Source organism: Ictidomys tridecemlineatus, chromosome 11 (assembly GCF_052094955.1).
Source record: "Ictidomys tridecemlineatus isolate mIctTri1 chromosome 11, mIctTri1.hap1, whole genome shotgun sequence".
Lineage (NCBI taxonomy): Eukaryota > Metazoa > Chordata > Mammalia > Rodentia > Sciuridae > Ictidomys > Ictidomys tridecemlineatus.
In genome coordinates, this window is record NC_135487.1 from 28441998 (window position 1) to 28514086 (window position 72089).

General features: G+C 39.5%; 2 protein-coding genes and 2 pseudogenes across 21 annotated transcripts in view; 2 read left to right on the top strand and 2 right to left on the bottom strand.

Annotated features, from left to right (window-relative positions):
* Positions 1-5311: 5311 nt before the first annotated feature.
* Trit1 (tRNA isopentenyltransferase 1) lies at positions 5312-56098 on the bottom strand. Of its 7 annotated transcripts, none has more exons than XM_078025998.1 (11): positions 55893-56098; positions 25707-25849; positions 19953-20049; positions 19108-19253; positions 16075-16217; positions 13673-13784; positions 13170-13282; positions 12852-12929; positions 9856-9965; positions 9211-9328; positions 5312-6710 (listed from the first exon to the last, which is right to left on the bottom strand). In XM_078025998.1, the coding sequence occupies exons 1-11, from the start codon at positions 56064-56066 to the stop codon at positions 6541-6543; spliced, it is 1404 nt and encodes a 467-aa protein (XP_077882124.1). In that variant the 5' UTR covers positions 56067-56098; the 3' UTR covers positions 5312-6540. The 7 variants fall into 7 exon arrangements, with proteins under 7 accessions (XP_077882124.1, XP_077882123.1, XP_077882128.1 ...); XM_078025997.1 differs by having other exon boundaries at positions 9181-9328; XM_078026002.1 differs by lacking the exon at positions 55893-56098 and adding an exon at positions 48524-48679 and having other exon boundaries at positions 9181-9328.
* LOC144368154 (plasma protease C1 inhibitor pseudogene) lies at positions 31695-49020 on the top strand (annotated as a pseudogene).
* Positions 56099-63630: 7532 nt separating the features above from the next.
* LOC101965493 (programmed cell death protein 10 pseudogene) lies at positions 63631-64359 on the top strand (annotated as a pseudogene).
* A 3151-nt stretch (positions 64360-67510) lies between these two features.
* Positions 67511-72089, bottom strand: part of LOC120890731 (protein L-Myc) — a 39179-nt gene continuing 34600 nt past the window's right edge. For all 14 annotated transcript variants that reach the window (XM_078026017.1, XM_078026007.1, XM_078026014.1 and 11 more), the window contains one exon: positions 67511-70058. In XM_078026017.1, the coding sequence (XP_077882143.1) occupies positions 69460-69957 (498 nt within the window). In that variant the 5' untranslated portion in view covers positions 69958-70058 and the 3' untranslated portion in view covers positions 67511-69459. The remainder of the gene's footprint in view (positions 70059-72089) is intronic.

The window sequence follows — 72089 nt, forward strand, 5'->3', positions numbered from 1 at the left end:
ATCATAAGGTCTGCATTTGCTTAACATACAATGGTGAACACAAGCAAGCACTCCAGTGAAGAGCAGCCACGTTTAGCAGGAGTGTATTGCAGGATGCAGCCTCAAGTAGCTACCTCGTGTCCACTGTGTTTCACACTAGTCTTAAAGCAGAATTCACACCCTGGCAGAATTTACTATCAATGGGAGCAAGAGACAGTTAAAGGTGATATGTGGGCAAAACAGGGAGGTGGAACACAAACTTTGGAGCCACCTAGTTTCCCACCCCAGCTTGCCCTTATCTACTCCACTCAATTTCCTCAGCTGTAAAGTAGAGCTATTAATAACAATGACAACACTATCAGAGGGCTGCTGAGAAGACTAAACAAGGCAGTATATGTAAAAATACTTATGACAGTGCTTGACATGAAGTGATATATAAGCACTTGCTAATATTAATATTGCTACAGATCACATAGAAAGGAAAAACTAAGCCTCCTGGGAGGAGCCAAGGAAGCTTTCTCTAAACAGAGGACATAAGACCCAGGCCTTGAAGGATGTGGAGTTTACTACTCTTCAAGTAGGGAAAGGGGCATTTCAGGTAAAGAAAACAATTCAAGCTAGTAGGCTGACCCATGGAAGAAATCCTACGTATTCAAAAGAAGAAACAAACATAACCATACAGTTGAAGACTAGCTGGGTGGCAGACACACACCAAGGCTCCAGTTTTAGTTATTACTAGTCAGTATAAGTCAGAGTTTGCAGATTTTTTTTTCCCCCTGAGGTGCTAGGGATTGAACCCAGGGCCTTGTGCATGCAAGGCAAGCACTCTATCCAACTGAGCAATATCCCCAGCCCTGATATTATGATTTTTAAGAATTGACAACAAACCATAAACCAACACTTCCACAGTATTGACAAATTTTCCCCAATGAAGCAAATAAATCCAATTTATACCAACTGACTACTGGGCACCACAGTGCCAATCCAATATACTATTTACAAAAGGAACTCAGCTGGGCATGGTGGCACACACCCTATAATCTCAGTAAGGTAGGAGGATTACAAATTGGAGGCCAGCCTCAGCAATTTAGCAAGACTGTCACAAAATAAAAATTAAAAGGGAGTGGGGATGTAGTTCAGTAGTACAGCACCCCTGGATTTGAAAGAAAAAGGAAGGAAGGAAGGGAGGGAGAGAGGGAGGGAGGGAGGGGAACTTAATGATATGATATCCCCTGGAATGCAGATAACTCCATTTTACACATGAGAAAACTGAGGCTGCTTATATAATTTCCCAAAGGTTACACAGATAGTATGTTGAATAGGAAAGTATTCAGCTGCAATTACAAATTGTGGGGTTTTCCCCCTATAAGAAGTCTGGATGGGAGGCTGAAGGAGGAGGGTGGCAAATTCTGAAACAGCTTCAGCAACTTATCGAAACCCTGTATCAAAATGAAGGAGAAAAAAAAAAGGCTGGGGATGTAGCTGAGTGGTAGTCTTCCTGGGCTCAATCCCCAGTACCAAAGGAGGAACAAAAATGTCTGGAAGTGGGCAGGTAGTCATTAGTTCAATTATTTCACAAGGTTACCAAAACACTTTCCATCATTCCTCCCCACCATCTTTTCTTTTTTAATTTTTTGGGGAATGGGCGTCTCACCATATTGCTCAAGCTGCACTTGAACTTTGATTCTCCTGTCTCAGCCTCCCCAGTAGCTGTGATTAGAGGCATGAGTCACTGCACACTTCGCCCAGCTCCTCCCCACCATCTTTAACATATTCGCCACTGACTCTATATAGTCTCACATTCCTGGTAATGCTTCCCCCACCCCCAATTCTTGCCTTAAAGTACCACCAGCTAGGATTTTGTCAAGCTTTACTTTCTGAAATATTTCAGAGGTCAGAGCATACGACTCATGAATTTCACAGATGGCAAAATAGAGATTTGCCCCTAGCAAATTAACAGAGCTAATTAGTAAAATGAGGTTGGAATTCAGTGTTCTTTCCACAATACCAATTTAGTTGTCCACCAAAATCTGTTCTCCCATTCTTTCTTGGCACATGGCTGGAGTCCATTTCTCAGCCTCCCTGGCAGATAGGCGTGGCCATATGACTAAGCTCTTGCCAACAGAAAGTGAGCAGACCTGGGAGTGTTACTGCAGGGTCTGAACCTTCAGGTGAGGGTTGTGCCTCCAGCTCTTGCCTCCTCCCTGCTCCCTTTCCCCTTCCCACTTTCTGGGACAAATGATGCCAGCTTCCAGCACATAGATGAGGACAATGCTCCAGAGGATGGAGAAGCAACATGATACTGTGTCCCTGAATGACCATCTGGAGCAGAGCTGCCCCACTGACCTGGAGTGCTCTCTTCAGAAAGGCTAACTCCCCAGAGCTGTTATATGAGAAAGAATCAAATGCATTGTTCTTTAAGCTACCATATTGTTTGTTACAGCAGCTTAGTCTCTTACCTAACCAATACAACCTTGTACTTTTCTTTGTACACATGGAGAATAGCTTTACAAATGACCAGTTAGCCAATATTTTAAAAAATTGTTCTAACTGCCAATGTAGGTGATAATCAAATAATGAAATTTCTGCATGTGGCTACTACACTAAGACTTCTTCCTGGGTAAATGGTATTTAATGACTGAATCAGAGCACTTAGAGACCCACTTAGCTTTTGTGCTTTCAGGAAATTAATTCAACAAATATTTTAATTATTCTCGGCACTAAGGACAGTCACTGGACTCATAAGCTTGTTTTCATGTGTCTGTGTTATTGCTGTTGGTTTTTAATGTTGTGTGGTTTGTTTTTGAGTTTTTATTTTGTTTTTGCAGTGCTAGGGATCAAACCCAAGGCATTACATATGCTAGGCAAGCACTCTACCACCGATCGATATCCCCACTGCTTTGGTGATTGTGTATGTGTGTGCATGCGTGCATGCACACGCACATGTTTTAAATAGAAAAGTGATTTTTGTTGAATGTGAAACTGAGGTTAAGAGTATAAATAATTTTTTTAAAAGAGTACAGATAATTGCTGAAAGCTACAAAGGATCAAACTATGTACTAGGCTATCAGCAAACTCTTTTCTTCCTCAAGCCTAAAAATTAAGCAAAGTGTTTTAACTAAGACTCCAATTGATTGTAGCTCAGTGGTGGAGCACTTGCCTAGCATGTGTGAGGTACTAGGTTTGATCCTCAGCACCACATAAAAATAAATAAAGGTACTGTGTCCATCAACAACTAAAAAGAATATTAAAAAAAAAAATACAACTGGCCAAGTAAGTGACAAATGCCTGTAATCCCAGCTACTTGGGAGGCTGAGGCAGGAGGATCATAAGTTTGAGGCTAGCTTCAGCAATTTAGCTTTAGCAAGACCCTGTTTCAAAATTGAGAATAAATAAATAAAAAGGGCTGGGGATGTAGCTCAGTGGCAAAGCACCCCTGTGTTTAATCCCCAGTATAAAAAAAAAAAAAAAAAAAAAAGAACCCAACTCTTTCAAAGTACTTCTTAACTGCTTACAACAACACTGTCTAAACTGTAAGTACACAAAGCCTAAATCAAGATTTTTTTTTTTTTTTTTTACTGGTAGAAGCAGATGAACCTAAAAGCTCACTAAGTGTTGGAATTAATTACCAAAGCCATTTAGATAGCACTCCTGGTGGACTGAAGACTAGGTACCTAAACTTAAGGAATCTGTTCATCTGGGGATTAGCTGAGGCAGATGGCACAAACGGGTGTTCCTCATCCTCACTCCAGCTGAGCAAAGAGCCCAATGTGAGATTTAATACTCCTTCCCAGATATCCAATGAGATTTGGTAAGAGATTTTGTAGTTGAGTGAAAAGGTGAGTCAAGGTCTGTCCTGGGTTTTACCACAACTTGCTTTGTGACTGTGGCACATCCATGTTTAGGGCCTCAATTTCCCCCTCTGTACAAGAAGAGGCTAAGGATTCTTTAACCTCTACATTGGCGATAATCACAAGACAGAAAAATGACTTTCCTTCCTACACTCATCAGCAAAGCTATTTAGAGGGCAGCGGGCAGAGGGGAAACCTGTTTAAGGTAATGCCACACACCTGGGTATTCAGCAGATTTCTTAGTGTTCTGCCTACCCCAGGTTCTTTGCTACTGTTGAAGGAATTCCTTTTTGCCAAACTTAACAGTTTCTAAGAATATACACAGTAGGCTTAACCGCGATGCCTTGAACTTAGCAGACCAGAGAATAAACTTGTTCTTTGGGGTTTTTTGTTTGTTTGTTTGTTTTTTACCAGAGATTGAACTCAGGGGCACTCAACCACTGAGCCACATCCCTAGCCCTATTTTGAATTTTATTTAGAGACAGGGTCTCACTGAATTGTTTAGCAGATGCTTCATAAATATTAAGCATTTTGGTTTTTTGTCTTCTTCTTTGGGGGGTGGAGATAAAACATTCCTGAATTCCAACTGTCAAAGAGATAGTGATGAAGTTATTGCTCCGATGGAAGGATTAAAGGCTTTTGGGGGCAAGATTATTAAAACTAGTTTTTCCTGCTTGTCCATCGAGTCTTTTTTTAAGCTTGAAACATATTTAGCAACTTGAGAAGAGTATTTCAGAAACTAAGCTTCCTCCCTAGAAACAGCTAGCTTAACACAAGACTTAATAGCTAGTGTCTTCAGTCTCACCTCAAATCCAGCTCTACCGCTTGCTGGCTGCGCTCCTTTGCTGTCCTCGGTCTCCAACTGGTTCACAGCAATGGACAGCCTCTCTCACCCAGGGCTCTGGTGGGAAGATAATGTACCTCAAGTGCTTGGCTCACAGGAAGCACTCATCTTAGCACCCAGTGAGATGTGGCTTCCTATCCTGCTAGCACCTTAACAAATGAGAACAGGATGGGTTGGGGTATAAGGACAGTTTCTTCTCTGACCAGAGAATAAACTTGTTCTTTGGGGTTTTTTGTTTGATTTTTTTACCAGAGATTGAACTCAGGGGCACTCAACCACTGAGCCACATCCCTAGCCCTATTTTGAATTTTATTTAGAGACAGGGCCTCACTGAGTTGTTTAGCACCTCCAATTGCTGAGACTGGCTTTGAACTCACAATCCTCCTGCCCCAGTCTGCTGTGCCGCTGGGATTATAGATTTGCACCACAGCACCCGGAAAATGAATTTATTCTTGAGAATCAAATCAGTGAAAGGTAGTGAGGCTCTGAAATTCAGCACTTAACTGATAAAAGGTCCAAAAGGTCCATCAAGTTATATGGTTCTTTCACTCTACCTTCTCTTCTATGCACAGATAACACATTTACCAAAAATTTCTTAAGATCCAGCAGAAATGGTCCTCCTTCTACAACTTCTTCATTTTCCCTCTAAACCAAAATTCTAGTTTTTACAGCTTTTGATTACTCTTTCCTAGACTAGTGGCTTATGTGTATGTACAATATTTACAAGATTTCTGAAAGCAAGAACCACATCTCATCTCTATATTCCCTCAAGGCTAGTCCAGGGCCTCTTACATAACAGATTCTGAACAAGTTATGAAGGGAAGAGTTATTGCTTATTGAATGCAGAGTTCCTGTCTGAAATGAAAAGGTTTTGGAATAGCAGTGGTGATTGCCAAAATAATGTGATGTATAATGCTGCTGACTTGTACGTCTAAAAATGCTTAATTTTCTGTTACAAATAAGTAAATATTTATATAATACTGTTGGCAGCTCAATAACTCCAGAAAGAGCACTTCAACTTGAAATAACAAATCTTCAATAAAAGACCTTCTCTGGATATCTTCCATGAGTAAGTGCTTAACAGATATCTGCTACGTAAGTCTATGAATAATGTCAAATTTGAGAAAAAGTTTATCAAATTGATAACAGCATATTGTGTATGAAATGGATGCAGGCTTACATTTTTTTAATATCAAAGAGGCTTTCGTAAACTTTATTTGGCTTTCAATTAAAACAGAGATTTCTAACTCAACAAGAACACAACAATTATAGCAATTATCACACAGTAGTAGCTCAAAGAATTTCAAAGTCTTTAGTCTTCAAGTTCCAGGTAACAACAATTCAGTTTGATTCCCTCCTTCACTGTGGAATTCTAAGAACTTGTCTGGTTCACTTAATCATCTTACTGGGGATGGTCCTTTCCTGCCATCCACTCAAATCCAGAATTCCTGAATTGTGGCACACAATATCTCAGTCACCTACAGAAGCATCTGGAAATTAGAAATTTTATCCAGAATCAGGGATAAAAAAAAAAAAATCTTCTTTTAAAAGATGTAATGAATCCTGGTGTTCACCACTAAAAAGATCCTCAAGTACAAAAATGTGCAATCTGTGCTTCTTTTTAAAATAAAATCTTTTAAGGTTCAAAGAAAAAAATTCCTACCCTGACACAACAGCCACATAAGGAGCTGAAAGACCTGCTGTTTCCATTACAGACAACATGAGACTTTTAAACCACACCACTGAATGAAAGAAAATGGTGAGGCTTTCTAAACAGTACTCCTCAGCCCAGATGTGGAGACAGGCACAGCCCTCCATCCTCAACTGTATTCCCACCACCTTTGCAAAAGCCACTGAACATGTCTCTTAAATGCTGGATTTCAGCTCTTCATCATGCTGCTGTGAGAATCCCTTCTCTTTAAATTCTTTGTCACAGTCTGGGGAAATACTCTGGCCTTCTGTGGTATTGACAGCATCTAAGTCCAATCTTCTTCTTTTCTTCAGTTGGTGCAAATGGGATTTGGATTTTATATGTGCTGATAAGACAAAACCAAACAAACAAAAGCCTCATTAGGACATTTTAGAATTAATCCTAAAAGCAATCTAACTACATAATTTTTATTTTTAATAATAAATAACAGGATTGACAAATAAACTAGTATATCTGCTTAGCATTTTTTAAAGGAAAAATAATTTATATGGCCAGCTAGCTTACAAGTCAGAAAGAACTTCCATGTATCAAGTGCTAGGTGCATCATATCACTAACCCTCACGACAATATTGCTTTTTAAAATTTTATTTTATTATTTTTGGGGATACTAGAGATTGAACCCTGGAGCACTTTACCACTGAGCTATAACCCTGGTCCTTTTTATTTTGTCTCAATAAGTTGCCAAGACTGACCTTGAACTTGGGAACCTCCTGCCTTAGCCTCCCAAGTCACCAGGATTACAGCAACCTTGCCCAGCTCTTGTGCTCATTTTACATAGAGGGAAACTGAAGTTCAGAGAGGTCTCACACTTTGTCCAAAGTCACACAACAGGTAAACTCTTTTGCTAGATCTCATTTTCCAGAATCAGATCTCTATGGTATGGGGCTTCCTGTTACAAATACATTTCAAGGGGCTGGGGATGTGGCTCAAGCGGTATAGCACTCGCCTGGCATGCGTGCGGCCCGGGTTCAATCCCCAGCACCACATACCAACAAAGATGTTGTGTCCGCCGAAAACTAAAAAATAAATATTAAAAAAAAAAAATTCTCTCTCTCTCTCTCTTTCTAAAAAAAAAAAAATACATTTCAACTCACAAGGCTAGAAATCCAAATCTTTGTCTATGCCTCACGCTGTAGCACCAAACATATCAGATGCCTTTCTCCCACTCCTGCCCAGCTCTCACACATTGTCCCTCTTGGTCTGATATCTCTAGTCCTGGATCAAATAAGCCATTTGAAGGACTAACCCACAAGGCTTCCATTCTGTGAGCATACAATGCTCCAGAGAGATAGTAAGGGGTGCTGTCTCTGACCACCTCTTCTTTGAGTCCAGCAGTGAAGCTGAGCACACACTGTGGTATGATTCTATTGCTGACCTCTCACCCCTAAGACAGTTCTCACCTTCTGACTATCTCATATAATATGTCTCATTTTTCCTATCCTGTTTTTCTTCAAGGAAATGTCTCCTGGAAATGCCTAAAGTGAGGGACAAGTTGATAAATTTACTTTATGCATAGTAAAAAACATTACCCTTAAGGGCTTAGAAGCATGCAAAGTAAGAAAGAGGTTAGAAGTCAAAGAACAGTTTTTTTGGGGAGAAAAGTCAGCTTTGTTCTCCAGCTAGAGCCTAAGGCTAAATCTGGGCTCTGGACTGGCTCTCCATGGCAGCAGGAGATGGGAGCAAGGACTTGACAGATGGCACTATAGAAGGGCTTACACAGCTAAGCTCACAAAGGCTCACAAATGTTGCTTCTCTGAGGCTCCCCCTGAATGACATTCGACAAATCGAACCTCTAAGTTTCCTTTATGAAACAATCAGACACTCTCTTTCCCTTCCCCTTTCATCATTATAAACCAACGACAATCAAGGCTTCTTCTGCTGGCTAGGCAATCACAGCCATCCCCAGTCTCTGACAATGGAGTTCATTTTGCCAGTTACCAGTTAATAGACCTAATCATTCTATTGGTTGATATGAGGAGAAAAATCTACTTCTCTAAGAATCTAAGCAAAGCAGTATTCTGAACAGAAGGATTCCAGCCACTGGGTAAACTATAAGCCCCACTGTGCCTAAAAGAAGCTAGCCTTACATGTTTCTAGATTCAAAGCTTGGGGATGAATCCCCTAAGCTTTGACTAGATGACTACAGAAATTCACAGGAGAGTGATATAGAGGTGGAAGGTGATTATGGTGGGGCAAATCTAAGTTCTAAAGCAGAGATGCAGAGCCTTAGGGCAGGTAGCCTGGGGGTGGTAGTGTGCACTACCTTCTTCCTTCTTTATACACACTGTTAGTTTCTGTTCCGCCTTTCATTACAGTTGAGCCATTCTCACTAGCTCAACAAATTACCTTGAAAAGTACTGAAGAGATAACTATTTCTGAGGAATGTGCTCCAGAGAAGTAACTGTACTTCTGCTCCCTCCCAGCTATGCTTCTGCTTCTTCAGGTTCCTGGATGAGGTGACTTGATTCCCTTACAATCATGTAACCCCCACTGAGTTCTAAACATGAAAGGCCAAGAAATTTCTCTCAGGCAGGATTCTGAAGTCAAAGGAGCTCTAGAAAGTTAACTGCAGACCTCTGAGTAGAAATTACCTATTCCAGCTAGAGCTGGAGGGTGTAAAATATTCCTTTTATTTCAGAATGCAGAGACAACTCCCCAGATTGGGAAAGCTTCCAAGGAATTTTAAGCACAGGCTCTTAGAGGAATCTCGCTTTCCCTTTACAAATAAGCAGACTCCAGCATTCAACCTACCAAAGACTTTAAATTTTAAGGAAGGCAAGGTAATCCATCCTTACATATTTCTCCATGCCTTTCCCACACTCTACCTGCCCATTCACGGTCTCCAATGATGATTCGATCACAGAGATCACACATATGATAACTTCTCTTATTCTCAGTTTCATTGAATGGCATCTTCATTGGAGCAACTGCAGGCTTGTGACCCTAAAAACAAGGAGGCAGAGAAGGGGAGAACAATCAATTCAGAGATTTGGGTATAGAGTTCTCTGATATTAAGGGAATGGGATTTTCCCAAGTTTCCTTTTTTTTACATCCAGTGGAGCAGGTAGGCTGTGAACAAATTTTATCAACAGCCTTTCTATTTTTTGATACAGGGGATTGAACCCAGGGGTGCTTAATCACTGAGTCACATCCCCAGCCCTTTTTATTTTTAATTTTGAGACAGGGTCTTGCTAAATTTCTTAGGGCCTCACTAAGTTGCTGAGGGTGGCTTTAAACTTGCAATCTTCCTGCCTCAGCCTCCTGAGCTGCTGGGATTATGGGCGTGCGCCACTGTGTCCACCTAGCAATAACCTTTCTAAATGTGAAAGTAGAAACACAATGACCAGGGATCTAAAAGCAGCCAGCCCTATCTGCTTTATTCCCTGAAAAAAGAGGTGTGTTCCCCAACATAGTAACAAAAATATCAGTGAAGGAAAATTACAATAAACTGTTCCATGATTAATAATCACCTGAATAAAACTTTGCACTATATCAAGAGCAGGTTCAAGAACAGATTCCTTCCACTTTGAGATATCAGACACCTCTAGGCCATATACTGGAGGGACACTGGGACCAGGTCCTAAAGATGACAAAGAAAAGTTGTGAGAGATCATCCTCCAAGACCCAATCCATTCTGTCCTAGGACTCTACAACCCTCAAGAGTAACACACAGGGCCAAAGAAATAAACATTCTGTCCATACTACTCATCCTTAAAAATATTAACCACAATCCAAGAAAGACCTATAAGGTTGGTGTTTTTATTTTGTTTTATTGTTTTGTGTACTGGAGATTGAACACAGGAGTGCTTTACCACTAAGCTACATCCCAACACTTTTTATTTTATTTTTTTAAATTTTGAGACAGGGTCTCATTAAGTTTTTGAAACTGGTCTCAAACTTGTAATCCCCTGCCTCAGCCTCCCAAGTCACTAGGATTACAGGTGTGCCACACCTGGCAAGATCTTGAAAGTTAACTAGTCTGCAGCTAGTAAGTCTGGTTACATATCCAGAGACTCAGGTGCAGAATCTAGCTAATCAGTAAAGAAATAAAAATGGAGTAACAGCTCTAGTGAACACTGTATGGGCTACAACATAAAGACAGCACACAATAGAAGGAAATAAAGAGCTTTACATGTCTGAGTTCCATGTCATCTTACAATTATGGCACTCTGTGGCAAGAGAGTTCTCAGCTTTCTTTGGGAGCAGACATTAGTCTCAGGGAAGACATATCCCTCTAGTAGCCTAGCATTCATGAAAATCCTTGATAGCATGCTGATGACCATGGGCTGGGAACAATAGTATGAGCCAGGAAGCTGCAGAATCTGGGAACTACAAACATGTCCTGGAATTAATCTAGATGACTCCCTTCTTTTAAGAGCCTATTCTAGAGGAGTATTCAAGAAATTCCCACTGGTAAATACTTCTGAATGGAGATGTGGCTGAAGATAGCAAGGAGCATAGCTGCAGGCATTTCACCCAAGAGCCATCCATGTAGCAGGACTTTAGTCTCTGTTTGCTGGTAGCTTCCTCAGTCTACAGACAAACTAAATTGCTTTCTGCAGGTAGGTGAAGTCAGTTGACTAAAGGCAAAGAGCATCACCCCAAGGACAAAAAAACATCAAAGGCATCAGAATGCCAACGTCTGGCAGGTGCTGGCCTTTTGATTGTGCCAACCACAAATAAGATTCTTTACAAACTAGACTGGGCTGCACCTGCCACCACACGGAAAGGTGAGACTGGGAGGGTGCAGGCGGCACCCACAGTACACCTGGCCTTGGCTAAGCTTTGCACCTGTTTCCAGGCCACTCTACATTTTCCTTTCTCCTCTAAGTCCTTTGTTGGGCTTCTGTGCCCTGTCTAAGCACCTTTCAACAAGTTCTCGGCTCCCAGCTGCTATTTCTGGCTTGGGTCCAAGGCCAAGCTGGGGTGGGGAAGTCCCTCTGGCTCCTTGCCAGAACCATATCCCAGCAGACCAACCCTGACCAATCACACGTGGGTCCTGACTTACAGAGCAGCTGTGCCTTTCACTCTAGCACCAGGACTGTGCTGGCACATACACGAATGAGGAACAGGCATATGACACACTGTGCTATCAACCCCTCCCCTCAGGGATAGGGGAGTGACTCTGGCTTTACCACAGGAGGAAGTTCCAAATTATTACAAACAAGCCTTTTGTTACTCTTATTGTCAGACTTGGGAAGAGAAACTGCACTTGAAATTTGCAGTACTAAACTTAAACTTTAAATGACACAAAGACTTCCCCTCTATCATGACATGCAGGTAAAGAAGGATATGTAGAAGATAGCAATCCAGTGGTCTACAACATGGATCAAGGTGTTTTATGTATTCACAGAATACACACTAAGGAGCAGGGGTAAAGGTTTCAATGGGCCTTCCCTGTAACTGAAAGCAAAAGTCTACTGGCAAATAGTAAATAAAGGATGAATCAATAGTATATTTAAAAAGTATCCACAGATAAAAATGGAGTTTCATTTAAATTAATCTCCTTTTAGCTCAAAAGTACACAATTTCTTACCAAGGCCCAATACTAATGTTGTCTAGCTAACAGTATAACTAAAAGAAACAAGAGTGTAGATTCTAAAGTCAGTCCTGCATTCAATATCTACTACTAGAGGATTTGAGGCAAGTTATTTAACTTCTTCAGGACTTCATTTTCTCATCTGTAAAAACCCCCATCTTTGAAAGTTCAATAATACATGTACATCACCAAGTTCAGTGCCAAAGACACAGCACAGAGTCAATGAATGACAATTTTCTTCCTCTTCATTTAAGAGTTCTGCTCTACTAAAGTTTCAATTGAAACAACTTAAGCACCATGTCTACTATAAAGAAGAGGCTGGAATAAGTGGTGAAGGTTTTGTCCCCATCCCATACTAGAGATTGAATCCAGGAACACTTCACCATTGAACTATATCCTCAGCCCTTTTAAAAACAGTTTTTTTTTAAATTTTGAGACAGGTCTTGCTAAGCTGCCAAGGCTGGCTTCAAACTTGCAATCCTCTTGCATCAGTCTCCTGAGTAGCTGGATCACCGGTGAGCATCACCACACCCAGCAAGGATTACTCATAATCATCTGGCCCAAGAACCATTTTAATTAGGAAAGCTCTTAACAGAATTCTGATTGCTCTTCAGGTGCAAAACTAAAGCTAAAATCAGCACCAAACACCAACTCTGCCAAAGAAGCTGCTGTCTTATACCTATTTGCAGCCAGTACCATCTGGTGAAGAGATAAAGAATACTCCTCAATGGAAACATATTATTTTTTTCCTGAGGTATCACAAAAAAATATCCCTGAACAATCATTTATGTAATACATACTCTCCTAGGTCAGGTCCCAAATCTTAAAACAGGTCTGACACTAAATTTCACTTTCTGGGTGCTCAGAGTATACCTATATTCTATTGAAAATGTGGGCCCAGAGAATAAAGTTAAACATGAGACTTACTGCTCAAAAAACGGTTTTTAACCCATCGGTTTTGCTTCCGGGCATATCTCTTAGTTACTTGTTTCAGAGCCTCAATACCTGAAAGATATGGTAGGTACAGAAACATTTAGGTAAGTATATCTTTCCCCACCAAAAGGCAGGCCCTCCCAGCCCAGCAGCAGAGAAAATCAGCACAGTTAGCTTTGAAGGATGATAATCTTAATTCTGAGCTGAAGGTAATTTGGGACTCTTCTAGCCTCAGCTCTTGCTCAGACCATACCAGCAGGGTAGTCTGTCACCCAAGGATGTCCAAGACTAGTTAGATGGAGGAATTCACACCTTTCTTTAGAAGCTGGTTACTAGTCTCTGGTGTGCATTTTCCCTCAGTGATCAGGTACTCGTGAAATTCCTTGAAGCCAATTGATTGGAAGATACCATGTTGATAGTCCTGGCTGGGAACAGGAGAGCATCAGCAGATGAGCCATTGCCTCTGAAAGCTAGCAGGGGCCTTGGATGATCTAGTTGAGCCATTTCATTTCAGAGAGCCATTTCATTTCATTTCATAGGAAATTGAGATCCTGAATAGTTCCTAACACTGAAATTCTCCCTTCCCCTTCCCACTATCTCCCAAATTACTTCCTTGTATAGTAACTCCTTTGAATGTCTGAAAGATGAGAAAATTGCAACTGTAACAAGTACACCAAACCCCCTTTCAAAAAAACTTGCCAATGCCAAGGACAAAGGCTAAGAAACAAGTAGATCCAAAACCAGTATTACATCTATGGTCTTTCAACCATAGACAAGGGATGGAGAGTAAATCAGAGTAATAGCTAAATCCTCACCAATTTTCTGAAATGTTCTTCTGATTATAGCGTCTGTGAAAATCTCTTAGTTCCTCCAAGAGCCCAGCAGTAAGCATATCATCCACTCTCTTATCCAAGCGCTCATCTAGAACTTGAATCAAATTAGCCCATGAACCAGCAATACATTGCAGGTACCTACTGTACGCTTACATGATGAATGAACAGGCTGTTATGAAGAAGAAAATGTGTTCAAATGGAAGAAAGAATTCAGACCTCAAAGATTTTATAATAATTCATGTAATATTTACTCACACTTCAACAACTCCAAATAAAAGTAAAATAGCCAGAATGAATCACATATCTTCTCATTATATAAACCCAAAGCATAAAATCATAGATATTATGAAGGGTAAATATTATTGTATGAAATTTATATTCATTTTTTAGAGGCAGGCAGCTGAGGGTCCCCTGGTTTATCTTTATTAATTTTGGTCATTGTATTTGCTCATCTAACTTCATATTACTTTCCATTAAGAACCTCCCACTGGGTGCACCTCCTTCCCTTCACACTTCCCCCGCACCCTGCCGGGAGGTGAGGCTCTGACCACCTGCTGGCTTGTGTCCTAACCACGTTGTGCCTCATGAAGAAAGTCCCATAATAAAGGTTTTTCCCATTAAAAAAAAAAAAAAAAAAAAAAGAACCTCCCAGATGACTAGAGAATATCATCCTAAGTAAATAAACCAATCCCAAAAAACCAAAGGCTGAATGTTTTCTCTGACATGCAAATGCTAATTTCACAATAAGTGGGGTGGGGGGAGAATAAAAGTACTTTGGATTAGTAAAGGGAGATGAAGGAAGGAAGGCAGAATGGAAATAGAAAAGACAATAGACTGAATCAGACATTACTATCCTATGTGCAAAAATGATTACATGACGAATGTAATCCTACAACATGTATAAGCAGAAGAATGAGAAGTCAAAATACAAAATATATTCCACTATCATGTAACTAATTACAACAAATTTTTAAAATATTTTTTTTAATTACAAAAAAAAAAAAAAAAAGGAATCCCCCAGATGACACCCTGGATAAGAATGCAGAACTTTAACACAAAATCATTCTAGGTATATCTTGAACTGAGACAGATAAAGGAGCAAGGAGTGAGAGGTCATAATCATTCAGATATGGTAGCCAATAACAGGTTTATCATGAATCAAATACTATTATTTTATGATAAATTATAGCACAGGCTTTTATTTACAAAAATGTCATTATTAAAAATTATCTTTTTCTATAAACTCAAAACTGAGAATAATTTAACAACAAATTTTCACCATTTCAGTTATGCTCTTCTAAATCTCTATCATTGCTAGTTCTTGGCTTGTAATAATAATAACCTTTCTTCTTCCTAAAAAGTTTTCATTTATTGAGGACTTAACCATGTGTACCAAGGCACATTCTGGGAACTTTGTATGTACTTTACTTATATGCTCACTTATTTTGCAATGTTGGGGACCAAACAAGCACCCTACCACTGAGCCATGCCCTCCCACAACTTTATATGTATTAATTCATATAATCCTCAATGGAGCTATAAGATATAAATATCTCCATTTTATAAGAGAACTGGGGCTCAGAAAGGTAAACCAACTTGTCTTAAAAACTCACATAGGTAGAAGGTGACAGAGCAAGAATGAGAAATGAGACAGTGTGCCTCACAGCCTGTGCTATTAATTACTATGTAACACTACCTATCCACATAATAATCTCATCTTCCGAGTCCTAGCTCATCAGCTACCTTTACAAATTGATCCCTGACTTCCCCTAGAAGAATGGTCATCATCCATCCTCTGTGGTTCCACAGCACTCTCTCTTATTCATCTCTGAAACCCAAGTACTATACAGAATATTTGGGTACACGACACTTCACTGATGCTTACTGAATGTTTGCTGGATGAATAAGTTACTACAATCACAGGGCATTATTATACTTTAGCAAGAAAAACACATCAGGCAAGCTAATTATCATATTATCCATTTTTTTAGGCCTACTACTTCTAGAATAATTAGAATTCCAGTCTCCAGTCAACCCTGAGGTCAGACCTTCTTCCAGAGGAAGCCTTCCTTCTTCTCTTTCTCCTTTGGACCTTCCCTGGTTGGCAGTTTATTTCCTCCTTCACCCATCCCCTCCTTTCTCACACTGGCATCTATCCTAGTACCAATGCTGCCCTTTCCTGCCTTTGTAAACAGACAGTTAGAAGAAGGGCATTCCATCTAAGTCAATGAGTTCAATCCCAGCACACATTAATAATGATAATAAACTTAATGGCTAATGCTAGTTTAGGGCTTATTATGAGCCATTTTGTAGTTCCAAGCATTTTATATACTATACAGTAACTTAGTTCTACCTCAGATAGTCTCTAGGACAAAGGGTTTTACCTGTTTGGTCAGCATAAAGCCAAAGGATGCAAGGGTTAGGAAACTTCAGAGGACCTCCAAGAGGACCACCACCTTCCTCTGCATGTTGTTGATGTAGAAATTCACTATGAGAGATTCCTGTTTCTTCAAACACTTGCAAGCTCCTAAAGTTGTTTCAAAGGAGATGAGGGAACCCATCAATTAGGAAATATTCATTCTCAAGTGAAACAAGGAGAAAACCTGTATATAATAAAAAGCCTCACTTTCATTTGCACTGCATAAGTCCCCCAAAACAAGGTCCAGAGTTACTCTATTCCTATAGCTATGTGGAAAGAATTCTAAAGAAAATTCTAGGTAAATGAGAAATAATACTATTCTTCTACACATGCATTCTAAAATCAGTAAATAGGTTCAGAAACTACAGGTTTCTTCTACATAAACAGAATGGGACTCACTCACTTTCATGTGAGCAGTAAAAGAGCTTATTTGGGACAGTTTGAACAAGCTAACAAGTCTGGTCTCGCTGGAGTGCCTTTCCCACAGTATAAAAGTATGCTGTGTATCCAGCTCATCAACTTTCTTCTTAAATATGTCTAAAATTAATGAGGAATGCTCCTGCTAATCCAGTACTCTATTAGCACAAAGATCATTGAAGAAATCCACTTCAGTCTGGATCTACTATATTATGCAGCACAGGTAACTGAACTCCCAAATCTAGACTCCACCACTCTGGGTGATTGCAATTTATCAGCTTGAAAGTGATCCTTCCTTTCCTGACCCAATTCCACTTCCTGAAACCCAAACACAAGAGTAAAGACCCCTTGTCTTTCAGTATTAATGGTCAAAGAGGATCTATAAGAGGAAAAAAAATGTAACAGAGGGCTGGAGAGAAGCTCAGTGGTAGAGCCCTTGTCTGGCATGCACAAGGCCCTGAGTTTAATCCCAGAACACATAAAAAAAGCAAAATGTAAAGAACACCACAATTATCTAGAGTTTAGACTATAAACTCAACCCTAAAGAAAAATAAAAAGTCCTTCAGACAAGTGTCATGGAGCATGCCTATATCCCAGCTACTCGGAGACTAAGGCAGAAATACTGCAGATTCAAGTCCAGCCTGGGCAACTTAAATCATCTCAAAAAATTTTTAAAAAGGGTTAGGTGTGAAGCTAGCCCAGTGATAAAGCACTTTCTAGCATGTATGAGGGCTTGGTTCAATCCTTATTACTGCCAAAAAAAACAACCAAACAAAAAATCTGTCCTCCAATCCTCTCTAGAGGGTAGACACTTATCTGGCACAGTGGCACATACCTATAACTCTGGCAATCAGGAAGCTGAAGCAGGAAAATAGCAAGTCTGAGGCCAGCAGCAAAGCCCTATCTCAAAATAAAAAAAATAAAAGGGCTCAGGGTATAATTCAGTGGCCAAGCATCCCTGGGGTTAATCCCTGGTACCACAAAAAAATAAAAACAAAAATAAACAAAAGAGAGATTCTAGAACTCTTCTTGGAAATTAGTAACCCCTAATATGGCACAACTCTCATTTCATTAATTAGGGGTTACTAATTTACCTCAGCAAATATACAGAGGTGATAAGAAAGAAAAAACTGATTAGCCAAGGAGAGAATAATAAAAATCAAACTCATGTCATAAAAGAATAAAAAAAGAATATAAAAATGAATGTTTACTTTTGTGTTACTGAGTTTTATAAAAATTGAAAGATTTCTACTAAAATGCTTAAAATACAATGTTTGGATACTGCAAAATATAAACTTTATTAATCTAGAACATGGCATTCTTATCAGGGTGATACTGCTTTCAAAGGGGTAAATAAAGCCAAGAGCAGTGGCCCACACCTGTAATCCCAGCAGTTTAGGAGGCTGAGACAGGAGGATCTCGAATTCAAAGCCAGCCCCAGCAAAGCGAGGTTCTAAGCAACTCAGTGAGACCCTATCTCTAAATAAAATACAAAATAGGGCTGGGAATGTGGATCAATGGTTGAATGCCCCTGAGTTGAATCCCTGGTACCAATTTTAAAAGGGAGAGGTAAATAAAACTTACAATGGTATGTGCCCCTCCAAAGGACAACCCTACCTGAAAAGACCTTATTATTTGCGTGTATGGTGTGGGGGTACTCGCAATTGAACCCAGGGATACTCTACCACCAAAGTATATCCCTAGTCCTTTTTAAAGTTGCCCTGGGATTGTAGGCATGCACCATCACACCCAGCTTCAAGACCTTATTCTTAGTGTAAAATTTCTTTCAGGTGGGAGGGGAGGAGTTTACAATTAGGAAAAAAGTTCTAAAAAGGTTTCTGGGGGGCAGAATAATGAAAAAGGATTAAAAAACACTGATCTAGAAAAATCATTTGAGTGGAAAACTTTATAACCGCCATCAACACCAATACAATATCAATATAATATTTAATCTGTATAACTACCCATATAGTATAGTAAGTCCTTCACTAGATGTTTCACTCTGTCAGATGTGGTAATCACTACCAACACTGCAGAAAAACAAAGCTAACAGATGAGGCTGCAATTCCAAATAACCGAAGAAAACATGACCTTATGAGTTCATTCACTACCTCTGTTCCCTACAAAAGAAAGTCTCCATGTACAAAGGTGAGCTGAGCTATGAGACAGTTTATAAAATCCACCTCCCACTGGGAAAGCTGCTGGGGCAGAATTCAGCATTGCACAATCAATTATGAAACCCAAATCACAATGTAAACGGACTGCATGCCAGAAAAAATTTATATGAAAACTGTTATACAAGCAAAGATCAAATAGAAAATGAAGCAAGATTACATAGGCCCTAGGGGGAAATGATACTGTACTATGCATTTAAAATGTAACAACAAAGCAGGGTGCAAGTATTTATTGAGGGAGTTGGGCTGAGGCAGGAACTCAGGGCCTCCTAAACTGCTGAGCTGGAACAACACATCAATCTCCCCTAACTGCTATTACCAAGCCTCTCTGTCACCTAGGCAAACTGAACATCTTACTACCCTTCAACTCTAAAAAAATACAGGGCAGCAGGCCCAGTCTTTCTTACCTGGCCACTTTGCGCTTGTCATGTGGGTGTAACTTGGCAGCCATTTCTGGGTCTACCTGGCTTAGGCGTTTGTGGAGTACATAACCATCCTCCTTTTCAAGCTCCGCTTTTCGGTCAACCACTTTCTCAGTGCCCATCTCTTGGGACTATTAAATGAAGGTTTAGAGTAAATTTAATCAACAATTCAATAAACATTGAGAGAACATATATGCCAGGCACTTTACTCAGTGTTAGGAATACAGAATAGAGATGAGTTAGATCATACCATATGGTAAGAGAGATAGATCATAAACCCAAAATTCCAATACGCTCTGGTAAGTGTTGTGAGACCACAGCAAACAAAGAGGAATGAGGGCTTACGGTGTAGGGAAATACTCATCTACCCTTGCTTTCTTGTCATAAGCACAAACAGGTACCAGAGCTACCATATCTATTTTAATATCCAAGAATCTAGCTCAAACAGTAGACTAGAATTGCCATCACATTACCATATGTAAAGTCTCACCCTACACAGTAGCATCTCCACAAGAAAGGCAGTGTTAGACATCTCTCACTCATAGATACTGTGCTGCCAGCCGGGAAATGCTGAATCAGACTAATGGACTGTTTACTTACATGGAGATGCTAATTAATCCACAGAAGAACATTTTTCCCACCCACAGTCCTTGCCCTTAGGTCAGCCTTGAGGAGCACACTTCCAATATAAAGGTAGCATTTGCTTCAGAATATTAAGTAGGAAAATTACAGTTGTTAAGTACAAGAAATAAGCAAGAGTCAATTTTCTTCCCACTAAAACTAGCTGAGGAACTCACTTCCTCAGTGAGTTACAAGTGAACTAAACATACCTTGGTATTAACAAGAACTTTCCAGAGCAGAGACTCAATGTAATAATTGGTTCCTCCCACGACAATAGGAATTTTGTCTCGAGCAAATATATCTTCAATGTGAACATTAAGAAAGACATCATGATATTTAATATTAAGAAGAGAATCCTTCCAGGTGCAGTGCACACCTGTAATTCTAGTTACTGGGAGGCTGAGGCAGAAGGATTGCAAGTTCAAGACCAGCCTTGTCAACTTAGAAAAGACCTGTCTCAAAACGAAAAATAAAAAGGACTGGGGATGTAGCTCAGTGGTTGAGTACACCTGGGTTCAATCTCCAGTACTGTTTGAAAAAAGAGAGAAGAGAGAAGAGAGAGAGAGAGAAGTCTGACTCACTTGGTAAAGGGAGTATCAGCAAGAAAGCATATTTGTCTGCAAAGGTAGAAACCAAAATGAATTGATACCAGCCTGGAACATTTCCTTTAAGTTCAGAATAATTTCCAATTAGCTCTGGAGGTACTTGCATAAACCACATACAAATGTATGATGGTAATTCCTTCCAGTTCTCTTTCCTTCCACTTTATAGTGGAAGCTGCTCAGGAAGCCACCAAGGTGACATTCAGTGTGAGACTTTTGCCTTCTAAGAAAAAATATAACCTGGTTTCTCTAAGCCATAGTTCTTAGCATGTTTTTACTATTATGTGGTAGCAATGAACATTTTAGCCACTCGAGACCTCAGCAGATAAACTGAAACAAATAGACAGACATCAACCTTCAGATTCCAGTTCTTGGGCAAGTTCTCAACATTGAACTTCAGGTTTCCCCTCTGTAAAATCCCTATGAGTTCTTATGAACATATATAATAATATACATATATAAAGCTGCTACAATGCCTGAAAAATAGTAAGCAGTCAAATTACATTAGTCACTATTGTTTTTATATCCCTGCTACTTTGGATTCTTTTAAAAATTTCTGTTGAACAGATAATTATCTGCTTTAACAGATTCTGAGAATTATTATTCTGAGAATAAATTATTTTGAAAATAATAAAATAAAAAATAGGCTTTTAGTATCCAGATAAGGAATCACGTACACATTGCTTCCCTTTGCCAGCCAATTATGGGCACAGAAATAGATGATCTCTTTTTACAGAAGCCAACTAATCCTTAAAATGTTGGGGAGGCAAGGCACAGTAGCACACACCTAAAATCCTAGCAATTTGGGAGGATGAAGCAAAAGGACTGCAAGTTCAATACCAGCCTCAGCAACTTGGCAAGATCCTATCTCAATAATAAAAAGGGCTGGGGCATAGCTCAGTGGAAGAGGACACCTGGGTTCAATTTCTAGTGAAGAAAAAAAGAGGGATGGGAAGAGGGAAAGAGAGGGGGAGGTGGGAAAAGAAAGACAGAGACAGAGATAGACTGACAGGAAGACAGACAGATACTGGGGTGAGCTGGGATGGAGTGGGAAGAAAGATGTTTTCAATCAAGGATCACAAAGAAAAAAACACTATTTATTTTATTTTTATTTTTTTTCAGTGCTGGAGATCAAGTCCAGGGCCTCACACATGTTAGGCAAGCACTCTACCATCAAGCTGTACCCCAACCCTTTATTTTTCTAAAAAGAAAAACAAATTCTCTATTCTCCCTTTAAGTATAGGGAACATATAATTACAGAGTAAAGCCAGGGGAAGCAGTCCACACCTGTAATCCCTGCTACTCAAAAGGCTGAGGCAGGAGGATTAAAAGTTCAAGGCTAGCCTCAGCAATTTAGTGAGACCATGTCTAAAAAATAAAAAGAGCTGGCGATGTACCTCAATGGTAAAGCACTCCTGGGTTCAATCCCTACCTAGTACTACTATTACTACTACTACTATTACTACTACTACTACTACTACTACTACTATTACTACTACTACTAGTACTACTACTACTACTACTACTAACAACAACAAAAATAACGGAGTAAAATAAAACTTCAATTATATAATATATAAGGGAAAGGGAACAAAGAAAAGAAAGGGAGAAACTGATAAGACTCCAGAAGGGGAGAGAACAGAAAAGAAGGAAGGAGATGTAATTGAAAGTATTAGGTGGGAAAAGGGTTAACTTGTCTGCCTAAGTCATGAAACTACTGTAATTTGGGCAAAACTCTTCTCTCAGGGCCTCGAACATTCACCTGTCAAATTAAGAAGGCTGACTGAAGATAGAGGTAGAATACCTGCCTAGGACCTGTCTGGATCCCCAGCACATCAAAAAAGAAGACTGACTGAATGGAATATTACTCAGCAATAAAAGAGAATAAAATCATGGCATTTGCAGGTAAATGAATGGAGCTGGAGAAGACAATGCTAAGTGAAGTTAGCCAATCCCCCAAAAAACAAATGCCGAATGTTTTCTCTGGTATAAAGTGACTGACTCATAGTAGGATAGGGAGGGGGAACATGGGAGGAATAGATAAACTCTAGATAGGGCAGAGGAGTGGAAGGGGACAGGAGGAGGCAGGGGGTTAGCAATGATGGTGAAAGGTGATGAACATCATTATCCAAAGTATATGTATGAAGACATGAATTGGTGTGAACATACTTTATATACAGAGATATGAAAAATTGTGCTCTGTATATGTAATAAGAATTGTAATGGATTCCACTGTCATGTATTTAAAAAAGAAAATCGATTAAAAAAAAAAGACTGACTGAGCCAGAGGGTTGTAGGTTGGGGTAGCTTCCAGCTATTCAGGAGGCTGAGGCCAAGAGGATCACTTGAGCCCAAGAGTTGAGGCTAGTCTGGGCAACACAATGAGACCCTATCACAAACAAAACCAAAAGACTGGCTTTTTTTTAAGATACTTTCAGTCTGATGTTCTGAATTGAGGCATTTCCCAAAATTCATAAATCTAGACTAAAAGTGATCTAATGAAGTCTTCACCTGTTGATTCCAAGTCCTTTAAAAATCTTAATTAGGGCTGGGGATGTGGCTCTAGCGGTAGCGCGCTCGCCTGGCATGCGTATGGCCCGGGTTCGATCCTCAGCACCACATACAAACAAAGATGTTGTGTCCGCCGAGAACTAAAAAATAAATATTAAAAATTCTCTCTCTCTCTCCTCTCTCACTCTCTCTAAAAAAAAAAAAAAAAAAAATCTTAATTAGCTCTTCATTTTGTATCAATTCTTTCTGAAAAAACCAAACTGTCTTATAGCAAAAACTTACATTTGGTAATGTATTAATTTGTAACCAGCTTTCATATACATTATCTCATCTGATATAATAGCCTTGTGAAGTAGGTAGAGCAGGAATTATTATCTGCATTCTAATCTCTGCCCATTTGATTGGCAAAAAAAAAAATTGCCTCATTATTTGATTTGCATGCCCCTGGTTAACAGCAAGGGTAAACTTTTTTCATGTTTATCACTATTTGTATTTCTTCCTTTGTGAATTTTATATATTATATATATATATATATATATACATATATATATATATATATGATGGGAATTAAAATATGTATATTATAACCTTTTCTGTGTTACAATTATTTTCCCCTAGGTTTACAGTCTGTTCTTTTTTTCTTTTTTGGTACCAGGGATTGAACCCAGGGGCACTTTACTGCTGAGCCACATCCCCAGCCCTTTTTATTTTGAGACAAGATCTCAATAAGTTGCTTAGGGCGTTGCTAAATTGCTAAAGCTGGCTTTGAATTTATAGTCCTCCTGCCTCTATCTCCCAAACTGCTGGGATTACAGGCATGCACCACCATGCCTGGCGTGATCTGTTTTTAAATTATGTTTGTAGTGAGCTATTTTCCTTCTTTTTGAACTATAAAATATTCCATACATACAAAAGAATATATGTAACACATATAAATTATGAAGTCTAGTAATAAAACACTGACAAACCCAATGTAAGAAATGGAGTACTCCCAATTCCTTTGAAGTCTCCTATATATTCATTCCCATCCCAACCTCTACTTCTCTCAAAGGGAATCAACATTTTGAATTGCTCTGTTTTTTTAGTTTGTTTTTCATCATCCCTCACTTTTCTTATATTAGTACTGGTATGTATGTATCCCTGATATGTATGTATTGGTTAATTTGCTTATTTTGTAACCTTTATAGTATCATGCAATGACAGAAAGAGACATGTATCCTTCTGTGATTTCCACATTTATATTGTTTCTGAGATTCTTTCATGTTGATTCATGTAGCTGCAATTTATTAAATTTCACTCTTTTAAAGTACATAGCTCATATGAGTGAGTAAAGCAAATTTTATACATTCTTCTATAAATGGGAATTTGGGTATTTATTGTTTTTGCTATTAAGTGCAATACTGATATAATAAAATTTACCAAATACCTTCTGATATACTTGTGTCAAGAGTTTTTCAAGGGCATGCACCTACATGTCTGGTTGATATACATTCTCATTAATACAAAGGTTTAATTCACATATTTAAACTAGTTATTTTCTTTTTAATGTATCAACGAAGCCCTTCCCTTCTTTTAAATCATTTAACTACTCAAATCAATCGTATATATTCCCATTTGTTTCAAAGTTTCATTATAAATACCTACATTTAACTTTAAAATTTATCTGGAACTTATTATATCACATGTAAAGCACCACATGTAATGAGGACCTGACTTGTTTTGCGGTACTGGGGATTGAATTCAGGGTGCCCTAGCACTGAACTATGTCCCAAGCCTTATTTATTTATCTATTTATTCATTTATTTATGTATTTTCCGGTACGGGGGATTGAACCCAAGGTATCTTAACACTGAACTATATCTCCAACTCTTTCTTTTGAGTTAAGGTCTGGCTAAGTTGCCCATACTAGCCTTGAACTTGCAATCCTCCTGCCTCAGCTTCCTGAGTAGCTGGGATTACAGGTGTGAGCCACCATGCCCAGCTAGGACATGACTTTATTTTTTTCCAAAACAATTAATTTCCAGGAACAATTATTAACTACCTCATTATTTCTTTATTGTTCCGAAATGACACCTTGATTGTAAGATAAATATATACATTCATTTGAATCTGCAAATGGATTTTCTATTCTGTAGCATAAATTTATCTAGTATTATATAAATTCCATGCTATTATAATTATTATGCTTTTCTAATATGATTTAATATCTGACAGTTCAAATGTTAAAAGCAGTCTTATTTTAAAATATAGTCTCCTCATATTTTTTTCAAAATTTTCTGTTTTATCCAGAACTATTTTTTTCCAGTCCTCCCCTACTCCATAATCCCTTTGAAATTTTAATTTTCACCTCATTATATTTATAAATTAATTTTGTATCCCCACTTAAAGGCTATACAAAAACTAAAGCTCGTGGGAGTTAAGTAAACTTCACCCAATAAAGTTCAGGCAGTCAAAAGAGGTAGTTTTAGAACTAGAACATACATTTTCTGATTCCTAAATCAGTGTTCTTGTCATTAAAACAATTTTTCTCAAATTTTAATGTACTAATTCTTATTAAGAGTTACCTGGACCTCTTTATAATGCAAATACTGATATAGTAAGTATAGAATAAAACCAAAGATTCCGCATTTCTAACCATTTCCAAATGGATGCTGATGCTACAGTCTAAGGATAAGACTCTGAGGAGCAATAGCACTTTATCTTTCAATCCATACAGATCTGTGACATTAACTACTGATAGTGAGGTCTTGGGTGTGCCTGCTTGGAAGAAACTGCCACCAAAAGAAAAGCTCTTTCTTGGCTTAGACTTCTTTGCACCTCCAAGCCTAGCAGATGTCTTTCCTTAAGGATATCAGAGCAGTTGCTTTGTTCCTGAAGTCCACCACTGTGTAATTGGTCACAAGAGGATCCACGAAGCTGATCATATGGTGCTGGCAGATTCTCTGCTCTTGGGCAGAAACCTTGTTGGTGATGATATCTAGCCCTTCATAGACCTAAGGGAAAGAAAATTAATGTGAGAAAGTCATCTACCTTCATAAAACGCACATTTAATGGGTGGGAATGGTTATCTATTCCTCCTTCCAGATGAACAGCTGACTAACCCAAAGTACCAGGTCTACCCTGTATCTAAGAGCACAGTCATATCCACAAAGCCTAAGTCAATGAAAGAAGAAAAAAGAGCATTAGTTATCTTATCAAATAGTAGTTGTTAGCTCAGATTGAAAAAAAAAGGTTCTCCGCTCTTATAGCGGAGATTTACTGAGAGGCTGACAGGAACCCAAGAACATAATATAAATTGTAATGTGTCTCCATAGGACTTAAGTATCCCATTTTTGAACATAAGTTTAAAAGACACTAAAATTTTCAACCATTTAAAAAAAAAGAAAAAAGAGATTCTCTGCTGGGTGTGATGGCACACGCCTATAAACCCAGCAACTTGGGAGGCTGAGGCAGTTGGAACATGAACTCAAATCCAACCTCAGCAATTTAGTGAGGCCCAAAGCAACTTAGTATGACACTATCTCAAAATAAAATATAAAAGGGCTGGGAATATGACTCAAATATTAAGCACCCCTGGATTCAATCCCTGGTACAAAAAAAGAAATAGGTTTTCTAAGCCTAAACTTTTATACATTTAAAAATGAGTGGGTTGCCAGGCATACTGGCTCATGCCTATAATCCCCCTAGCTCAGGAAGCTGAGGCAGGAGGATCATCAAGTTCAAAGCTAGCCTCAGCAATTTAGCAAGGCCCTGAGCTAGGGATGTGGCTCAGGGGATAAGTGCCCCTGGGGGTTCAACCCTGGTACCAAAAGAAAAAGAAGGAGGGAAGGGAAGAAGAGGGAAGGGAAGGGAGAAAGAAGGAAGAGGGAAAGAAAGAAAACAGAATCGAGTAGGTTGTTTTATTTATTCTATTTACCACAAGCCTCCAGAAAGGTAACATTTTCATTGTTCATAATTCTAACTTCAGGATGCTCAGATATTTTTTGGATTTATTAAATGGCTCTAAAAAGTTTTTGGAATTTGTATAAGATTGGTTCCATTTTGTAGAGAAGTGGCCTATCTACAAATATACATAATAAAATATACATACACATATAGGGGCTAGAGTTGTAGCTCAGCAGTAGAGTGCTTGCCTAGCATGTGTAAGGCATTGGATTCAATTCTCAGCAACACATATAAATAAGTAAATAAAATAAAGTCTACCAACAACTAAAAAACATTTAAAACATATATATGTACATGTATATACTTTAAAGTCAGAACCCCTAAAACTACTGTACTCTTGTGGAGACATTGTGATCTATCCAAATTACTGCTTCAGGGGGTCAGCGCATACAGTCTAAATACTCAAAGGCAATATCCTGTCTGTAAGCTCTTGATCTGCCAATTCAACTAAAAAGTTCAAGTGTACTTTGTCTAAATGCAAGGTCTCTGATGGAGAACAGATCTGAAAATACTAGTTTGAAAACAGGAATGAATGCTTAGGGATTAAATGTTCTCTCTGTAATCACCGATTCTATGTGGAGCACTGAATGAACAAATAATAAGTTCCACAGAGCCCACAAAGATGTTAAAAGCATTTTTTATCTCACGTTTCCCTTTACTTACATGGGTGTCAAATAAGTATAGTACAGTGTTATGGTTAGGAGGAAGAACCCTGGCGCCAGGCTGCCTCAGATCAATTTCTAGCTCTGCCACTTACTAGTTATTTGTTCCTGGAGTACTCAGTTACTAACATCTTTGAACCTCAATTCCTCATCAGTAAAATGGAGATAATAATATCTATATCATAGGATTGCTGTGAGGATTAAATAAATTAATTCATGTAAAATGCACTTAGTTTTTGCCTGGTACACTGTAAGTACTATGAGAGGGTCATTATATTAACTACCTGTATTACTATCACTCACTCCATTACTACTATCACAATAATACCAGGAGAAAGGGAGATACTTTTAGTGTCATTATTTAACACTATGAAGCCTGTGCACTCTTAGTTACTAAGGTTACTTAACCAACCACGATATAAGCTATCTTCAAGGTAGTAAAACTGTGAAATAGTAAAATGGCACATAGAAAAACAAACAAAAGGTCTGGGGATGTGGCTCAAGTGGTAGCGCGCTCGCCTGGCATGAGTGCGGCCTGGTTCGATCCTCAGCACCACATACAAACAAAAAAGATGTTTTGTCTGCCGAAAACTTAAAAACTAAATATTAAAAAATTCTAAAAAAAAAAGAAAAGCAAACAAAAGGGCTGGGGTTGTGGCTCAGTGGTAGAGCGCTCGTCTGGCTTGTGCGAGGCCCTGGTTCGATCCTCAGCACCACATAAATAAATAAATAAATAAAGGCATTGTGTCCAACTACATCTAAAAAAATAAATATTAAAAAAAAAAAAGAAAGAGGGCTGGGGATGTGGCTCAAGCAGTAGAGCGCTCGCCTGGCATGCGTGCGGCCCGGGTTCGATCCTCAGCACCACATACCAACAAAGATGTTGTGTCCGCCAAGAACTAGAAAATAAATATTAAAAATTCTCTCTCTCTCTCCTCTCTCACTCTCTTTAAAAAAAAAAAAAAAGAAAGACAAAAAAACAACCACTCCTAGAAAAAGTATCAGCTGACTTTTTCTTTCATTCAACCTATGCCTGATAATAGAACTACATTCTTACATGAGAGAACTGCATTCTTACATGTGACGGACTCTTAAATCATAAGGTATTGTTTTCTGCCTATTTGAACAAGAAAGATGTCCTTCTGTCACTATAAAGTGTTGTAGGGTGTATTACACACCAGTGTCTTCCACTGTGCAAATTTAAAAAAAAAAACAAAGGAGGAAAAAGTTAATAATTGTGTTCTTCCTCTCTCTTCTCCCACAGTCCTTGGCTCTGCTGTAGCTCAGACTTCCACATGATCCAATGTTAAAGAGCTTACACAGCAACAACTCGATTTTGCCAACAGAGGATTTCTAATGCTGGTAAGAATGTCACAGTTAAAAGGACTCTCATTTTTCACACTAAGATTAATGTTAAGGAAACATATAGTTACAAATGTTCAATTACCTATCCCTCCAAAATGGTAAACTAACTATAAACATCTCTATAGCACATTCTACCAGAGACCCAAGATAACTAGCTAAACTATCATCTTGTGATCTGCCACCTATTTTTTAAAGGCTCTTAAAATGGTGAGTCTAGCCAGGCATAGTGGAGCATGTCTTTCATCCCAGTGATATAAGAGGCTGAGGCAGGAGGATTACAAGTTCAAGGCCAGCCTAAGCAATTTAGCAAGACACTGTCTCAGCTAGATCTGGTGGCGCGCACCTGGAATCCCACCCTGTAATCAGGAGGCAGAAGGATCGCAAGTTCAAAGCCAGCCTCAACCTAGCAAGGCCCTGAGCAACTCAGCAAGACCCTATCTCTAAATAAAATATTAAAAGGGCAGAGGATGTGCTCAGTGGTTGAGTGCCCCTGGGTTCAATCCCCAATTCCAAAAAAAAAATTTAAAAAAGACCCCATCTCAAAATAAAAAACTAAAAATGCTGAGGATATACCTCAGTGGTAAAGTACCCCTGGGTTAAATCCCAAAAAAACAAAAAAAGACACTGAGTTTAAAAATACACACACATACGAGTAATTCTAACAGAAGGCAATCCCAGAATTAGGCTTTTTTTTGTTACTAATTGAAGTGGCCTGTTACACTGTTTAGAATACATAGAAATGCCAACAAATAACAGGGGAAAAAAAGAGAGTACTAAGGATTTAAAGAAAGAAGAATACAAGCTCTTTTTAAAAAATTTTTGATGAAACTTTATTTTTATTCCTTTATTTATATGTGGTACTGAGAATTGAACCCAGTGCCTCACACATGTAAGCCTTCTACCTCCAAGCCACAACCCCAGCCCTTACTCTTAAAAATTAAAAATTTTTAAACTGTAACTCTATAATAAAAAAAACTTTATTACTAAAGTAAATTGCCATCATTAAGTGATGTTTAACTCTTTGTTTCCTCAACACCAGATTAAAAGGGATAGGACATAAAGATATGCATAATACTGACGAGATATCTGATGATGAAGAATTATTGCTGCCAGGCACAGTGATGAACACCTATAATACCAGCTACTTGGGAGGCCAAGGCAAAGGATCACAAGTTCAAGGCCAGCCTCAGCAATTTGGCCAGACCCCTTCTCAAAGTAAGAAATTAAGAGGGTTAAGGGGTATAACTCAGTGAGAGTGCTTGTCTAACATAAGCAACATAATTAAATTAAAAGGAGCTACATTAAAAGACGTAGCACAGTAACTCCCAGTAAAATAGCATACAGGGGGAAAAAAGGAAAGAAAAAGAATTATTATTAATTTTTAGGTATAATATGGTCCTATGGTTATATATATCCTTAACTTTAAAGAACTCATGCATGATGAGTGTAGAGCTCCCCAGAACTGCAAAATTATTAAAGAATATATAAAGCCAAGCTCAGTGTCCATACCTATGACACCAGCTATCATTCAGGGGCTGAGTCAGGAGAATCGCAATTTCAAGCGAGCCTACATAATTTAGTAAGATCCTGACTCAAAACAAAATTAAAAAGGCTGAGGATACAGCTCAGTGGTAGAGCACTTCTTTAACATGTTTGAAGCCTTGGGTCCAATCCCCAATACCACTTTTAAAAAAATGAGAATGTATAAAAATGAAAATACAGTCATGGGCTGGAGCAGTAGCTCAGTGAGAGACATTGGGTTTGATCCTTAGCACTGCATAAAAATAAATAAATAAAATAAAAGCATGCTGTCCCTCTACAACAAAAAAATAAAATAAAAATACAGTCACATACCACTTAAACTCTGAGAAATGTATTGTCAGGAGATTTCATCTTTGTGGAAACATCAGAGAATATACTTGCACAACTATGATGGCTACAGTGTCACTGGGCAATATAATCTTGTGCCATTACTGTCAAAAACTTAAACATAATTATGTGACTAGGGATGTGCACTGCAAGAATGGGGAGAGGAAAGTAACTAAAACTGAATAAGATTAGCCAAATGTTCCTAATTATTGAAGCTAGGTGATGGCTATGTAGAAGTTCAACCTAATATTTGCTCTATTTTTTTTTTAATGTGTTGGGAAATTTTCACAACAAAAAGTTTCTTTAAAAAGTCTTGACCCAAGGGCTGGGGCTGTAGATCAGTGGTAGAGCACTTGGGTTCGATCCTCAGCACCACATAAAAGTGAATAAATAAAAGATATTATGTCCATCTACAATTTTAAAAAAGTCTTGAGCCAGGTGTGATGGCACATGCCTGTAATCCCAGCAGCTAAGGAGGCTGAGGCAGGAGGATCACGAGTTCAAAGTTAGCCTCAACAACTTAGAAGCCCTAAGCAACTTAGTGAAGTCCTAAGCAAATTAGGGAAACCTTGTCTCAAAAAAAATTAAAAAACAGCTGGGGATGTGGCTCAGTAGTTAAGCACCTTTGGATTTAATCCCCAGTACACCCCCCAGAAAAAATCTTAGATGTATTCATCATGATGTCTATCTGATAAATTCAATGGGGTTGGGGGGTATAGCTCAGTGGTAGAGTGCTTGTCTAAAATGAACAAAGCTTGGTTTAATCTCCAGCACCACAAGATATAAAAAGTGGGTGGGGGAGAAAAATAGAAATAACAAATGTTGACAAGAATGCAGAGAAATCAGAATCCTTGTATATTGATGCTGGGAATTTAAAATGGTGCAGCACTCAGAATGGGGTAGAAGCCTCCTGAGCTTCCAAGCTCTGGGCTAGCTCCCTATGGGCAGGCTCCAATGCTGGCTGGCTCTGCAGGTTGTAGCCGACGTCAATGCCCAGATGGCCTCTAGGCTGATCGTGCTGATCCTCCTGCTGTAGCTGCTGGCTGGAAATAAAGCCACCTCAAATCCAAACACCACTAGAACTTTAGGGATCCAGAGAGCATGCAAGAAGAAAGGAAAAAGTATTTTGAAGGAAGATATCAACACATCATGAAGTCTCCTATCTGGCTAACAACCCATTTGACAACCAATTCAACAACCAAAGTAATAGCTAGTACCACTGATGAATCTACCACTTAGTCTTTCATTCAACCAACTACCCAGCTCCCACAGAACCTACTCGACCCACTACAGGGATTCTGCCCCAGGCCCAGCACACTCACTGATCTGATTTGGACAGTCATTAAGCAGAACCCATACTGAGGGAAGCTTTGATAAACTCTCCCTTAAACTCTACCATGCCTTCTCAGAGACGATAAAGGCTGAAAACAACACAGCCTTTTTCCCATTCAACATCATGAGCCTCCTTTCCCAGGTGCTCCTTGAGGCTGGGGACAGCATCAAGAGAAGCCTGGAGAGTATCCTCTCCTACAAGTAGTTCACCTGGGTCCACCAGGCCCTGAAGGCCTTCATATCCAAAGGTATCACCTCAGCCTCTCAGTACTATAGCCCAGACCAGGCCATAGGAGATACCTCTGTGAACACCTCTCAGGGTCTGTATGGCAGCAGCTGGAGATTCCTCAACAAGGAAAGCAATGCCATCCCCCCTGGGAGACTGAGAACACCAATTACAAGATCAGTCAGCTGCTAGGCGTCCGGCCTACAGACACCAGCCTTGTCCTTCTCAATGCTGCCTACCTGAGAGCTAAGTAGAAGGAAAAACAAATAAACAAAAAAAGACCAAAAAGATAGAAGGAGTCCTTTCACTTAAAAACCTGTGATTAAAGTGCCCAGGAAGAGTAGCAAGAAGTATCCTGTGGTCCATTTCACTGACGTGAAATCAAAGGAGGCTCGTGATGTTGAATGGGTTAGAAAGCAGCTCTCCCACAACCTGAGTTTTGTGATCCTGCTGCCCCAGAAGATGAAACACCACCTCCAAGAAAGAAAACAATCTGGGGCTGGAGATGTGGCTCAAACGGTAGCGCGCTCGCCTGGCATGCGTGCGGCCCAGGTTCGATCCTCAGCACCACATACCAACAAAGATGTTGTGTCCGCCGAGAACTAAAAATAAATATTAAAAAATTCTCTCTCTCTCTCTCTCCTCTCTCACTCTCTCTTTAAAAAAAAAAGAAAGAAAGAAAGAAAGAAAACAATCTCTCAGCCCCACTGTCTTCAAACTCATCATGAAGAAGCAGGAGTTATCTAAGTTCCTCCGACTTTCCTTAAGACCTTCATAAAAGTGAACAGCAGCTAGAACATGCTGTCATCATGAAGAAAACTACAATCCTTTGACTTGACTTATGATCTTGACCAGTGCAAGCTGACAGAGGACTGAGATCTTCAGATGTCTGTGCTGGAGCTGACGAAGACAGGTAGAGGCAGCTATGGTCATCTGTGCCCTACAACTGGCTGATCTTTGAGGTTCAACAGCCCTTCCTCTTCCTGCTGTAGGAATCAGCAACACAAGTTCCCTGTAGTTATGGACTGGTCCATGACCCCAGGGCTTAAGACCTGCAGGGGTCTAAGTTAAGGCAAGTCCTACCACCCAACCCTCAGCTCTCCCTGTTACAGCTCTGCTACTTTCTTCCTGGACTTGCCCCCATCCACTTTCTACCTCAAGTATCCTCTCATCCACCTAAAGGGCTCCCACAGGGTCTAGCAAAGGGACCTGCACCCATCTGACCTGCCCCGGGCTCTGTCATGTTCTCCAACCTCCCCACCCCCCACCTTTTTTTTTTTTTTGCAATTTTCTCTAGTTCAAATTCGTCAGTCTACAAATAAAACCTAGGGGAGCAGGGCATGATGGCACATGTCTATAATCCCAGAGACTCATGATGCTGAGACCACAGGATTGCAATTGAGGCCAGCCTCAGCAACTTAGTGAGGTCCAAAACAACTTACTGAGACCCTGTGTAAAATAAACAATAATAAATAAAAAGGACCAGGCATGTAGCTCAGTAGTTAAGCACCCCTGCATTCAGTCTCTAGTACCAAAACAAAAAACAAAAAACCTAGCAGACCACAAAAAATAAAATAGTGTAGTCACTATGAAAAATATGGCAGTTCCTCAAAACACAAAAAATAAAATTACCATGACACAGAATATGGTAATTCTTTTGGCATAAACCCCAAAGAACTGAAAGCAGGATGTTGAAAAGATATTTATACATCTCTCCCCCGCTGTCCTGCCTTTAATGAGGATTGAACCCAGGACTTGAGCTTGCTAGGGAAGCATTCTACCACAGAGCTACACTACCCAACCCACACATCCATTTTTATAACAGCATATTCACAACAGCCAAAAGGTGGAAGTAATCCAAGTATCATCAACAGATAAATGGACAAAGAAAGTGAGGTATAGGGGCTGGGGATGTGGCTCAAGCGGTAGCGTGCTCGCCTGGCATGCGTGCGGCCCAGGTTCGATCCTCAGCACCACATACCAACAAAGATGTTGTGTCCACCAAGAACTAAAAAATAAATATTAAAAAATTCTCTCTCTCTCTCTCTCCTCTCTCACTCTCTCTTAAAAAAAAAAAAAAGAAAGTGTGGTATATATCCATGTAATGGAATATTATTCAGCCTTAAAAAGGACAGGAAATTATGATGCATGCTACAACACAATTGAACCTCAAAGTCATTATTGCTATGTGAAATAAGCCAGTCACGAAAAGACAGTTAATATGAGGTACCAAAAATATGGTTCCACTTATATGAAGTACATACGGTGGTCAAATTCATGGAGACAGAAAGTGATGGTTAGCTGGGCAAGGTGGTGCAGGCTGTAATCACAGCAGCTTGGGAAACTGAGGTGGTGCAGGCTATAATCCCAGCATCTTGGGAAGCTGAGGCAGGTAGATCGTGAGTTCAAAGCCAGCCTCAGCAATGGCAAGGCACTAAGCAACTCAGTGAGACCTATTTCTAAATAAAATACAAAAAAGGGCTAGGGATGTGGCTCAGTAGTTCAGTGCCCCTGAGTTCAATCCCTGGTACTCTCCCCCACCACGACCAAAAAAAAAAAAAAAGAAAATGATAGTTAGTAGGGACTTGAGGGAGGGAGAAATGGAGATTATTGTTTAACAGATACAGAGTTTCAGTTTGGGAATATGAAAAAATACTGGAGATGGAAGGTAGTAATGGTCATACATAGATGTGAATGTACTTGATGGTTAAAATGGTAAAATTTAGTTTATGTATACATTTTTACCTTTTTTTTTTTTTTATGTGTGTGTGTGTGTGTGTGTGTGTGTGTGATGGGAATTGAACCCTGGGCCTTACACGCGCTAAGCACACACACTGCCACCAAGCTACACTATACCTCCAACCCTATGTATATTTGATCACAATAAAAAAGAGTTGGATGAGGGCTGGGGATATGGCTCAAGTGGTAACGTGCTCACCTGGCATGCGCGGGGTGCTGGGTTCAATCCTCAGCACCACATAAAAATAAAATAAAGATGTTGTGTCCACCAAAAAGTAAAAAAATAAATATTAAAAAATTCTCTCTCTCTCTTTCTCTCTTTAAAAAAAAAAAGAGTTGGATGATAGCTTTTAGGCACAAGGCAAAACCTGTGCATATTAACTATAAAATAAAATTTTCAAAATTCTTGGGGGGTTATAATGCTCTATTTCTTAAAGTGGGTGTTCTTACACAGGTATTTTCTCTTTTTGATAATTATTGCACTATAGTTATAAATTATGCATTTTAATATACATTATTTATCAACAAATCATACTGCATAGTTAAAAATCAAAACACAGAAATATGATACACATTTACATCAAAGATAAATATCTAAACAAAGCTAGAAACCAATTAATTTTGCAAATGTCACATTTGGTTCAGGTTTAGATAATACTCATATTGTAAATATCATACTCATGCTTGGAATTTTATTACCTGCCTAGAATACTGTTCTATGCAGTCAGCCTAGTTTGCAGCTGAATGCCTCATATGTCCCCTTTTATACAACTTCAATCATAGTTTCAGTGTTCTGCCTGTGAAATAGCCAGGTGCTGGGAAAAGCTAAAATGATCTGTACTATTTTTCAAAGGTAGCATGCTACTGTTCCATATCCCCCTCTTCCAGAGGACATCTATGACTGTGTACACAGAAATGATTGTGAATAAACTAGGTGTGGTGGTGCACACCTATAATCCCAGTGACTCAGGAGGCTGAGGCAGAAGGATTGCATGTTCAAAGGAGGCCTTAAAAAAAAAAAAAAAGGCAGCCTTAGCAATTGAGGGAGGCCTAAATAAATAAATAAATAAATAAATAAATAAATAAATAAATAAAAGAAATTACTGTGAATAAATGCTTCACTCTGCACAATATATTTTGATAATACTAAGGGATCTCTGGTTTCTTTCTGAGGCCTGACAGCTGAAATATTCTGAAAAATTAGTGGTTTAACTCACCTAGCCAACTATCTAACACAGTTGACTTATCTCAGCAAACATTTACTAAGAGTCTATGATGTGCAAGGTACTCCTTAGGATGCAAGGCATGAGCCAGGTGCGGTGGTACATGCATGTAATCCCAGCAGCTCGGAAGGCTAAGACAGGAGGATCACAAGTTCGAAGCCAGCCTCAGCAACAGTGAGGTGCTAAGCAACTCAAAGACCCTATTTCTTTTTTTTTTTTTTTAATTTTTTTTTTTTTAGTCATATATGACAGTAGAATGCATTTTGATATATAATACATACATGGAATGTACATACATCAATCATATTGCAAAGACCCTATTCCTAAATAAAATACAAAACAGGGTTAGGGATGTGGCTTGGTGGTTGAGTACCCCTGAGTTCAATTTCCGGTTCCCCCCTAAAAAAGATGTAAGGCATGCAAAAAAGATTTAAAAAGAGCTCTTATCTTCAAGGAATCCAAGCAGGCAAAAGACACAGATAACTGAAATAAAGGGAGGTGATATAAAAGTTTATAAGTGAGAGAGATCAAAGTTTGTATAGTCTTCTCAAAATATCATAACCATTAAACATTTAATGTTCTAGGCATCAAAGAGGGAAATAAACCCTGTGCTGAGAGTTTATTTCAAGACTAAAAAAATTGTGGGAAAAGAGCACAAGACTGAAATAATGTTAACTCTCCAAATCAACAGAGCTCAAGCACCCAGAGGAGCTAATGAAGGCTAGAGAAACCTATAACAGAGACCAGGAAAACCAGCAGAATCTAGGAGTGGTGGCTCTCAACTGGAAGTGATTTTATCTACCAACACACATTTGGTAATGTATGGAAACATTTTTGGTTTGGGTCCCACAATTGTGGGAGTGGGAGTACTACCAGCATCTAATAGGTAAAGGTCAAGGATGCTGCTAAACATCCTACAATGTAACAACCCCCACCTCTTCAACAAAGAATTATGTGGGCCCAAAATGTCAATAGTCCTGAAACTGAGAAGTCCTGTCTAATGAAATTCCACTTGGAGAGACTCCCCATAATCTTTAGGTCTATAGCCAAAGACATCACCTATTTAAAGCTCCAATCCTTTAAGGCTGCCATGCTATAAGGTGGCCCTAATGAGTGCGCTAATCAGCAGTGTCTTGGACTCAGGGCAAAACTAGCAGTGATGCCTCAATAGCAGCTGTCCACAAGCAAGAAAAAAGACTGCCCCTAACTGGGTTCCTTCACTCCAAGTTATTTTCCCCTTTTTTACTTCATTTCCTCCCCATTCCAAATTAGATCCTAAAGTTCTTCAATCATTCTCTTATCTCTACAGATTACACCCCTTGAAAACCACATCCTTGGATTTATGGATCAATATAATCATCTACCTTCTCTGCTTGTTGCCCCCTATCATTCAATGGATATCTCACTCAATGAAATCAGTAATGAACCATGACTGCCAAATGTAACACTTGTCAACCAAGTTCTCAAAAACAAGTAATAGAAAAAAGATAACAACCTGATAACTTTGTCTTCATAAATCAATCTCCTGGGGCTTCAGTGGCACCATTCTCTGGAGGATTTCTTCTTATTTCACTAGACCTTCCTCAGTCTCTTCTACTGAAGCCAACCACTAATCTATTAGTAATATCTGTCTTGGCAACAATACTGAGAAATGGCAGTCTTTATGGCATCCACCTGCCATTTTTTATATAAACTTACTCTACAACCATTTTTGTGCTGATAACTAGGTTGTGGATGTGGATTTCAGGAGTTACCTCTTGTGATACCTAACCTGGATGTTGTCGTAATCAATGAAAACTGTATAGTATGATGAAGAAGTTAACAGTAAGGACTCTGGAGCAGGACTGCCCAGATTTAGGTCCTGGCTCCACCACTTAATAGCTATGTAACCTTTGGCAAGTTACTTAACTTCTCTGTGCCCAAATTGCAACAGTCAAGCTCACAATAGATATACTAGCAAATCGGGAGTTTAAAAGAACAGTCTTCAAGGCTATAAAATTGAGATAATACACCAGGAAGTGGGAGGTTGAGAAGTTAGCTCAACCTTCCAAGATCATACAATCAGCTGAAATACCAATAACAGGATCCCTCATTTATATAGTGAGATAATCTTAACTCTGGCCTCAAAGTATTATTGAGATGATTAAATGTTTAATATATGCAAAGCATATGGAATAAGGCCTTCCCCTAGAGGCAGCCAATAATGTTATCTAGTTAGCTAGCTATCATTATCATCTTCACCACCATGTCATATAATCATTACCTCAAACAGGCACCTGAAACCTAAAGTGAATTTATTATCTTCTCATCCATACTTAGACAAATCACCTAGATAACCAAAAATTTTGAAGCACTCTTAGTATCTCTTTCTTCCCATGTTTTCCATCTATCTCCACTTCTGTCCACACTAGTTCCTAAAACCATGTATTATCTCAAAAGTCCACCACCATCACATTTTCCACTGCCATTACATCAACTAGAGTCTTCAAAATTTCTCAAATAGATTAGTCTATCAGTTTCCTTACTGATCTTCCTACCTTTATGATATAACCTCTCCAACTTATTATATCCAAACTGCAACTTTCTAAAATGAAAATTGGATCCCATCTAGCCCCAAACGCTTTAGCATCACTTGTCTTTTTTTTTTAACTAATTTTTTAGTTGTCAATTGACCTTTATTTTTTACTTATTTATATATGGTGCTAAAAATTAAACCCAGTGCCTCACACATGCTAAGCAAGCGCTCCACTACTGAGCTACAACCCCAGTCCCTAGCATCACTTGTTTTTGAAAGCTGTCCCTAAGATCTCTTCCCATCTTCTCCCTATCTTTGCTATATCCTCTGTTCCTACAACACCCTGAAGTTTCTTTTTTGACAGAACTTTCTGTATATGACTTTATAAAAGTTCTATCTTCCCCACTAGACTACAAATTCTAAGGGAAGAAATTATACATGTACCTCTAGCCCCAGCATCTAGAACATCTAAGAAAAATATTCAATGACTACTCCATGTATGAAGTATAGACTGCTAGGTTTTATCCTTTCACATACTTATTGAAACTCAGATACATTAGGAAATCTACCCAAAGTCACACAGGTAGTTAGTGACAAACTGTGAATCCATGTCTTCTGACCTCACAGTGTTCTTTTCCCACCTTGTTGCTAGTTCCTGTTCCAAATGAATCAGCTTTATGACTTTGGGAAATCACTTTCTATCCTGGAACCTCAAGTTTTTCATATTCAACATTACTTCTAGTTCTAATAGTCCAAGCTTCAGGGGGGGAAAAAGAAAAGTTTGGGCATAGATGGGTGAAAGGGAAAAAAATTCCTTTAAAGGAATTTAGTCAAATTCAATTAAAGAAATGTTGAAGAGTAGGGAAAAGGTTGATCTCCTAGCTAACTTTGCTTTCTTAAAAGAAAAACTTTTTTTAAAAAAACTACAACTTTATTTAGTTAGAAAGAATGAATCAGCTGCAGGAACTTCATGGGCAATTATGCCTTTTAGTTTTGCTCAGCAAAAATTCAACTGCAAACCTGCTGAATAAACTTAACAGATTAAGATGCTCAGAAAGCAGGAGAACTTCTCTACCTGCCCTGCTAAGTTCATGTGTTGAGAGGAATGGTTTGGAATGTATAGTGTAGATCATGGCTTTTAGTCTTCCTCTCAGTGTATCTCTTTAAGAGAAAAGAGGCTAGAATCATGTAAGGTCATACTTTTCAAACTGAGAAGTGCGTAATATACGTGATGCACTCTTCTAGACCACTTTACTAAGTGATGAAAAAAATTTTTGAGTCATTTTTACATCTAAACATAAAGAGATTAAGGCAGAGAATACAACACTGGCACATACTTTTAAGATAAAACATGAGAAACTTTGCAATACCAAGCCTCCGCAGTGGCTGCTTAGAAATCTGCATGCAAAGACTAGAGAAGTATGGCTTTAAGGAAATTCAGAGGTCACCCATTCAATTCAGTCACTTGTCACTTTATACTTGAGAAGGCTGTGGTTCAGAGAGTGCCCTAGCCATATATCATTGGCCAGTAGTAAAGAACACACTCAATCCTGGATGCTCTGCCTATACCCCAAATTGTTTCTGCTGCCTCTTCCCAGAAGAATTTTTACCCCTCTTTGAGGCTGGTCTGTTTCTTTGCTTAAAGTAATGAATTCATACTAAAGTGAAACAAATTTTCAGAAATCAAAGAGAAAACAAGCTGAACCCTTTCCAGGTTCTCAAGAGCAATTATGAGAGAAGGTGAAAAATATATTCACAGACAATGCCACCATGACTGATACAGATACAGAAACAAAGGACTCAGTTTGAGAAAATAAAGCTCATAATAAAGTTGCCATTCTGTGGCCATCTTTAGGGCCTTAAAATGGGCCTATTTTTGATAATTTTGGTGATATGTTACCTTAAGATACCTATGATAAAATATGTTATCTGATGTGCTTCATTATTTGCATGTGTATATCTAAGTTGAGAATGCAGTCTGGTATAAAGGTACCACACTGTCTGGTTTCAAATTTTGGACCTACTACCCAGCTAAATAAATATCCAGATTAAATATCTAGTTTGCTTTGCCTCAAGTTTCCTTATCTGTAAAATGGGGATAATAAGAGCATCTACACTGCTTATTAGTTATTATGAGAATCAGAGTTAATACATGTAAAATGTTTAGAGCAGTGCCAAGCAGATAAGCTTAATCCTTGACTCCTGGAAGTGAGACCTCTGGCTAAGTCGGGTTTAAAGAAAAGAACCATAAAATACAAAACTGGGTATGGTGGCAGTTACTTGCGACACTGTGCCAGAAGGATTGCAAGTTCAAAGCCAGTTGGTTCAACTTAATGAGTCCCTTTTTCAAAATTAAAAATAAAAAGGGGGGCTGGGGATGTGGCTCAAGTAGTAGCGCACTCGCCTGGCATGCGTGCGGCCCGGGTTCGATCCTCAGCACCACATACAAACAAAAATGTTGTGTCTACCGAAAACTAAAAAATAAATGTTAAAAAAATTCTCTCTCTCCCTCTCTCTTTGCAAAAATAAAAATAAAAATAAAAAGGACTGGGAATGGAGCTCCAGCGGTAGAGTGCCCCTGGCTTCAATCACTAGTACTGGGGAAAAAAAAAAAAAAAACAGCTGAAAGACCCACAGTTCCTGATTTAATCTCATGAGTTTCTCCACCCTAACATATCCAAAGAGGAAACAAATCCCCTCCCCAAAAGTCAGTGATTTGTTCAAGTTTATTTATATAAATATACACACACACACACACACACACACACACACACACACACACACACACACAGTGAGTTATATAACTCACACATATATAGAGAGTTAGTAGCAAAGTTGAGACTTAAACCCTGTTCTCCCAGTAAATAAAAGTGTCTACCAGCCAGGCACGATGGTGTACACCTGTAATCCCAGTGGCTCAGGAGGCTAAAACTAGAGGATTGCAAATTCAAAGCCACCTCAGCAACAGCGAAGTGCTAAGTAACTCAGTGAGACCCTGTCTCTAAATAAAATACAAAATAGGGCTGGGGATGGGGCTCAGTGGTTGAGTGCCCTTGAGTTTTTTTGGTCCAGGTACCAAAAAAAATAAAGTGTCTACTAGGCTGAATGAAGACCTTAAAGACTAAATTTGGAGAGATACTGACATCTGAAGATAGACATTAATTAGCATTTAATGTTAATCAATAGATATTTAATGACTGCTGTAAGCCTATGTATCAGTATTTTTAATACTCTCTGGGTAATTCTAATGGGCAGCAAGGGTTCAGAACCACTGTTAGAAATACTGTGCTAGGCAGTGAGATGTAAATGAGACAACAGAAAAAAAGGGGTGGGGGTGTGCATGGAAGTGAGCACATGCAAGACAAAGAAACTGAGTAGCTAACAAAAGGAATACAGACCTAAACCTGGACAATGCAGGACCTCAAACTTATCTCCAAGTATGTGCAGGGCACTCCAAGAAAGAGCAACAGGCACAGAAGTCAAGGAAGACCTAAGTGTATGTTCACTATCACTAGAGAAATCATGACTTCATTATTCAATCTGTAAATTCCAAAAGCTCAAAGGATTATAGATTTCAGACATGATTCTTTATAAAAGAATGGTAAACTGGGCACTGTGACACACACCTATAATCCCAGCTACTCCAGAGAGTGAGGCAAGTGGATGACAAGTTCAAGGCTAGCCTGGACAATTTAATGAAATCCTGTCTCAAAATAAAAAGGACTAGGAATATAGCTCAGCAGTAGAGTGCCCTGGGTTCAATCCCCAGTATCATAAAAATCAATCAATCAACACTAAAACTAAAAAAGCATGCAAGGATATATAAATTTAAGCCAGGCACAGTGGTGGATGCCTATAATCTCAGCAGTTTGAGAGGTTGTGGCAGGATCACAAGTTCAAAGCCAGTAATTTAGAAAGACCCTTAGCAACTTAGTGAGACCCTGTCTCAAAATAAAAATTTAAAAAGGAATGATGATGTGGCTCAAGGGTAAAACTTTCCAGGGTTCAATCCCTAGGACAGAAAAAGAGAGAGAGAGAGAGAGAGAGAGAGAGAGAGAGAGAGAGAGAGAGAGAGAAAACTAATTGTTTACCAGAATGAAAAAGATGGGTAACATACAAAATTTTAAGAGTGAAGGGAACAAACTTTCTTGAAAGCAGTATGTCAATATGTATCAAAATGTAAAGACAAACAACCCAATTTAAAAACAGAGCAAAGGACCTGAATAGATATTTTTCCAAAGACACAATGGCCAACAAACACACCATCATTCATCATCATGGAAATAAAAATCAAAACCACAATTAGATACCACCTTCATACCCACTAGGCTGGCTATAATTTAAAAAAAAAAAAGTATTGGAGAAGATGTGGAGATACTGGTACCCTAATACACTACTGGTGGGAATGTAAAATGGGGTAGCCACTGTGGAAAACAGGCAGTTCCTCGAAATTAAACACAGAATTACATGATCCAGCAATTCCATTCCTAGGTAGATATCCAAAATAATTAAAGGAAATAAAACTGAAAATAAGTAATCAAACAAATTCAGACTTATGTATGCTCACAGCAGCCCTTTTTTGCTTGTTTTTTTTTTTTTGTGCTGGGGATTGAAACCAGGGCCTTGCATACTTGAGACAAGTACTCTGCCAGTGAGCTACATCCCTATCCCAGCAGCTTAAAACATTTACAACAGCTTAAAAGTGTTAATGTCCATCAAGAGATAATCCAATTGTGGTCTACACATATATTATTCAACCATAAAAAGGAATAAAGTATTGACTATATACCACAACTAAGTAAGTGAAAGAAGTCAGATACAAAAGGTTACATATTGTATGATCCTATTAATATATAAACTCAGATTAGATTATAGAGAAAAAAGCAGATTGGTGGTTGCTGGGAATTGAGGGAAAACTGAAATGAGAATAACTGCTTAATGGGTATGGAATTTTCTTTTCAGGATGAGGAAAATGTTTTGCAACCTGACACAAGTATTGACTATAAAATGTTGTGATTATGCCACTGCATTGTTCATTTTAAAGGGATCGATGTTATATGGAATTTAACCTCAATAAGCAAAATAACAAAATAAATATATCCTCTGGGGCTGGGATATGGCTCAGAGATAAGAAAGCTTTCCTGGCATACATGAAGCACTGGGTTCAATCCCCAACATTTACCAAAATAAGAAACACACACACACACACACACACACACACACACACACACCATAGAACTGTATAAAACTGGTTGTGGTGGTGCTCACCTGCAATCTCAGCTACTTGGAAGGATGAGGCAGGAGGATCATAAATTTGAGGCCAATCTGGACAATATAGTGAGACCTGACTCAAAACAAAATTTACAAGGACTAGGACTATAGCTTAGTGGTATAGCACTACTGGATTCAAATCCCAATGTTGGGGGGCGGGGGGCTTACACAACAAAGAGTACACTTTCCTTGAATGCAAATTTCAAAATATTAGGAATGTCTGGGGAACCAAGGATAGACTACAGTCTGCAACAAATGAATCTAACTGTATTAAAAATGTCAGACATAACTTCACTGATGGGGGTGAGGGGGCAAAAAAAAAAAAAGGAGCTGACCTAAGTAACTTTGTAAAACAATGTTATTACTTGATACTATAAGGCTAAAAAAATATGTACACACTGTACTCTAGTTGGTGAATCCCTTTCTCACAGAAGTAACCACTGAAACTACTTTTCAGGTTACATAAATAAGTAAATATATAAAACAAAAGCCAGATTCTTATTCTCAAAGAAAGAAATTACAAATAAGCAGAGAAGCCTAGAATGAACCCTGTTGTTTTGGATTAGTGTGAGAGATACTGATATAAATTAATGCTTACTTTTATATACAGATAGATACAGAAATATAAATATATATAAGTATGTATACATGGATTAGTGTACACACATATATTTCTTAATTCTTCCAACTGAAGGACAAGAAATATCTTATAGTGCCAGAGAGCAAGCAAGATGGAACAATTTCAGAAGAGAGAGAGAGAGAGAGCCCAAACTAATAAAAATAACAGGCTGGGGGTAGGAGTGTAGTTGCTAGTGGAGTGCTTGCCTAGCATGCCAAGGGCCTGGGTCTGATTCTCAGCACCACCAAATAATTTATCATCTATGTATTTTACATATAGCAACCACATGCATATATAAACAAAGTACCAGATTATAAATCAAATAATAAATAAATATCCATAATGATATGTTAAGTAAATGGTATAAATAGAGGAGAAAGGACAAGTCTTTTTTGGGGGAGGGGGGATTGAACCCAGAGGCACTTTACAACTGAGCCATACCTGCACCCCTTTTTATTTTGAGACTGAATCTTGCTAAATTGCTGAGGCTGGCCTCAAACTTGCAATCCTCCTGCCTCAGCCTCTAGAGTATTATTATTTATGCATTACAGGCATAAACCACTCTACCCAACAAGACAAGTCTTCTTTAAAGAATTTCAATTACTAATGAGAAGGAATAAGGAAAATTACTATAGCAATTGGGACAGGAAAGATTTGCTGATGAATGCTAAAATCAGTGTGAGCAACTTAAGGAGAAATGGGATATTTGCATAACCTCTAAATACCTCCCCTGAAATACATATTAATTACTATGGTGTTTTTAATGTGTCCACAAATTCTTTATATTCCTCCCTTCAGGAAGTCAGGCTTAATTCTCCCATTCAGTGTAGAACAAACTTGGCAACTCATTTCTAGTAAATGAATACTATCATATTATGAAAATGGAAAGGCAAAATTGCATGCAAAAGGAAAAACAAAACAAAACAAAACATGAGTTTACAGTGGAGAAACCTGGAAGCCACACACAACCTTAACTAAATGATCAAGGTTAGCATCACCAGTAATGATACCATGCAGTGAGATATGTTGCAATGACAAAGGTACTTCATTTCTTTGTTTTCCCCAAATCTTTAATGCCTATTTAATCTTGAGAAACAAAACCCCAAATTAAAGGACATTCTAAAAAAGAGCTGGCCATTACCTTTCAAGGAAAGTCAGGCAGGTCTGCAATTCAATCACACCTGCAATTCCAGCTACTCAGGAGGCTGAGGCAGGAAGATTACAAGTTTAAGACCAGCCTGGACAAGTTAGTGAGAACCTGCCTCAAAAAATAAAAAGGGGCTGGGCTTGATGGTGCACACCTGTAAACCCAGCACTCGGGAGGTTGAAGCAGGAGGATCCCAAGTTCAAAGCCAGCCTCAGCAAAAGCAAGGCACTAAGCAACTCAGTGAGACCCTTTCTCTAAATAAAATACAAAATAGGGCTGGGGATGTGGCTTAGTGGTCAAGTGCCCTTGAGTTCAATCCCCAGTACTAGGGGGAAAAAAGTATCAAGGACATGAAAGACAAGAAAAGACTAAAATACTGCCCAAGATTGGAGATAAGGACACATGATGACTAGATGCAATATGGGATCCCAAGTTTGATCCATAACAGAAAAGGGACATTGGTGGAAAACTGGTAAAATCCAAGTCTACAGTTTAGTTAACAATATCATATCTATGTCAATTTCCTAGTTTTTATAAACATACCATGATAATGTAAGATGTTAATGTTAGGACAAGCTAGATAAAGAGTATAGAAGAACTTTGTGTACCATCTTTAAAACTCTTGTGTAAATCTACAGTTATTTCAAAATTTTAAAACTAGTAATAATGTAGAACGTTGTTTCTCAACCTCAGTATACTATTGCTATTTTGAGACAGATAATTCTTTGTTGTGGGGGGCTGTCTTATGCCCAGCAGGATGTTTAGCAATGTCTTTTGCCTTTACCCACTGGAGGCCAGGAATCCACCTGGTCTCAGTTATTACAATCAAAAATGTTTCCAGCAATTGCCAAATGTTCCTTGGAAGGCAAAACTGCTCCAGATTGAGACCTCTAATATAGAGTTATATACATTAACAAAAAATCCATAACATTATTAAAAAAAAAAAAAAACGCAGTGTGTAAACTAGGAGTGGTGGTGGCATGCTTGTAATCCTAGCAACTCAGGAGGCTGAAGCAGAAGGATCAGAAGTTCAAGGCCAGCCTCAGCAACTTAGCTAAGACCCTGTCTCAAAATAAAAAATAAAAAGGTCTTGTAATATGACTCAGCAGTTAAGTGCCCCTGGGTTCCATCCCAGTACAAAATAAATAAATAAATAAAATACTTTTTTAAAAGGAGGCTAGTAAAGGGCCCCTGGGGTCAATCCTAGCATGGGAGGGGGAGTAGATAGTTACCCCTGGATGCAGAGACTATATTTTCTTTGTACTTTTCTCATTTGGAAATTTTTTTCAATAAGCATGTCTCATTTTTTTTCCAAACACAAAAAAGGCTTTGTTCTTATCTTTTGTTTTCCCCCAAATGCTTCCAATTCAATAACTATTGGTTTGTTTTGAAAATGTCAAAATGGTTACCTCTTCTCTCCAGCCACAGCCTAACTCCAGTCCCTCTGATCTACGCTAATGTAACAGAATGCTAAACTGTTTTTCTTTCTTTAACCCATCTCTACCCAGCCACTGGAGTTACTCTGTAAAATAGATGTACAACTGCTTCCCTGTTTAAAACCCCAGACTTCATGGCATAGCTTTTAGGGACCTCAACAATCTGTGATCAGGACCTGTATTTTTAGTTTCATCTCCTATGACTATCTCTCAAGTATTCCGAATAGTTGTTGGCCATTCCTTGAAAACATATAAAAGAACCCTTCCTCCACTTTGTTGCTGTTATTTTTGTCAGGAATATTCTTCCTTCTTCTGTGCCTGATAAAATGTACAAAGTGCTATGAAGAAAAAGAATGGGGTGGGAGACAAATGTGTAAACAAACAGGAGGAGCTGAAGGGACAATATAGAACAGCATAAGGTAAGAATTCAAGAAAGTAATTTTTGGTAGGATAAAATAATAATAGTGCCTATCTCAAAAGGTTGTGGTAAGGATATTAAAACATGTAACATACGTAACATATATCAAACTTTCAGAACAGTGCCCAATATATATATGTTATTTTTTTCATCCTTTTTCTTTTCTTTCTTTTTGTGGAATAGCGATTGAACCCAGGGGGGTGCTTTACCACTGAGATACATGTCCTTTTTTTTTTTTTTTTAATTTTTAGTTTGAGACAAGGTCTCGCTAAGTTGCTGAGATCTCAGAAAATTGCTAAGGCTGGCTTCAAACTTTCAATCTTCCTGCCTTAGTTTCCTGAAAGGCCAGGATTACAGACATACGCCACACACCCACCTTCAGTATTATTATTTTCATCATTCATTGTGCAGTAGTGGAGGCTTCCCCTCTAGCTGCCACAATTAGACGGAGCAGTAAGGCACCTACTCAGAAGCAGGGCCCTAAAGGTAAGAATAGTGGCAAACAGAATCCTGTTCTGAGTTAAATCTATCTCAAGAATTGAACAGATGACATGAGAACCCAATTCATTTACATCACATTAGAGCACATACATGAATTCTATATACATCCCAAGTAACTTTAACCTTTCAAATATATATTTCTTTTGGAAGGGAAGTTGCTTCAACACCCCACCCCAGGCACTGCAGCATTAGGGCAGCACCTCATCAAAGGAATCTGAATTTGCAAGCCTTGTTTGTGCTCTCCTGTGGTTTCCCATTTGGCCAGTAGTCACTTCCCTTTCCTTATATAACATGGAAAGTTTGACTTCAGAGTTCTCCCATTAGCTGTTAAAAAAAGTGATCATATATGTACAGCCTACCCAGTTTAACACTGTAGTCAAGAAAACTAAATTTACTTACAATGGAGGTGAACCAAGGAACCTAGAAAATCATCATTCATATATTGGATAAGAGACAAAAGCCTTCAGATTTCCCTCTCAGTCTCTTGTCAGTCTCAGTCCTTTTTAAAACACTGCTCTGCCAATTGTGGCAAAAGCCTCTGGATAGGCCCCATCTCTCCTGGCCAACAGGTCTCTGCACCTTTTATTTCATGTCCTATTAAACTACTATGATCCACCATCCCATCTCCCCTTTCACATCCCTCCCCCATGCATCCCAAATCGTCCTTGAGTACTATCAGACGGACAGTCCTTTAGTACAAAACACTATTCCTAAACTATGTCCCAAAGCAGACAAAAAAGAACACAGAGTTCCACATCTGTTAGATGACACATACCCTGCTTACTAGTCAGACTGCCAAAAATCATTTGCTTCTCCTCTTGTAAGTTTAGGCAAACACAAAGGGAACTGTGCTCCTATGTCTGACTACTGCTTCTCCACAGGGCTTGAAGAATTAAAGCATCAGAAATACTTCCTCTCTATAAACCCACACGGAACACTTTGTTTATTTTCTCTCAGCATATAGTCGGTAGTCTGTATTTCCAGGCAGTCACTGTACATGTTTGGCAAGTGCCTTCAAGTTTCTCAGTACAATGTTTCATCCAGTCACTGAAGGCAAAGCATTGTACCTTGAATTTACATGCCAAGGAGATGACTCAGACTGAAAAGAAGACCTTCAGTATCATCTTTCTGCAATATATCAGACTCTACAAATGAGTTAGAAGACCCAGATCCAATTCCCAGGTGTGCGAGTCTTTTACAGTATGATCTCTAGTCAGCTCTTTAATCTTTCTGTACCTCAGTTTTTCCATCCTGGAAAACAGGGATTATATTACCAGTCTCTACTTGAATTCAAACTCTCACTACTGAATGAGAATAGTCATGTTCCTATAATTTGCAAAACAACCAGGGTTTGAAAAAAACAGAAAATTAAGCACAAAGGTGTCTCACTTGTCAGTTTGGCTGTGGAGAAATCCACAGTAGAACCCAACAGGAGTTCCTAATCGTGTAATTCCTCAGAAAGCAATTCTGACACTCCATTCCACAAATTACATGCAGAATAGTAAGAAGCCAGAGGCAAGGCAGGACCTTCAGAAGCTAGGTAGCTATAGATACAAGTCACTGTATTTCTGGCTCCAAGACAAAATTACTGCTCTAGACCCTTAACCACTGTATTATGGTTTTACCTCATAAAGCTACTTCAATACCTAAAGCACCTACTTATTCAGTGTTTACAAAAGCAAGTACTTTTCACTGCATTCATAGAATATTTGTCCTCTTGTGACTGGTGTATTTCATGTAGAATATTTTCATGGTATATCCACATTGTACCATTAATCCAATTTCCGTAATTTTCAAAGTTCAATAAAATTTTCTGAAGTTTTTCCCTCCAGACCACCTTTCCTGGTGGAGTCCTATGCACATGCACACTGTCCACTTTCCTCTTGCCTTTTGCTTAATGTGAAAAGTAGATCTTTCTGTGTTTTGATTTTAGTTTTGCTCAGGTTTTTTGTGTATGTGTTTGTTCATTTGTTTATCTGTTTTTGTGGTGCTGCAGATTGAGTTCAACTAAGCTCCTGAGGTTGGCCTTGAATTTGTGATCCTCCTGCCTCAGCCTCCCACATTGCTAGAATTACAGGCCTGTGGCACCATGCCCCATTAGACCTTTTTAACTGTTGCGTTAATCTTAATTAGGCAGATTATTGTTTGATTTTCTGTAGCATCTCCTATGTAAAAATGATTTCACTTCTAATTTTTTAAATCCCTGATCTTGATGCTGGGAATGTAGCTCAGTGATAGAGCAGTTGACTACCATGCCTGAGACCCAGGGGTCAATCCCCAGAGCAGAAAAAATAAAAAATAAATTCCCATTCTTGGCTTTGTAAGTGGATAATTATAATAGTCTTCTTTTCCTCCCCTTGAGTTTTTCTAAATTGTTTTTGAGAGCCAAAATTTAAACTATTGCCTACTATAATTCTAAATGTATATAGAAGAAATATTTAGGGCAATCATCTTATAAACAAGGGTAGCTAAGAACCACATATGGAAGTAAAGTTTCCACACTTCACTCAAACTAGTAAAAAAACATGATACCAAACTATGACAGTTATACTACCTAGAGGGGTCATTAAAAGGCTTTATAAAGAGCCAGGTGCAGTGGCAAATCCCTGTAATCCCATTGTTTCAGGAAGCTGAGACAGGAGTTCAAAGCCAGCCTCAGCAGAAGCAAGGCACTAAGCAACTCAGTGAGACGCTGTCTCTAAATAAAATACAAAATAAGGCTAGGGATGTGGTTCAGTGGTCGAGTGCCCCTGAGTTCAATCCCTAGTAACCTACCCTCAAAATCAAGAGGAATTAATATAAACTATAAAAATATGTTTAATTTTCAGGGATGTAAAAAATACAGAAATAAAGAGAACAGAAAAATGAATAAAATGGCAGACCTAAGCCCAAACACAGAATAATTACATTACTATGAATGTTCTTAATATACAATTAAAAGACAATAATGGGTAGAACATGACCTAACCATTATCATCTACAAGAAACTCACTTGAAACATTATGCTTAAGCACACTGAAAATAAAATGGGAAAATAATATTTTCTTAAATGTATGCACCACATTTTATTTATACATCTTTGGTAGAAGCATGAATTGCCTCCATCTTTTGGCTACTGTGAATAATGCTGCCATGAACATGAATGTACAAATAAATATCTGTTCTGGACATACATATGCCAAGCACTCTCCCTGGAAAGAAAATGAGCTGTAGGGGGTTGCCTTGGAATGACCCTACAGTCAAGGTAGGACAAAGGGATGAAGGTATGAGATGCAAGACAATTGAAAATTTAGGGCAGCGTTTTACAATTTTTTTGTTTTTCCTCACTGAGACACTTCTGAATATAAAAGTCTGGGCAGCATGTTGAAAGGGATACTAAAATGTAAATATTAGCCAGTCATTGCAGCACACGCCTATAATCCCAGCTACCTGGGATGCTAAGGTAGGAGGATGGTAAATTTAAGGCTAGCCTTAGCAACTCAGCCAAACTCTGTCTCAAAATAAAAAATAAAAAGGACTGGAGATGTGGCTCAATGGTAAAGCACTTGCCTATCATGGGCAAGGCCTTGGAAAAAAGAAGAAGAAGTAAAAAAAAAAAAAAAAAAAGAATGTCATTTTTCAGGCTGGGTTATATAGCTCTGTGATAGAGCACTTGCCTAGCATTAGTTGTATATCATCAAGAAAAAGTTGCTAGAGGCCTTGCTCACTGAACAGTAGTCCATGTAATTTAGACACTTTATGTCTCACATGGCTTGCCCTTTAAACACACACACACACACACACACACACACACACACACACACAGAATGGCATTTTGTTCACATTTGCCAAATATATTCCATATGAACCTGAAGTCACTGAAAAGCAGCATATAATTTCATTGGCTAAAAAACAAGCAGGGCAGCACTACTCTAACAGGGGCAGGATGGTGAGCAAAGACAGAAATGAAGAATTGTGCATACCCACAAAGAATGGCACATGGATAATTTATTTCATTATTTCAACTTAAAAGTAAAAATAAAAGCAAAAATTTTTAATAGGGATCAAGAGAAAATATTATGAATATCCAAGGTATAATCAAAATTAAACACAATCTATAAACAGTTCAGAAAGTTCAATAGTCTTCATTGTTTTTCATATATTAATTAATCCTCATAGCATCCGAAGGATGAAAGAAATTTAACTCTCATATTCCAGTTACAACCACAGAAAGAACTTGAATGTATTAAAATTATAAAATGTACCCTTTTAATAAAATATTTCACCAAATATTAAAGATCTACCATATCATCAGCACTACGTGAGGCATAAAGTATTCCACCAACCAGCCTATTCTACTGTGAGCAAGGCCTCTGCAACTTTACCCTTAGGCACACAGCTTTGAGTAAAGAAACATTCTGAGTATGCAATAGCTATTACAGAGTTATACGCAACCCTCATTACCAGAACCCAATAAATTACTTAAAAATAGATGTAAAGCTGGCCACAATAGCACATGCCTATAGTCCTAACTACTCAGGAGTCTGAGGCATGAGGATCACAAGCTTGAGGTCAGTCTCAACAACTTAGCAAGATCCTGTCTCAAAATAAAAAACAAAAGGGGTTAGGGACATATATAGATAGAGATATATAAATACATAGATATCTCAATGGTAGCATGCCCCTGGGTTCAATTCCTAGTACTGCAAAAATAAATAAATAAAATACAAAGGGCTAGGGATACTACTCAAAGGTAGAAAGTCCCTTGGTTCAATCCCCAGTACCAAAATAAAATAAAATAGATGTAAAATTAAGCTGATTTGTTAAGAACACTTTTCCCCCTTTTTGGTACCAGGGATTGAACCACTTGACTACTGAACCACAGCCCTAGTCCTTTTCATTTTTCTGTTTTGAGCCAGGGTCTTGCTAAGTTGCTTAGGGCCTTACTAAATTGCTGAGGCTGGTCTCAAACTTGCAGTCCTCCTGTCTCTGCCTCCTAAATTGCTGGAATTACAGGCAAGTGCCACAGCACCTGGTGAGAATACTTTTGACTGGGAATTCTGGTGGTATAGGAAGGGTAACATCTAAGAAAAGACAGAAAAGCAGGCACAAGCCACACTGTTATGTAAGAACAGAGGTTCCATCAGGCAGAGATAACAAGTGCAAGAGTCCTGAAGTGGGTTTTTGTCTAGAGCATTTTCCAAACATCCACTAACTAGACTTCCCCTTAGATGCAAAATCTTCCTGATCTCCAAGTTCACCATTCTCCCATGAATCCTGAACTACATTGTACCCATTTTTCTCGTCCTTCCTCAATCAATGACCAACTGATATCAGTAAAATAATAACATGATATTACCTTCAAAATATTACATCTTTCTTTTCTCCTCCATCCCTATTAACACCATACCAACTCAGAATATAGAAATTATAGAATGGAAGAATTGGAATGGTCCTTAGATATCATTTGTGTAACTCCATCTTACTAAAGTCCATATTAATCAAGTCTCCAAATTATCAGGTCATAGAGCCAGGCCTGTAATCCCAGCAGCTCAGAAGGCTCAGTCAGGAGGATCTCGAGTTCAAAGCCAGCTTTAGCAACAGCGAGGTGCTAAGCAACTCAGTGAGACTCTGTCCTTAAATAAAATACAAGATAGGACAGGGGATGTGGTTCAGTGGTTGAGAACCCCTGAGTTCAAACCCCAGTACAAAAAAAAAAAAAAAAGTATTAGGTCTTAGATCTATTATTAATACCATTCTTCGGGTTTTTTTGTATGTCTCTCCCACCCATTCCCAAGTCCAATTTAATACATATTTTGCTCACAAATGCATGCTCCTTACATACTGCCTTCATCATGTAACTCATCTCACACCATAATATCTATGATACCAAGCTATTTAACAGTCTCTTTACTATATATTCTTTGACCATTTCATCTTTTAACTTTTTTCTTTCCTTTTTTTTTTTAGTTGTAGATGACACCATACCTTCATTTTATTTATTTATTTTTATGTAGTGCTGAGTATTGAGCCTAGTGCCTCACATGTGCACGGCAAGCACTCTACCCCCAGCCCTCATCTTTTTTTTCTTTTTTTTGGGGGGGGGGCTGGGGATTGAACCAAGGGGCTTGGGCATGTGAGGCAAAGCACTCTACCAACTGAGCTATATCCCTAGTGCCAGCCCTCACCTTTTAACTCTTGTGTTCCTTCCTTTGATGTGTCTTTTCTTCTTTCTTACCTATCCAAACCTGACCTATTTCTCAAGCCCATTTTTAGAGAGTATTCCATGACTATGACAACCTTCAATGATTTCAACCTTCTCCTTCTCATGAGTTTGATAATATTTAATAGTTTATCATCAAATCTAGTACTTCAGTCTCACTTCCCCCGATCCTGTCCACCTTGCAAAGCACCATAAATGTCTCTGTTCAAACACTTACTAGCTCTAACCATATTTCATGTATATATACAGATGTCTAATCTATATATACATGACTCCTTAAGTACAGAGATTATGGCTTTGTCTCTGATCTTGCAGAAAGCAGTAGCTACTATATTTTTAACTCTTACTTCATACCATATAGTGTATTAAGTGCTTCACATACTTTATCTCATTTAATCATCACAATAATGTTGTTACTATTTTCCTACTTTATAGAAGAAACAAAGGCACACAGAAGTTAGTTAAAATTGCATATCTTGGAAAAGACAGAGCTGGAATTTTAGCTAAATTCTGTCTCCCAAAGCTGGCACAAAGCCAAATGCAAACCTTTTGAATTATCCTTTCATTTCGTGTGTGCTGATGGTCTTGTCACCCCCAAATGAGCTAATAAGGTAGAATTCATGCTAAAGGGCTTATAGAGTGAAGTGGGAAAAAGAATTGCCCTTCCTGTTAAGTACTCATTGGAGGCTAGGTTGAGTGACAGGCACTTCATGTTCAACATCTCAATTACTGTGAATATGCAGAACTGTAAATTCTCTTGAATAAACAATTGTTGTAATTGCTCCACTAGATTCATCCAAATGTCACCCACTTTCAATCAAGCACAAATGCTCCCACCTGAGATGAATAAGATACCCCTCCCAACTGAAAGAAGAGGGAAAGACCCCTCAAGTCGTTCAGCCAACAGGGTTGAGAACTTCAGCTTTACCACATATGTGGCCTTCTTCTGGGCAGACCATCCGGTTCTTCATTCAAACATTCATGATCTCATTTACTAAACATTTTCCCACTGTGAAGTGGATGACATTTCCTCTACACTATAAGGTCCAAATAAAGGGCATTGGTAATCAGAAGTCATATGGCCAATGCAGATTCTATACTCGAATCCAGGTGTCCTGCTTGCTGTATTCCATCATGCCAGAAGAAGCTCACAGGTGGCATCTAATTTTTCCTGGTCTCACTAGGTTAAAGTTAGAATTACAGCAAAAGCTCTTCAATAATTTTAATTTAAAAAGATATTCATTGCACGCCCATATGTCAACCTTGTAGGTTCCATATCATTTCCTCCATTTATTTGCTGTGTGACACGGAGCAAGTCGTTTCACCTCCCCCCAACACCCTCATCTGTAAATGGAGAGATGATCATAGTCTGTATCACACTGCAGTGTCGTAATTGTGTCGGCATACGGTTGACACCTAGTAAGTATGGTTTCCCTTCATCTAGCCCCTATGGCACACAAGCCTCAAGTTCACCCACTACCGCCACGCGACAGGACGTCCACTCCTCCAAAGGCCTGCGCGCGGCCCTCAGCGTTCCCAGACCCGGGGCCAGACGCACTACCATACCTGCATGGAGTCAGCGCTGACGATCTCTCCACCAAGCTGCTGGCCTAGCTGCAATGCCAGGGTGGACTTGCCAGTGCCGGTAGCCCCGAGAATCACTACCAGAGGTAGTGTCCGTTGCAAGCCCCGAAGCCCAGGGCCCACAGGAACCGCTCGTGCAGCTGCTATCGCCGCCATCTTGGAGACATTTGCGCATGCGCCGGACACTGTCTCCATAGCAACAGTCAATGCGCCGGCGCATATGTCAGGCTCTAAAGGAAGGATGCCGAGACAGAAGGGCGCTACAGGACAAAGGTCTCTACTTAGGAGGCTCGCGCGTGATTGCCATAAGCTAGCTGGCATCAGAACCTCACGTGCCTGCTCTCTTAAAAAGAGGAAGACAGCCCCATCTAAAATAGAGGCATCCCTATCATTTCTTATTTCACGGCACCCAATTTTTTTCTTCATAGCACTAATTAGAATCTATAACTGTATATTGGTCTCTTGGTTATTTTCTGACTTATACTTCCGGCTGTAAATTCCACAATGGCAAAAGAAAGTCCTGCCTAGGCTATTGCTGTATCTCCAGGGCCTGGAAGCAGGACTTGGTAGTGAATGAACACCCAATAATTGTTAAATGGACAGGAAAAAAATGACTTGCCTATTTAGTGCTGGCGCTAGTGAGCTTAAAGGTGTGCCATTCTCCAGAATCAGGTCTGCCCAGTTCTCAGACAAGGGCGACTGCTCTACTGTTTTCATTCTGAAGTACAAAGTCAGATGCAATCAGAAACCAGGACAAAACTTTCCATCCCCTTGGCCAAAGGATGCAAGAGATAAAATGAGAACAGAAAAGCAAACTAATGAACAACAACCCACAATATTAGAAGAGGAAATGGAAGGACAGCAGAAAGGATAAAATAGTAACAACCCTCAGATTAAAGTGTGGGTGGGAAAAAATAGGACCAAACAGGACCAAAATTCAGGAAATTCCACATACCCTTTTATGAAATTACTTTGGAATCAGATGAACCTGTGACCTCCATACACTTCACTCCGTGACCCCCTTCTGAGTATTGAGCCTCCCAGATGCTCTACCACTGAGCTACACACCCAGCCCCTAACTTCACCTCTTAACCTCAGTATTCTTCCAGAAGTGCCATAAGGAGAAAATTAAATAATGTCTGAAAAGTCTCTGCTACAATGCCCCAGGGCATAACAACCACCATTTGTTGAACACTTAGTAGTATTATATTTTTTATATCCCATCTGCCTCCCGAAAGAGATAAGAGCAATCTAAGGGCAGAGAAATTTTTGGTAATGTATAAAAGTGCCTAAAAAACCTATTGTGATAATCCTTCTTTAGCCAAGTTAAGAGTTTTGGGGATGGAGATTTCTATCAGTGTTAAATCAGTGCTGGGGATGTCCTGCATATGCAAGGCCCTGAGTTTTATCCCCAACACTACCAAAAAATAGTTACAATTTGTATTTCCTGATTATTGGTTCTGCCTAGCTCTCAGGTCAAACCTTGTACCAAAGGAGTGCCCCCTGGAAATTTAGAGCATATCATGGGCCTGCCTCAAATGACTGTCAATATATTTCTCAATCACTTGAAATTTTTTTGGCATAATGGCCACTCTTGCAGTCCCTGCCTGAACCTTGTAGCCTCCTATGTTTTGAGGAGGAATACCAGTTTCCAGTTCTGGGTCCCCAGTACTTCTTTTTCTCAATCCAGACTGCTTTATCAAAAGCCATATTCTCTCCAATTTGTGATACCCGCCTGGGGCTGGATTTAAAAATGGAGATGTGTGGCCACATATTGGCAGACACTCTCACATGATGGTTGTTAACTGTAGAGTCTTTGCTTGGATACTTTCAGAGGGTATGGTTACCATGACAACCACCAGAAAGATGGCAGACCAGAGCTTGATGGACATAAGGAAAAGGGAGGTTGATTTCATGATGACAGTCTGATGATGACAGAATATGCTCATTCACAGATGGAATAACACTGTCCAAGTCATGACCAGGTGACTGTTACTAGAGAGGGGGGGGGAAAGGGGGGGGTGAAATTTACCACCAAGAGACTAGAAAAGGAAGAGGCTGGTTACCAAGGCAACTAGAGAGAAAGGAATGAAAAAAATAGGGCTTCACCACAGCAGTAGAAAATTACTTCTAGCCAAGCAACACAGGACTGTTGCTATAGAAACAAGGAGAACAGGGATCCTGTAGACCATGGGGAGAATTATCACTGAAATGCTGAGCAGGAAAGACTCCGAAATCAGAATGAAGTCTGTGATCCAAAACAAATGAGGAGAAGTGAGAAAAACATAGTACCATTTCCATTCATTGCGTTTCTACAAATCAAGCTAAAAGGAAATAGGAACGTATTTTTATAAATTCGTTATGCTGTTTTATTTGTACCTTTACTTGTCTCCTAAATGATCTTCTGAACTCTAAATTACACTAAAAACAGATTCTGAAAGATAATCTGTAACTTGAAATTCTAATCAGAGACATTAAGTTTAAGGAAAAATTAGGAAATTGAAGGCTATGACCAGAAGTTTATAAGTATTTCTAAAACAACAACATAAAAAAACCCTGGAGTGGGAAGCTTTACAAGGTAATAAGAAGACAAAAGAAGGCAAAAGGAGTACCATGTCTAGGTACTGGTCTTGACTATTCTCCTTCTTATATGAGGCCAGATGGGACATAGATCACTCTCTTCTGAAAGGAGTCTCAAGAGGAAAGAGAATCTGTCACTTAAAATATAGGTATATACTAAAAGAAAGCTATAGAAGCCCATCTCCAACATATTTCATACATTACCGATTATTGTGGGCAAAGAAATCTTAGTTTGTTGGTGCTGTTGTGTTTTGCAGTGCTGGGTATCAAGCCCAGGGCCTCACATATGTTAGACAGGTGCTCTACTACTGAGCTAAACCCCCAGCCCCAAAAATCTGGTTTTAAAGGCAAAAATGCCAAGATTATAAGAGCATATTTAAAAGGCAGGAAAGAGAGGTGTTGGGAATACTCAAATTAGTTGGAGGGTAATTGAACCCAGGGGCACTGAGCCACATTCCCAGTCCTTTTTAATTCTTTGTATTTCAATACAGGGTCTCATTAAGTTGCTTAGAACCTCACTGAGTTGCTGAGACTGACTTTGGACTTGGGATCCTCCTGCTTCGGCCTCTCAAGCCACTGGAATTACAGGCATGTACCACTGCACCCAGTGTCAGCCACCTAATTTTCATCCCCTGTGTGTGTGTGTATTATATCCTCAGAGGAGGCATATAGTCAGGCTGGGTCCTTCTGCACTTACCTCACCTTCCTTGAAAAATTGAGAGCAGTATGTGGGGTGGAATAGACATAAGAATATGGTAGAAAAGAAGAAAGAAAGTGGGGGCAGAGGTAGGGAGAAAAGTCTGGGTGATGAATTCATAAGTGTTTATTATATTTTCTTTTCTCTGCATACTTTAAATAAATTTATTTTTAGCCAAGTGTGGTGGTGCACACCTGTAACCTCAGTGATTCAGGAGGCTGAGGCAAGAGGATCACAAGTTAGAGGTGAGCATAAACAACTTAGTGAGATCCTGTCTCAAAATAAAAAAAAGAAGAAGAAGAAGAAGAAGAAAGGATGGATATGTAACTCAGAGGTAGAATGCCCTTGGGTTCAATCCCCAGTACCATAAATAAATAAATAGATGTTATTATTTTATTTTTAGAAAAAGAAGCATGTAGGGGGAAGGCAAAAGATGAAGCCATTAGAATAGAAGGTTGATTTATAGCAGATCACCTGGGAAGTTTGAACATTTAAGATGGAATTATAGAGGATGCTGTGGCATTCAAAACAGAAAGAAACATATGCCGTGGGAGGCCTGAAGCATCTATCTCTCTGGTAAGAAAGAAAAGATGGGTCAAGATAAACCCTAACTTTTTTATTTTTTTAATATTTATTTTTTAGTTTTAGGTGGACACAATATCTTCATTTTATTTTTATGTGGTGCTGAGGATTGAACCCAATGCCTCATGCATGCTAGGCAAGCGTGCTACTACTTGAACCATATCCCCAGCCCACTTTTTTATTTTTTAACACAGCTTTTTGGTACAACTCAAGATACCCTTATAGCCCAGACTTTATGATAGTTAGGTACCCCAAAGGAAAAAAAATTCCTGTGGGAGATAGTTCACAATGAACTTGATGCCTATATTTGACTCACAAGGCTTCCATAACAATTATCATGCACAAAGTGACTTAAAACAGAAACTTATTTTCTTGTCGTTCTGGAGGCTAGACGTCTGAAATCAAGCTGTCTGCAGGGCTCTGTTTCCGATGTTCCCTCTAGGGAAGAATCCTTTGCATCTTTCTGCTCTTGGTAGCTACCAGCAATTCTTGATGTTCCTTGGTTTGGTTTGTGACCCTCCCCATTTCTATCCTCTCTTCACGTGGCCATTTTCTCTCTGTATGTATTTTCTTTTTAATGTAATATAGATATAGGGGTTTTGAATATTTTATATAGATGTTGATAGACCTTTTTTTTATTATTCATTTATTTATATGCAGTGCTGAGAATCAAACCCAGTGCCTCTCACATGATAGGCAAGTGCCGTACCACTGAGCCACAGTTCCAGCCCCTCTATATGTATTTTTGTCTGAACTACTTCTCCTTGGGGCAATAGTCACTGGATTAGGGTTTACTTCACCCTTATACTTTATGTCCTCATTTTAACTTGATTACACCTGCAAAGACCCTATTTACACATAAGGTCACATTAACAGGTTCTGACAGTACACAAATTCTGGCCAGAGTATGGTGGGCATTATTCCCCCAAGTACAGTGGCTGTGAATAATCATAATATCTTACATTGTTTTAACGAATTGCTATTTCCATTGGCGATTGGCCAGTTCAAATGTGGGACATCAAAATTTTTGAAAACAAGTAAGGAGAAGAAAGAGAGTAGAGTTCCCTTTTTAAGTTCCAGTTCTAATTTCATGACTCCTTCAAGCTCTCTCCTTTTCTCTAGTGACTTCTCAATCTGGGTTTTATTCTTTTTTTTTTTTTTTCCTGGTAGTACTAGGGATTGAACCAGGGACGTACCAGGGATGCTCTACCATGAGCTATGTCCCCAGCCCTTTTTATTTTCTATTTTGAGACAAGGTCTCTGGCTAAATTTCCCACAGTGGCCTCAAACTTGTGATCCTCTTGCTTCAGCCTCCAGAGTCACTGGGATTATAGGCATGAACCACTGTGCCCAGGCCAGATCCTTACTCATCTTTATCTCTTAAGTCTCAAGGTGATGTTTTTCATTCAAATCCCTTTCTAAAGCTCCAAAGTCACGCTTCCAACTTTCTGTTGGTTGATTCAGTTTAGATGACCCCATCACCTCAATCTCATTGTATTCCAAACCACAGTTTTTCCCCCGACTTCCCTATTTCACAAAATTGCAAGAGGATGTTTGCTTCTGAAAGGATTCCCTTAAAAACCTGGCGTAGCCCTCATTTTGTAAAAATATCAGACTACCCAGCTAGCAAATCAGACTGTACCAGATTCTTCTCCCCTCCCCAAGATTGATACATCATTCCCAACTGCTCCTTGCCATCGATGTTCCTACAGCCTAAGACATCCTCCTCCTCAGGACATCCTCCTCCTCTTCACTTAACCAAATCTTAGCTGTACTTCTAGTCTGAGTAATCTCCAATAGGAATTTTCCCAATGATTCCAGCAAATGAAGTTTTCTTTCCCTTCTTAGCTGTAATCCTTGTTTGACACACACATTGCCTCTTTTGTAATCATCTTTTTTTTATATACCTTTATTTTATTTATTTATTTTATGTGGTGCTGAGGCTTGAACCCACGCTAGGCAAGCGCTCTACCGCTGAGCCACAACCCCAGCCCCCTCTTTCGTAATCACCTTTGCAAGCTCATAAACTTTTAGAGGGAAGAAACTATAACCTCATTTATCATTGGAGACACCAATCTACACACTTATACCAATTTTCCTCTAAGTGTGGCCTCATGAGTCCATTACCCTGCTGGCCTGTTAGCAGTACAAATTCCTGGCCCTGATCTACTGCAGCAGACTCTTGGGGGTGCATAGACACACTCAGGTTTGAGCATCACTGCCTTAACAAGATTTGCTTTGAGTACTTACTAACTGGATGGAGTCAGTTGGCTCCACCAGTATGTAATGAAGAGCAATGGAGAGTCTGTGTGTTCAACACATTACAGACACACAGCCTCTGCCCACCATGGGCCAGGGACACTAGGGACCAGAGGCTCAAGTCTCTGTCCTCCCTTCCTTCTCTATCTCAATCTCCCTAACCTGGTTACTGCTTCCCTTATGATTTGCCACGCCTTGAGGTATCAATGTGTGTGTCCATTTGCTTTAAATTCTCCTTCTGGGAAGATTTCTTGTTTTGACAATTCTTTCTGTCCATCACTTTCAAATATGACTAATCTGTATTCTAGGTGTGACTTGTTAACATGGTTTAAAGAAGACTAATCATTTGCTGAGCACTTACCATCGCTCACAGCAACTCATCAGAGGAGGTCCTATTATTTATACCTACTTCATAGATGAGAAAACTGGAGCTGAACAAGGTTAATAACTTGCCCAAAGTCATGCAGCTAAAATACTGCACAGTCAAGACTTGGAACTGAGATCAGTTGGGTGTGGGTGACCACTTAACCATACTGTTTCTGGCAAGTTTAAAGGCAATCCAGGCACATCCTGGACCCCTGGCATTGAGGTTAATCGTTTAATAACACGCCTGATTAGAGACTTTAAGAACATGTTTACATTTCCTTGCCAAGGGACTGGTAACATTAATACAATTGATCTCTTTGGTGTGAGTAGTTCTAAATAAATAGACATTAACAAAAGCAGCCCACTGGGTTTACAGTAGAAATATCCACACACCAAGGGAGATTTAGCTGGCACGTTTAGATACCTTCCTCTTCCTCCCCAGTCACCCAGTCATCAATCGTCTCCCAACTGGTTTTTCTTTTTTGTTTTTTCTTCTTTTTCTTTCTTTCCTCCCTCCCTCCCTGCTTGCTTGCTTGCTCGCTTGCTTCCTCCCTACTGGTGATTGAACCCAGGGGTACTTAACCACTGAAACAAATTCCCAGTCCCTCCACTTTAAAAAAAAAAAAAATATATATATATATATATATATATACACACACACACACTTTCTAGTTATAGGTGGACCCAATATCTTTATTTTATTTTTACATGGTGCTGAGGATCAAATCCAATGCCTCATGTGTGCTACAACTCCTGCCCCTACCAGTCCTTTTTGTTTTTTGAGTCAGGGTCTTGCAAAGTTGTTTAGGGCCATGCTAAATTGCTGAGACTGTTCTCAAACTTGTGATCTTTCTCCCTCACCCAAGTCATTGACATTACAGGCATGAACCACCACATACAGCTTCAACTGTTTATTTCTTTCCTAGAAAGGAACATCTGTCACTCCTAACACCTACCAGATCAATAAAGGTATTCTCATCCTCTTTTCCCCTTCTAAAGTGAATATTCTGGAATAACCTGACCTTGGAAGCATTTCAGACAAATTCAGCTCATCTAAGATAGTTTAATTTGTCTCAGTTCCCCCAAAACAATTGCCATTAGAGACAGGATTAAAAAGGCACCTTAGGGGGTCCTTCCAGTGTCAAAGGAGTGAATTGATCTGGGAGTTGAAGAGGGCTCCAAAGGTGGGAGGTGAAGTCAGTGCCTTAGTGCTGGTCTGTATATATTTTGTGCCCAGCTGTTTTATAATCCACAAAAAGAGAAGAAATATTGCAGTGAATGAAGATTCCTCTGCATTTTAGCATTGCTTTTTCTACTGTAGTTGGTTTTTGAATGAGGATGACAATGGAAGAGATGAAGAATGAAACTGAGACCACTTCTATGGTTTCTATGCACCTCTATACAGTCATGTATCCTGTGTTCAATGAGCTAGAAAGAGTAAATTTGTCTGCAGCTCAGACACTGAGAGCTGCTTTCATTAAGGCTGAAAAAGAAAATCCAGGTCTCACACAAGATATCATTATGAAAATTTTAGAGAGAAAAAGTGTAGAAGTTAATTTCACAGAGTCCTTTCTTCGAATGGCAGCTGATGATATAGAAGAGTATATGACTGAGCTACCAGAGCCAGAATTCCAGGATCTAAATGAAAAGGCAAAAGCACTTAAACAGATTCTCAGTAAGATCCCAGATGAGATCAATGACAGAGTGAGGTTTCTGCAGACAATCAAGGATATAGCAATAAAAGAACTTCTTGATACAGTGAATAATGTCTTCAAGAAATATCAATACTAAAACAGCAGAGCACTTGAACCAAAAAGAAAGAATTTGTAAAGTACTCCAAAAGTTTCAGCGATACTCTGAAAACATATTTTAAAGATGGCAAGGCAATAAATATGTTCATAAGTGCCAACCGACTAATTCATCAAACCAAACTTGATACTTCAGACCTTCAAAACTGTGGCCTGAAAGTTGAATATGGTGAGAGATGTTCTCAGTGGCAGTGTTAAACTGCCTTAATCTGTAAATTTTAAAGTTCGTATAAATTATCAGGCCCCCTCCTGAAGGGATCTAAACCAGGATGTTGAATGGGATTATTGCCATTTTACACCATATTTTTATAAAACATAGTTTAATCATAATCTCACACTGAAGATTTTGCATCACTTTTCCTATTATCATTCTTTAAAGAATTATAAGCCAAAAGAATTTATGCCTCAATGTGTCATTATATAACATTCCTTAAAAGAAATGTAAATTGTGGTGTTTGTTTCTGACATTTTAACTTGAAAGTGATATGCTGCAAGATAATGTATTTAACAATATTTGGTGACAAATATTCAATAAATAGTTTGCATCTTTTTTTTTTTTTAAAAGAAGGCACCTTAGTCTTTTATTGACTAATAGAGAGGATGGCCTCTCTTTCCCATATCAAGTATGACTGCTCAGCCACTCCTTATTGGCTACATGCCAAGTTGGGCATGTAGTCCCTTAGGTGTACTATTCAGAGACCTACCTAATTTGTAGAAATTGTTCACTGAAGCCCAGGAATAAACTCCTGGCTATTTTCAGACAAAGATAGAGGTTGGAGTCTGTAAAAATGAGCTAGGAAGGAGCTTAAAATACTTCACATTCCAGAAACACCCTCCTTTCCCCCCCAGGAGATGGCTTTATTCCCAATCATTTCTCAGCAGAGTTGACTCAAAAGGAGCAGAAACTTGGAGCCAGGCAACTGGTACTAGCTGTGTGGGCTTAGACAAATGGTTTAAATATCTGAGCTTCAGTTTGCTTATCTGTGAAATGGAGCTGACACCATTCGCTCACTAGTTATTTTAAGGATTAAGATATGCAAACAACTGGCATCAGTGCCTGTCCCCAAGGGTCTCCGCCATTTTATTGAATGCCCATGAATTCTGTGGAGGTCTAGTAAAGGGAGAAAAGTCTTACAAATTAGTAGTCTCTTGATAAAAGGCCTTGAGCTGGGATATAACCCAGTGGTGAATGCTCACTTTGAATGTGCAAAATGCAAAGCCCTGAATTCAATCCCCATTTAAAAAAAAAAAAAAAAAAGGAAGATAAAAGGCCTTAAAAAAGGAGAATAGGGCTGGGAGTGTAATTCAGTGGTAGCATGCTCTGGGTTCAATCTCTAGCACTGAAAAAAATAATAATAATAATAACAAATTGGAGTTTTAAGAAAAGTTTTCCACTATTCCAAGTCTATTTTTATAAAACATCCACTTCAATTCTCAGTTTGTGAGTAGGGGTAGTGTGGGGTCAAGTGGAAAGTTTACCTGATAAGAGACTGAGCAGCCTGGGATCCAGATTTGACTATGATACTTGAAGCAGAAAACTCCCTGAGTATGAGAGTTCCATATGGCAGATATTGCTTACTTACCAGGTTGTGGTGAGGGGTACCTTATAAATATGAGGAATGAGAGTAGCTTCTTGACCCTAGGAGTTAAGGTAAGCAATACCAACCTGAGTCCCAGCTATAAGGTGGGATTAGTAGAGGCCAAGAGGCCTCTCATCTTAATGCTGATGACCTTTCCAAACAGCAAATTTTTTGTTTTGTTTTGTTTTGATTTTCAGTCCCAGAGGGGGCCTCTTTGGAGCAAAACTATCCAAACCCTGCAACAACTGCTACATAGTAGCTGGACATAGAACATTTGCTCTACTACATCCCAGTAGGTGGCAGGCCCAATGACCCCAAAGACAGTTCCAGCAAGTAGTTTAAAGTGATAGAATTCCATGTTTACTTCCTCCACACACCCTATGCTGACCAAGCAAGCTGATAATTATTATGTAGTGGTTGAGACCTCTGGCTCTGGAGATAGGCAGAGCTGCATTTAAACTCCAACATGCTCACTTAGTATAACTGTGTGACCTTGGTTAGTTTTGTTTACTCCCAGGACCTCAGTTTGCTCATCTTTAGTCCTGGCAACTCTTGGTGGGGCTTAATGTGAAAGAGTGAGCAGAATACTTAGACATAGGCAGTGCCCCATAAGGAAAAGTCAGTGATCATTTCTCCCATGTAGCATTTACAGCAAGTTTATGAAAATATGGGCAAGAAAGAAAGCCTTCATTTTCCTGTCATTCATAGAGGAATAAAAAAGTCATGTCGCAATGAAAATTCTCAGAGTTACTGAAAAGATCTCATCAAAAGTTCATCACACCTCTAAACAAAAATAGTCCCATCCAAGCATCTTGGAAGGTTGAGGCAGGAGAATTACAAATTTGAGGCTAGCTTGGGCAATTTAGGGAGATCCTGTCTCAAAATAAAAAGGACCTGAGCTAGCCAGGTGCAGAGGCGCATGCCTGTAATCAGAGCAGATTGGGAGGCTGAAGCAGGAGTATGGCAAATTTAAAGCCAACCTCAGCAACTTAGCAAGGCCCTCAGCAACTTAATGAGACTCTGTTTCAAAATAAAAAAATAAAAAAAGCTGAGGATGTAGCTCAGTGGTTAAGTGTCCCACCCCTGAGTTCAATCCCCAGTACCAAAAACAAACAAAAAAAGGGCCTCAGGGGTGGGATTGTGGCTCAGTGGTACAACACTGGCCTAGCACCACATATAAATAGATAAAATAAAGGACCATCAACAACAAAAAAATATATATTAAAAAGGGGGGGGGCTAAGTAAGATATATCTCAATGGTAAAGCACGGCCTATCATATGCAAGGCCCTGTGTTCAATCCCCCATACTGGACACAAGTAAAAACATAAAGAATATAAGGCTTTATAGTTCAGAAAACAATTGGAAGTCTACTTCATTTGAAATCTACAACCACTATGTGAAAATAGCATTTATTCCCATTTCAAAGATAAAGAAACTAGCATTCAGAAAGGCGAAGCTAAGAGGCCACAGCAGTGTGGTGCTGGGATTTCAAGCCTACTTTACAAATTCAGCACTCTTTACAATTCACAAGAGAATTTTGTTTTCACTAAGTACTGAGCCTACATTGTTTAGACATGTCTGAAATGGCATTTTAGGAACCCAGAGTGGAATGACCAGGTTAGCAACATGATTGGAGAAATGCAGCCAACTGGATCACTTGTGGCTACCCTGAAATAGCTTTTCTTGATTCAGGAGGACTGGCATTGCATAAGCTGCCACAACTCTGACATATTTGAGAAATCTTTTATTAGAAGATGTCCCAGAAGGCAACAGTTTAAAATCAGGCAATCAGTAATCACAACTAAATACAAAATTTCAGGTAAACTTGCCTTTCAAAATAAAATCAGATCCTTGCAACAGAATTGCCCAGGAGGGTTTTTTTCCTTGTACAAAAACAGTTAACACCACTTTGCAAAATGCATACAAAAATACAGTATAAAAAAAAAAAAAGACTCACCCCAGCATAATACCCAGCAGCAGCTTATAAAACACAAGCCATCAAGGTGAGACATTAGTAACCTACTCCCCTCCCCACCTGTCCTCCTAAGACAATTCCAGAAGTCAGCTGGCTCCTGAAAATCCTGCTCCAGAAGGTAGAATGGCTAGTTCCAAAACTTCCACTGGGATTCTGAGGCCAGGAAGCCAACTCAGAAAGAAACCATTGTGGACAGTGCGTTTGGAAATAGCAGCTGGTTTTACAGAGCCTCAAACTGTGCTTTCCTTCCCCCCTCCCCAATTCCAAACCCAGAGCCAGAAGGCACCTGCTGTCCTGGGCAGCAGAGAGGCTGATCCTTCTTCCAGGACAGGCTTAGGGGTTCCTGTGCTTGCCCACATGACATTTGCTGGGTTGGGTGACTTTCCCAGATAGGAGGCTGTACCTGGATTCCACTTAGAGCTAGAGAGTCCAGCTGGGGCAAAATCCATTATGCTTGGTTAAACAGAGCTCCTGCAGGAGCTTTTAAGACCCACCAAGAAATAAGTCCACCTTCTGGAGCACTGGATGAGTCCTAATGGCTCTCAGAACCTCAGTAAGGCCCAGATTCTGGGAAAAGGATCTGACTCATGTCAGACTATCAGGGAACCAGGTTGGTGGCTATAGAGCCAGCAAGCTCCTTGGAGTTGCATGAGAAGGACAGGTTTGCACAGTTCCAGTAGAACTTCAAACGGAGTCAAGGATTGAGATGAGAGGCAGGTAGGTAGAAAGAGGAAGAGTTACAGAGTGCTTCCTTCTGAGGTGCCTTATATCTGCCTTGAGAAAAGATCCCATGATGGGCCTCATATGCCCCTTGTAAAACACCTGGGCAGGGAACAAGTTCATGAGTCAGGACTCCAAGCCTTTCCCAGGCCCCAAGCCAGGATCCATTTTCCTGTTTCTTGGAGGAAATATTTCTGACCTGTGGGAAAGGGCACTGTAGAGCCTATTGCATAACAAAGGCAGAATGAGTCAAAAAAGTCCTTTAAGTAAGGACAGAAAGGTCCCTCCTTCAGAGAGGGCCCAGAGGGCTCTAAGACAAAGAATCTGAGGCCAAGCTCTTTAAATGTTCTCAAGATCGCAGCATTCAGAGTGGGTAGAGAAGTGTCGCCTAACATAATATATACTAAAGATTTGCACTCCTTAGGTACTGTAAAGTGTCTGACAGTGAGGTAATGGTCCATGTTGTTCAAGTCTGTGAGCTTGCCTTCACCCAAGACAGCTCGTGTGTCTCCTGGAAAAAGGAGCCTCAGGGAGAGCATCCAGGCCCAGCTGTCCTTGCATCACCCCCAGAGACACCAGCGGGAGCATCCTTTCCTAGCCTAAAGCTCCTGCAGTGTGAGATTTCATGCAGGCTGGACCCCCCCACCCCCAACATCCACCACCTGTTGCATAGCATCTGTCAGCCTTTTCTTCAGAGCTAGTGAGCTAGGCAGACCCCAAGGCTCCTCAGTCAGCTGCCTGCTGAGAAGCCAAAGGCGCCAGAGAGGACACAGCACTCCCATGAGTCAGGAAAGAGGGAGAGCCGTTTCAAAGTTTCCAAGAATGCAAGCCCTTATTGTGTGTGCACTGGCTGCAATGCATTCTGGGATCTACTGTTCAGACTGTCCCACCGTAACCAAAATGTGCAAATTACTAAAGGGGAAAGGGAGGTTAAAAAATACACTGTCTTTGTAAGACAGAAGAGTCAGGCTTTTTGGTCAGTTAGTAGCCACTGAGGTACGCAATTCTTTTCTGCAGTTGCTGCTGCCGGCACCGGAGCTGCCTTTTCTCTGTAGCCATCCTCTTCTCAGCGCCCACCAGGGCTTGCAAGTATTCCAAGGCCTTGCTCAGGATCACTACTTTGGGGGCCTTAGAGCAGCTGGCCAGGGTGGGTACCTGGTCCCTCAGGGCTAAGAACCGAGAGCGGAGGTCATTTCGTCTTTTGCGCTCCAAGAAATTATGGTTCTTCCTCTTGGTCACATCCTCAGTATCAGAACTGACAGGTTTGGGATGGCAGGACTGGGGAGTCTCACTTTCCACAGGTGGGGGGCTCACAATCTCTTCATCCTCCTCATCCTCCTTCTCTTCAGGGGCTTCTCTCTCCAGAGTTTCTTCTTGGGGACCCCTCTCTGGAACCTCTTCTTGGGAGCAACTTTCTGGAGGAAAACGGGCAGCATAGTTGTGCTGTTGCTGATGGATGGAGATGTGGAAGTGTTTCATGCAGGGATCCAAAGGATCTGCTCTCACCGTGATGGTGACTGGCTTCCGTATACCCAGAGACTGTCTCTTCTCCACTGTCACAACATCAATTTCTTCACTCTCTGTCCAAGAGGAGAGATCAAGAAAAGAAATACATCCCATGAGAAACATTCGTAGATCCTACAGCTTTAGCTCTCTATGCTGGGACTTAGGAATGAAAGATGACATTTTTCCCAATTTAGATATCTAGAAATTGAAGTGAGGAGAAAGACAGCTGATTCATGGGGGTAAGGGCAGAGTGAAGGAAAGGAGGGGAAATAAGCAAGAAGAAAAATATTCTCCAATTTCCTTTTGCAAAGCAAGGCTTAGATAAGAACAAAAGGCAGACCCAAGCCAAAAGCCCCCAGTCTGCAAAGGCTCTCCCCTCCCCCACTGAGGGGATAGAGAGAAAGAGCTACCGGCCTGGGACAAAGTTTAGCTATAAAGATCTTCCCCAGTCGGGCCTTTCATGCCCCATCAGAATTGTAAATGAGGGGTCTGTGGGCAGAGCTGCCCTTTGTTCCTGCCCAGCACAGCCTGCACTTGGGAATTGTTACTTTTCACAAGTTATAAATCCTATTATTCCCCCACCTCTCTATTCTGCCATCTTTTCAGTTGAAGATTCAGAGAGGGAGAGCAACAACTATCCCTCCTCACCCACAGAGGGGAGGGAAAGGTTTTCCCTTAGGACTATTTTGCTCCTGGGTTCAATGGGTTTCTAAGTCATCCATCATTAATAGGTCCCCTACCCCACCCCTTTTCTGGTCCAGAAGAGAGTTGGAATCATAATCACAGGTCGGGAAAAGCTACAGGAACTTCACAAAGGTAGCGACCATTTCCAAGCAACCTGCATCAGAGGGAGAGAATGAGCAGCAGCAGAATGACCCAGATACCCTGACAAAATACCAGGTATCTGGAGACACCTAATGTATCCTTATCCTTCCCTGGCTAGAAGGTCTGTTAGATTAACCCAACCAAGGGAGAGACAATTGGGGGGAAACCCTTCTGCTCTCCACATTTTGCAGACCCCACACAGAAGGCCACCTTAATGCATTCCCATCCGACAACAGAAGAGCTCCGTTCTCAGCCTCTTTTGCATATCAGGAAGCTTGAGCCCCTTTGTCAGGAAGGCTTCCATTGTGTGGACAATCGCATTATTTCTCCATTAATAAAACCTGACCATTCAGCCTTCCTGGCCCCAAAGCCTGTGATTGGCTGGCTAGGCTGTGTTTGGAATGCTGTTTTACCCAGCCCCTAACTCCTATTGGCTGAGCTCTGCCGTCAATCACACTCCCCGCCCCCCCCATTGTTTGCAATCTGTTGCATTTTGTTCTAGGCCATGTGGCCTGAGAGTGAACCAGGAGCCCACAAACAGGTTCGGGTTAAAGGGCAGGTCAGAAAATGATTTAGGAGGTTTCCCTACATCCCAAACCTTCAATTTCAAACCTCATGGCTGGGATGCCTCTATCTAAAAAAGAAAAAAAATGTAATACACAATCCTCTTTTTCAGAGAGTAGCACCTATTCTACCCAGTAAAAGCCCTAAGTAGGACAATCAAGTACAAGTACAACCCCCTCATTTGCAAAAAGAGAAACTGAGGTCCTGATCACGAAGTTCACATATCACCTTTGTAATGTTCTGGATCTCAAAATTAGCCTTCTAAAACAATGCTCTTTCCACTTTACCACTCCACCAGTCTTTGTAGAGATACATCTTTATTGATCTCAAAGATTCTCATTCCAGACATTAAATAAACACAACCTCTTGGGTGTAACAAGAAAGCAGGTTAAAAATGACCTTAATACAGGTTAAAAATGACCTTTTTTTGGGGGGGGGTGACTTTTAATTTTTCTTGTTATCTTCATTTTCTTCCTTAAGGGTATGACAATTTCCATGCCCTATTCCCTAATTCCCTCTCAAATGTTCACATAAAAGTTATTCTTAAAAGCTACAGTGAGTTTTCTCTGTCCTGATTTATATAGGTGTGCAGGCTAGCCTCAATCTATACCCTACAAAAGCATCTTTCCACTATTTCTCATAGATACAAGTGTCTAAGAGGTTGGGATAAGAATCTGGTGGCATAGGATGCTCCGGTCTGCACTCATCAAAGTTTG

What these genes read in the sequence shown, in the direction of transcription:
- Trit1 (XM_078025997.1), bottom strand. Translation starts at nt 56,066, where the DNA reads ATGGCGGCGATAGCAGCTGCACGAGCGGTTCCTGTGGGCCCTGGGCTT. An exon ending in GCTTTATGCTGACCAAACAG is followed by an intron (nt 13,785 to 16,074) that starts GTAAAACCCTTT and finishes ATTTGATTCAAG; the next exon opens with TTCTAGATGAGCGCTTGGAT. An exon ending in AAGAACATTTCAGAAAATTG is followed by an intron (nt 13,283 to 13,672) that starts GTGAGGATTTAG and finishes TCCTGTTCCCAG; the next exon opens with CCAGGACTATCAACATGGTA.